Source organism: Spodoptera frugiperda, chromosome 25, assembly GCF_023101765.2.
Source record: "Spodoptera frugiperda isolate SF20-4 chromosome 25, AGI-APGP_CSIRO_Sfru_2.0, whole genome shotgun sequence".
NCBI classification, from domain to species: Eukaryota; Metazoa; Arthropoda; class Insecta; order Lepidoptera; family Noctuidae; genus Spodoptera; species Spodoptera frugiperda.
In genome coordinates, this window is record NC_064236.1 from 20,932,576 (window position 1) to 21,000,116 (window position 67,541).

The window sequence follows — 67,541 nt, forward strand, 5'->3', positions numbered from 1 at the left end:
CCAGGGAGCGTCCGAGATTATCTCCGCTACCCTGGCGACGCAGAATGGAATAACCGGACTCAAATAGTGTTGTGTTTTTTTTTATATATGTATAGGTAATAATGTGATAAATGAGTGGATATGTACACTAATTAGTAAATTATAAATATAAACTTAAATTATTAGGGGCCAAAATTATATTCATGTAAGGATTATTATAATTAGATAGCACTACTATTATTATTCCTTTTTTTTAGAATGGTACTTAAGTTTTTAGTAATGTTCGCGCCTGTTGACAATCAATTCTTTTTTTTTCTGTGCATATGTTTTTACTATGTAAGTAATGCTGATAAAAATAATGTTTAATTAATATTTTTAAAGTACATAGGATAACAGAAACATATAAGTTGATGATGTCATACTGAGTGTCAGATTGTATTGGAAGAATCGTGTTACTTGACACCGAGTAACAATAACAACTGCACTTTGGTCTTGTCTTATAAAATTAATAATTAGATGAATGAAATTTGATATCAGCAAAGCTTTGGGATGTGTTCATTGTTTGTAAAAGTTTGTAAGTTTGGTTTTTAGATAATTTGGAATGACTTGGTACACAAGTTTTGGCGTGTGACTGAAGGCTGATCACCTAAGGACAACGTATAATTTTGTCAACCAAGCAATTCAATTAGATTGTGTTATGTTGGTTTGTGATAGTTAAATGATAAGTAATTAATAAATATAATAGGTACACATGGTAAGGTACAGTTTAGTGGTCTTGTCCTTAGTTCCATCATGGTGCAGACGAGCTCTCTCTGTGAGAATTTATTGGAGGTCAATAAAAACCTTTAATATTGACACTAAATTGTAGAATGAATAAATAAATAAAGTGAGCACACACAGGTATAATAAAGAAATGAAGAATGGTGAATAATATAATGAAATAAATAAAATAAAAAGCAGGTACCGGAGAGTCCTGTATAAATGTAATGTGCTCACATGTGTACAATGTAGTATGTACCTTACGACAATGGTAGTGAAATAAGTTAAATAAAATAAAATGTGTTAATGTGTACCTAGTTATAAAGGTAATGAGGGTTTATGTTAACGGAGAATGGTTATATTATTATAAAAAATAAAATATGTAAAAGAGATAAATAGATAATAGAATTCAACATTTTGTAACAATTGTCAACAGTGCGGTTAATATACAGGGTGACTTTGAATTCGACGTATTCCTCTCGGGAGGTGATAATACAACTAATTTCCTACAAAATTAGCCCTGAGGTCCTTGGGCGGAAAGTGGCTAGTTTCTGAGATATTCAACATTTTTGGTTTTGGTGAAAAAATTCCGATTTGATTACAAAAACATCAATAAATAAAAAAATACTGGTTGGATTTTAGTAGTTTTAGTTTTAATCAGTTGCCAATACATCAGTTATCATTTATAAATACTAATAATGGCAGAAATATCATTCGTTTTAAAATAGCAAGTAATTTCCTATGAAATTTTGTTTTGTGTCACTAATTTGGCCGATAGAAAACTGGATTTATTTCAAAAAAAATATATGACACTAAGCGTACAAACTATTAGAAAAACTTCCTTGGTTTATTAGCTACCCAGAAACATAAAATTATTTACAACATTCTCAAAAATAAATGAACTAAGAGATGATAAGTAGTGTGTAAAGAGAAAACGGCAATTTCAAAAACTTCTTATTTGCTAAATTTTGTTTAAAGGGACTTCCCCTACGACAAATACAAACGCGAACACGCTTCCTTATCTCTATGACGGTCACTCTTGGACTGAATATGCGTCTTATTTAGTCATTATCTTCAAATATGTTTCGGAGAAGAATTTCGATACACGGCCAATTCCGTCTGTATAAACAAGGGACTTCATGTAAAAATCAACCGGCGTTAGGTTCTGGTCATTGTGCATGCCATGTAGTCATGTAGTGGGACCGCCCTGTCAATATAACACGTGGAAACCGAGACATCCTACCATTGCCGCACAGTAGTTCGATACTGCGCTGGACAAACTATCACAATATCCATTATTAGCCCCAAAAAAGTCAACGAAATCTAAAGAACTGAATGTAAAAACTGAAGGTACATGCCGTTGGTAGGTTTCGATCCCGTACCTGGCCTACGGGCCACAACATTGCCATGCACCGACCAAACATCCCAATAATATTTTGCCTGACAGACGTGGAGATTTTGGCAAAGCATTCTTTTGTAATGAGGCCTGTAGTCCAACAGCTGACTGTGACGGGCTTCTGGTAAATATTCTTTTAACACATTGAACGCCGTAGTGGTCACCGGTGACCGACGATAGCGGAGGATTTGCCTTCAACACTTTTCAATTGGCAGTCAAAGAAATAAAGAGAGTAGAATTTAGAAGACACGTCATTCAGACCTTGTATTAAGATATAGAGTGGCATCCGACACGGTGACCTGAATAGTATGTATTCCCAAGGTCGACACCAAGATATAAAAAAACCATGATGACATATGTGTTTGTGTGTTACTTCTCATTTATATTGTGCCCTGATAGCATTGCTAATTATAGTTCTTAAGTAATATTGGCAAGTGTTACAATGTAGCGATTCAAAGGGACGGGTGTTTGGGTACTTGTGTAATAGGTGAGTGTGTTTAAAAAAATAAGACTACATCAGCTGTCGACTAAGGGTTCTCTGTAAAGGATCTTAGACAAAATGAGAATATATTATTGTAAAACGAATATGATTTTTAAAGTTATAGAGGGTTCTTTGAAAAGTGGCTCTATTTCTTTGCTCCTAAGTGTATTTTAGAAAAGTTTATGGTACCGTATTCATTGACCACCCACTTTTCATAATTTATTTTATAAGTCCCATGGAATAGTGGGTGAGCCTACTTTGCATGATAAAATTTCCAAAACCTGTAATTATCCCAGGATTGCTTTGACGGATGCGAGAATTGAACGGACCGATACCCCATGCACTTTAGTCGCACTTGCCGCTTGATTAATTAAGAAATGTAATGTGAAAACCTGTGAGTAATTTGAAAATATTACTTTATTACTTTGCAATAAAGTTTTAATTCGACAAATATACTTCACAATTTGGTGTAGCTGTCCATCTGCCCCTACAGGTTTGACAATATACTTTGTACCTCGAATCGAACTTTATATTTAAAATTCGTCCTAAAATCAATAAAACTGGTTTCTATTTTTCAAATATTTGTAATTGATAATCGGTTAGTTCAATATGATAGCCGTTACTGGGAAAAAAACATCAAAACTATTAGCAAATCAAACTGATGGAAACAAATAAATTGTTCTTTTCAATTTGTTTTTAAAAGCATTTTTAATCCCTTGTGGGGAACAAAGGTATCAAATATTTGTAATAGTGATTTATCTATTTTTTATGAATATTTGTATAGAATTGATGGGATGACTGAACAAAGGAATAAATTGACGGCTTAGGGAACAGTGAGAGAAATTCCCTAAGATAAGGAGGATCCTCAAATCAAGGAAGGTGATCAGGCCTAGCGAGCTTTCTGCCCAACAGTTGTTTGTCGGGATTTTCTATCCATGTCTATTTACATGAAAACTTCATAGGTGGCATGTATTATTTATAACGTCATCTATTAATTGGTTCGTCGATCGTCTATGTGCGACATCTGTCATTTGTGTGTCGCCACAGCGGTAAGAGTTTAGTGCCACCCATGGAACCTCGCATTATCAGAGGAGTTACAAGTGCGTTGCCAGCCTTTATATGACCTCTGGTATCCTCACTCATATGGCAAAACACAATGCAGTCAAAGTATTATAAAGAAATATAAGTTTAATGAACAATTATACACTCGCGATTTGATGATCGATACAAAAATCGGAGCTTAACTAAGCGCCCCTATAACAAACACGCATATCAGGGAGACTACTAGTACCAGAAGCACTCAATTTAACAATATAACCGGTGCTATATAACACTTGATTAAGTGATCATTTCCATGAATACCTATTGTATCTTACATAAGAATCCCGTCGTTAATTGTCACCCCATTCAATATTCAATCAAATTAATAATCAATTAATTAAATATGCACCCTTAATTAAGCACGTATTACAACGAATACACACAATGATATGAATCCCGCCCTTATCTGAAATCAATCGCGGTAATGTAATATTCTTGTAATTATTATACCATTCATCATGGCACTGCAAACGATGACGTATTATATCAATATTCAACCATAATTACATTTAATTACAATTTAAATTCCCATGACACCACGGTGTCATAAGAATTTCTTGTTTAAAAAATATTTATTAAGTACATTTTTGTGTAGTTCCACTGAACTAACATATTCTTAATTGTTTAAAATAAAGGATGGTTTGTTTGATAAAACATTTGTAAAGGTAACCCAACGATAATAAATCGTTAATTAAAATAGTATCAATTATATTGTGATCTATGTATACACAAATGCACCCAACATCAAATAAATATGAAAGTAATAATAAACAAACTATTTCATTAAACATACAACTAGATCAATAAACTCATCTTTAAACGTACTGCTTACATTTAGTTTGGTACCTAAATAAATTATGTAATTTATGAAATATGTCGCAATGCAATACTCGAACGGCGGACAAATACGCTCGCCGTCATCTTTACGCAAACTAAAACATATCGACCACATAAATAAACGACGTCAAATATCTATAAAAATAACGCGACACTCAAAAATAAGAGATGAACTCATAAATTTATGACACAAATAATCCACGGGCAAGCTGCTGAGCCAATAGACACCTGTAGCGACCGAAGGGTTATCGACAAATTTTATGACACAAAATAAATCAATAATGACCAATAAAATTCGCTGAGGAAAAATTGAAAAGCCAATCAAACCCACACGAAATCCGGACTGAGCTTTATTTTACCGTTGGATTCAGCGAGACATGCTTTAAGATCACTTGTAACTGGTACCCGACCTTAATTACATAACTATATACTACCTCAAAGCACAACACTACACTGGTGCACTATCACTACACTACGTACGGGCGTAAAGGTCTGAGGACCCAAGGTACGCCGAAGAACTCCTGTAGAATGGTTATAGCCAGCAAGAAATACCTGCTGTATATAGAGGAGTTAGACCTGATAGGTCTACCGCCGGCATCGCCTTTGCAACAGTTGCTGCCCATATTGAGGGCGCATTTCGTTCGAATACCCGCGGAGCCGGGCGATAACTGCGCGCGCGGCGACTTATTTTCGTTGAAGCGACGGCAGCGCCGCGCGGCCTACAACACGCTCGTGCGCCGAGCAACTCGCGCCGTCTGACGCGACGCCAATGTTACGAGACACAAGATCCCGGGGTTACGGATTCCTGGTTTTATTATCTTTGCGAGTACTTCTCTTTGAAGAATCGCCTATGATCAATGACTGGCTCTTATAAATATCGCGTCCGAAATTAAATAGGACATTGTTTCTATCTACAGCTAAGTATGTTAATCGGATACAGTGTTAAAATATGTTTTCAGCAAAATAATAATGTAGGAGCATTCGGCCTCTATCACACCATAGGGTAACATTTTTCTAAAATACCAAAGAATTTAACTTAAATACCTTATTAGAATTTTTCAGATTCTTAGAAAATCACTTCACTAATACTCGTCGTGTCAATAGTCGTGAAAATGATTCGAACCTTTTAATAAAATATCGATTGCGTCTCAACAACATTCTGCGAAAGGCCTTGAAGACAAATATAGGTAAAAGCAATTAGAAAAAGTTACAAAAAAAATCTTATTACAAAAAGGTTAATAAGTACATGTAGACTCATTACGCACGTATTTTTGTAACTTTCCTAGAAATTACTGCGTGGTACGTAAGCTTATTATTATTTCTTTATCGAATAAGATTTTTCCGCTCGAAAAGTAACGTGTGTCCAAAATAAATCGATTTAATACGGTTTGAGTGGATACTAGCGAGATATTTTCATTGTCTTTAAAAATATTTTATGGAAAAAGGAGAGATAAATTTTAATCGTGTTGAGTATTCACTTAATTCTTTTCGTACATTACGATCGAAGCTGATTATAATATTTATAGCCTTAAAAACATGTAATCGATATCATTCGCAACCAAAGAAGAAGCCAACCAAATAAACTAGGGTCATATCAGAGAGTCAAGTCAGTCATATAGTTGAGGTTTAAAATATTGTTAATAAATCTAAATGAGTCCTACAAACTATGTCCTACTCCAAGAAAACACCAAAGGTTTTCAGCAACAACCAGGTAAATCAAGTTATTGTTTCGCAAAAACATACAATTTACAAAAACCATTTTTTGAAAGGATCTCTCGATTTTGACTGGTTTTATTTTCGAGCGTTTCTTTAATCCATTTTCGGGGCTACGGCGTGCAGCCATGTTTGTAACTTGACGCTCCCACGCATCGATTCCTTGAATCCAACCATGGTTGGACATGTACCTGATTGAATTTCGCTATTCCTCCATGCCATACGAAAGAGAGTTCACCATAAGTCCTGAACCCCGGTTTCCGAGTTACGTTTTCGTTTTGTTATCGAACTAGAATATAGGGAGTTAACATGCGAAACTGGAAACCTGGTAGTTTTTTCCTTGATTTTGATATGAGGTTCGGTTGATTCTTCGGAATTATTGAAAAGGAAAAATACGTAAAATTTGATTTTTTTTTTCTTAAATGTAGATTTGTGTAGTTGTATTCAGGCTGCTCTACGATCAAAAAATTAACTAAATTTGGAAATTTATAGAATTTAGATCTCGGAAAACTTAAGTAACAAAACATTAGCTTAACGAAGAACGGAACCTAATACTTGTAAGTAAATTCGATTTCGTAACTAATAATCATTAGATTTATTATTTTACGTAAAAGGAAAAACAAACCGTGGTCTTATCACCCCGTGACAGAACAAATACAAAACAAAACCTCTCTGAGAATTACCTCACACCGGTCCAATTAATATTTAGACCGGTAAAACGACAAATAATAATTTCGCGACGTATCTTAACAAATATAGGGCAGAACGTTTATTTATAGAATTGTTTTAAGTTATGTGGGCCAAGGATTTTACGAGTAACTAGATAAATTATATTGATTTAAATCAAAATGGAGACCTCGTCATCAGTTGAACTGCAGAATAGAAAAAGTAAAGTATTATTGAGGTTTAAGAATTATCCTGTACATGGTGTTTTGAAATAAGCTTCCAATACATCCTCATTATAATTGACGTGACAGTCAATAGAACAGACAAACAGCCCGTGACGGTCAACTGCTGGAGTATGTTACGTCTATATTAGAGTGTTTTGTGTGAGGGTTGAGGGTCTCAATATTAGAGTGGGTTGGAAAAAGGCAGACTAGGCCTTGTGTACGGCGCGTGACGTTCCCCGCGCACCTCAAAGAGCCATCAGACCACCACAGATGGGGGCCCAGTAGTGCAGATGTCTGATCCGGACCTGCGGACTACCTAGCGGGTTTACCGGAGCTCCGGCTCAAAAAGCAAGAGTAGGAACGGGGTGGTGTATAGTCAGTAACAGTCTGACACTCTTTCTCGCTTCGCCCAAGAGAGGAGAGAAGTCATTGGATGATTTTCCCCAACTATGCAAAATTTTTGAGGATTTCAATTTTCACGTTTTTTTTTTTTATTAAACATCATGGTATGAACAAACTATGTGAAATGAATAGAAACATTGATGGTATTTTTTTTTGCAATAAATTTCGTCGGCTAGAATTTTTCCATTTATAAATCTCTGCTTTCATCACTTCCGAATAAATTTCCAACAAGACGAATACTTAAACGCCTATTTTCGTTCCAGGAAAAGTTTTAGGTGGGATCTCTACTTAGAAACAAACATTGTACTGTATTTCAGAGTATTTCAAATACGTGTATTACTTAGATCTATTTAATGTTTGGGTTCAGTGCCCAAGTCGGGTAAATTGTGATACTTTTCAATTTCGTTCTACTGCTGTAATTATGAAATCATTATTTATGTGTGTACTTATCAATTAGTTTATATTGACAACTTTTTAAAGAGATTTTTGTTTAATTTATAACATAATATGTAGATAATATGAACAATTACATATTACTTCTAATACTAACAAAATAAAATATAACAAAACAAATATTCACATTATATTTACGAAATAATTAATAAATACAGAACAATGATTATTATATGTTATTATACATAGAACATTTATTATTATATGTAACGACTTACTCATGTAACAATTTGACGAGAAACTCGAATGCATTCGTTCAATTACCTAATAATAAATTTAAACATAAATAAACAATTAATTTAAGTACATCTCACGAGGTATAATAATAATTGGCTGGAAAATAACAATTTGCAAAAAAAACGATAGTTTCAAGTTTCCTAAGAAATATTGGAGATTGTTGATGAAATACTTCAGTACGCTGAAGAAAAGTTCAAGAGGAATACAACAGAAGACTTGGAAAGTTCGCGACCCGAGTGCGTTGACCTCCGTCTGAGAGTTGCTTCCTATAACCTATAGACTGCGAAAATTTTGAGATTATTGTCTATTATTAATTAGTTATTGTTGTTTAATATTATTTATAATTGATAATTGTAATTAAATAAATAATTTTGATTTTTTTTCATGACTTTCGTATAACTTTGTCTACAAATATCTATTTTTATTTTCTAAAATGCCGAATTATAACCGTTTTAAATTTTGCACTTAACAAGATCATCAACTGCAGTTTCAGTTTTTTTTTATGAAATATGCCGGTAATCGAGCAGACGTATTACCAGATGGTAAGCAATCGCCGCCGCTCATGGACACTTGAAACACCAGAGGCTTTACAAGTGCGTTACCAGCTTTTTGGGAGTTAGGAATTTAAGGGTTGTTGTTCGGGAAAGGGGATGGGGAAGATTGGGAAGGGGAGAATTGGGCCTCCGGTAACCTCACTTACACAACGAAACACAACGCAAGCGTTGTTTCACGTCGGTTTTCTGTGAGGCCGTGGTATCACTCCGGTCGAGCCGGCCCATTCGTGCCGAAGCATGGCTCTCCCACACTTAAAGTTAATTTTCTTCAGGCTTTATTAGACTTCGAACACGCACTTTAGAAGTAGACTTGGCCCTTTTTACATAGAACGTATCAACAAACCCTCCTAAAGTTGAACACTACAATTAAAACTAATTAGGCCGATATTACAAAATAGGGTTGGCAACAAAATTTTTTGAAGTTTGATAACAAAAATTAAAAATTTAAAAAACCCCCGACATAAAAATTAATTTCCCTTTAAAAAGTAAAAAATAATAAAAGAAACTTAATCTTAAAGTACCTAAGAATGTACTAATAATTCTAAAAAAATACGTCGCATTGGGGGACCGCTCCTAATCATTTCTTACTTATCTACGATTTGTTCATAAGTATCACATGCTTGGTGTTAACATTGAAGTAAATTGATGTTTAAGTACTTAACTATAACACAGAAAATAGAAATAAAGCGGCGCGGGCGGCGGTGTACAGTCCGTATGAATGCGGTTTAATTTAATTGACCCCATCCCAGTATATTTGCAGTCCTTCGGCTAATCTACCCACTTTCACCGCCCATAACTATAAAACGGCTCAACCGATTTTCATCAAACATGTCTAAGAACACTCGCACATAAGTCCCCTTTCATACGAAAAAACTAAATTGAAATCACTGCATCCGTTCGGGAGTTACGATGCCACAGACAGACAGACAGACAGACAGACAGACACGTCAAACTTATAACACCCCTCTTTTTGCGTCGGGGGTTAAAAAAAGCAAAACTAACAGGTCCACGGATACGGTTTTGATTCAAATGTTTGGATGGGTATCATTAATAATGACTTGATTGGGCTCTACTTTTTACTCAACAATTTAAATGGTGAGAATTAAGATTAATGTTTAAGGAATGAGCTAGGATCATTGTTTTAAATTTGAATTTAGAAACAAGATTATGAGTTTATTCGAACACGACGATTGTTTAGTGCACTATCGAACTACTGTGCGGCAGTGGTTGGATACATCGGTTTTCAGGCGTTGGATTGACAGGGCGGTTCCACTACATGACTACATGGCATGCACAATGACCAGAACCTAAGGCCGGTTGATTTTTACATGAACTCCCTTGTTTATACAGACGGAATAGGCCGTGTATCGAAATTCTTCTCCGAAACATATTTGAAGATAATGACTAAATAAGACGCATATTCAGTCCAAGAGTGACCATCATAGAGATAAGGAAGCGTGTTCGGGCATGTATTTGTCATAGGGGAAGTCACTTTGAACAAAATTTTGCAAATTAAGATGTTCTTGAAATTGCCCTTTTCTCTTTACACACTACTTATCATCTCTTAGTTCATTTATTTTTGAGAATGTTGTAAATAATTTTATGTTTCTGGGTAGCTAATAAACCAAGGAAGTTTTTCTAATAGTTTGTACGCTTAGTGTCATATATTTTTTTTGAAATAAATCCAGTTTTCTATCGGCCAAATTAGTGACACAAAACAAAATTTCATAGGAAATTACTTGCTATTTTAAAACGAATGATATTTCTGTCATTATTAGTATTTATAAATGATAACTGATGTATTGGCAACTGATTAAAACTAAAACTACTAAAATCCAACCAGTATTTTTTTATTTATTGATGTTTTTGTAATCAAATCGGAATTTTTTCACCAAAACCAAAAATGTTGAATATCTCAGAAACTAGCCACTTTCCGCCCAAGGACCTCAGGGCTAATTTTGTAGGAAATTAGTTGTATTATCACCTCCCGAGAGGAACACGTCGAATTCAAAGTCACCCTGTATTTAGATTTTTTTCCCGTCAGGTTTAAATTTCATAAAAAAAATGTATTAAAATAATCTTTTTCTTTTCAAAAAACGGGAAAGGTGTAGTGTGTGACACCTCGCCCCTATAAGTAGAGTAGTTTAGTCGTATAAAGAGAGTCAATTAAAGGTATTCCTAAGATAAACACGTCTCCTTATTACGCTCCCGAAGCCACGTCATTGCAACAGACAGTCAATTAAATTGTATTTTTTTTTTCACAGAGGTGCACATTATGGCACTATGCCAATGTACATCCACATTTCACAATTTATGTTGTAAGTCCTATATAATAGGTGGTGAGCCTATTGCCATATACCGGGCACATTTCCAGACTACGTGCTATTACTGAGAAATTTTTCGAAAAACCGAAAAAAGCCCAGTAATACTTCGCCCGACCCGGAAATCGAACCCGAGACCCCTTGCCCGGCAGTCGCACTTGCAACCACACGGCCAACGAGGCAGCCTAGTCTAAATTGTAAATTAATTATGAAAAATTGCGGCAGTAATCTCTGTGCTAGTGATGTATGTTTAAATGAATTAAATACGAGCGCGTTATCCACGTTGTCGTTTAAAGATTTTTTTTTAATACGGATGTGTGTGTGTACGTATAGGCGTAACTCAAAAAGGTAATTTTATTCGTTCTTTTCATAATAAACGTATTGTGACTAGTTGTAGTTGGCTAGCAGGTTGTGTGCACACAGAGTTTATGAAATGTGTTTTCTTGTTTTCAATTTAAATGGAGTAAAGTTGTTTTTCAATCACATTCGAGATACCTACTGCTTACCCTTCTATAAAAATTAAACGTCAGAATATAAGTAAAGCTCAATAATATATTTAAGCGCTTTAAAGCGTCTGGCAGAAGTTATGGCTGACGGAAAGTGGCTGGCAGTGCGGATATTATTTCATAATAATGTTTTATAAAGCATATATAAAAATCAGCCATCAAAATTTAAGTTAAGTTAGTCCTATTTTTACTTACTTTTCTCACCTGATACCTGTAAATCGGCCGTCTATCCAACTTAGCTGGTACGCAGGCGTTCAAAGTACATAAAAGCTACTCGGCATCCCACGTTTTTATTTTCCCATAATAAAAACAAAACAATTCGGAACCAGTATGAAGCCAAAAAGGAAAATAATCATAAAGGCCAAAAGGTGTAAATGTGTGTTTATACATTTACGTTTCAGGCAGGCATCGGAGTTAAATGACAATGCTAGAACCTCTATAGAGCTTTGCCCCACCAAAAAAAAGTATAGTTTACAGGCATGCCAAATGTAGCATTCTATTGCTGCTCGATAGACGGCTCTCGCTCGTAGCCGCCTGCTCCTCAGCCCGTGAGCCGCCTCGCCCCTCCGCACCTACGCGATTTTAAATTACACTCTAGGGGTAGGGCAGACAAGACTACGTGCAGTCCGTTTTGCAGCGATTCGGTTCTGTCACTTCACTAGCATTATCATTTCACTGAATCAATTTATGGATTTGTCAAATAACCAGATTTGTTTAGGGAAATGATAAAATCGTGTTGTTATTTTGACATCCTTTTTTTTGGAATAGGAAGCAAACAAGCAAACGAGTCACCTGATGGTAAGCGATCAGTGCCGCCGATGGACACCCGCAACACCAGAAGGTTTGAAGGTCGTATCGGTTCGGAAATACCGCCGACGACGACAGCTCATACCACAGTTTTGCTTTGCTGTGCGAGGCAGAAAGTTGCGCGAGAAGCGCACAGTTGTGGCCTGCCAAGCATCTATATGATGGGGATGGGAATACTGTCGTGTAGGTCGATGGCGAAAAGAAGCAGCAGGTATAAGACCAAACAATTCCTCAGAGCACTCCCCGTGGTAAAGGCGATCATCATCCTCCGTGGTTTGATCAAATCCCTTAGAGATTTGGCAAAATCCCTGTTTTTACCCGACTGCGCCAGAAGGAGGGTTATGTTTTTCGAGAGTATGTATGTTTGTTTGGCACGCTCTGCAGCCTAAACGGCTTGACGGATTTTGGCTTGAGAGGTGTCGTTAGATTCGTATTTACTATGAGAGTGACATCGTAAAATTAAAGCAGTCGGGACCCATTCTAGAAAGTCAGCCGTATGTGCTCTTACTAACGTAAGAGCACATACGGCTGACTTTCTAGCATGTGGCAGTTATGCCACACTCAGAGTGGCTCATTAAATTAGTCCTAACAAATACACAACTAATTTTCATTAAATCCGTTAATGAACGATTCATCTCAGAGACATTTTTTAAGGGTTCGTTAGTAATCTTTAAGTATTCGTAGGATGGGGTATCGCCAAATCATTGTATAGATTGCATATCGATAAACGTTTGGTGTGACCACACATGAAAAAATGTTAATATCTATTTCATCCTACCTCTGACTTGTATAACAAATGTAAGGTTCTTACAGTCCGTCAATTATTCATTATCCAAACTGTTTTTTCTTTTATATTTGTTGTATTTTTTATTATTGTAAGTGCTACTTCTGTAATCCATCTATTTTCTCTTATCAAAGGTCTCGCTATTCCTACTGATATGTTACTTATAATTTTATAGGGGGGTCTGGTAATCTGTGTTTTGTGGTTTGCTAGTGCAGATACTAGTCCCCCACAAAGGTTTAAATTTATTATACCTTGTAAACATAGTTTTAAATCACCTTTGTGGAAGAGAAATAAATGATTCTTAATTAAAAAAAATAATTAAAAACTTTATTTAAAACCATTGAATGCATAAAACAGTAATACGAGTTAAATTTCGTTCATTTATCGATAGTGTTTGATAAAATACAAACCAAAACGGCTATTTTCGATCAGAGAAGATAAAGCAATCGGACTATTTTTTTCCTGGTAACTGGAATCTCTTTGGCACTTGTCAGTATCAATGTCTGTCATGTTTTATTACGACAGTAGTTTGTGTTGTTTAATTAAAATTAATAAATTATTTTCTTTGGTTCTTGCGCTTAAACCGATAAATAAAAATAAACCTATGTCCTATCCGTTTTCACACCCTGGTAAGTTTCATTAAGTACATTCTGTACATCTAACAATATAATCACAACAAATAAAAGATGGTTATGTTTAAAACTTCTGTTCATGTTTTGTATTATTTTAGGAGTGTCTATATTATTATATAAAATCACGCGACAAAGTGGTCAATTCAAAGCTTTACTGGCACAACAGTGATTAAGAAGAGACCAATGTTGTAAAATCCAAAATAAAAAAAGATGGCAAGTCGGTCCCCAAGAAACAAGCGGCATGGGAGTTTAATTGTAATGCACATGCACAAATATACACATGGTAAGAAGGAATTATTATTATTGATACAGAATTATTTGTTTTGATAATTGTCATACCTAAGTATCTATATACTTTCTGTTTATTTCAGCTTGATGATAAGAAAGCAGTAACACTTATAGCACGGGCTACAGAAAGAGGAAAACAAATTTTATCTAGAAAAGTGTTGCATATACACAGGACCTTATCATACATCACTTGTTCCCAGGGAAAGAGACAGCATCATAGGGTATGCCCAGTGCAGCGCTGTAAAACGACACTGGCTTAACAACACTTCTATGGGATTGGTATTCATATTCATATTCATTTATTTGTTGGTAGCCAAATTTATAATAAGATCAACAAAATCTGTTTCATACATTCTACTATCATCCATGAGTGTAAGGAAAGGGTTGTCAGCTGAATAAAAACTCAGAGTTACAAGGACACTGAAGTGCTATTAATGACTTGACTAATTTCAACACACACAAAATTGGCAAGCTCGATCTTCTTATATAAAATATTGTTACATTAATTGCTCAATTTTGTAGATGATATTGAATTTGACAATGTACTTTCTGATTAAAATTTAAGTCTTCATATTTAGAATGGGTCCCGACTGCTTCAATTTTACGATGACTTTCTTGTTATAGGTTTTAATTTTTTCATATTATAAAGAAACGCAGTCGGGTTTTTTAGTTTTTTAAATTACCATTTTTTATTTTATAATAATAATTATACAACGTGTAACAAAATACCCATATAGATCAAGAAGCACTGAAGAATACAGGTTGAATAAAATCTCTACAAAAAGTTTCAGCTTAAAATACGTTTAAATAAAATTGGTACCAAATACTTAGTGTCGCATGGTTCTTGATTTTAAATCATATACACGTCTCACAACACTACAGGGGTCACTCGTTAATTACGAAACATTAAAATCTTCTATAAAATGATCGCCTAGTACCTATCTACCTAATTTTGATTCGCGCGGCGGCGCGTGTGTAAGTACATGAGACGCTTTATTTGCCTAGTACTTGTATGCTATGGCCTAGTAAATATTAAAATGAAAAATTATTTTAACTTACATTTTTAAAGATGTGGTTCGATGTGATTACCGTGTTAGTGAATACACAAGGTCGCTCACTCGTAAATAAATCTCAATCACAACAATAACCAACACTTTCTGAATGCTACGTAAAATCTTCTATCTTACAAATGCTGTTACAATACCAACGAAAGATAATTCAACTACACATTACTGCCGTCAATAGCATAATTGAAGTAAGTTGGGTTTTTGTCAAAAAATATTTAGCTACACTGCTGTGATACAAAAAAAATTGCAGTACGTCAAGAATTTTTTTAACATCACATAACACGATTACAGTGGATATACAATATACATTCTGCCTCAGTTCTCATTAAGGGCTATTCGGCAAAAGTGCAGTATGACATGTATACGGCTAATATGTAATGTCAAGTCTTGTATATAAAAAATGGATGTGAGCCGAGCAAAGAGGCACTAAAAAGATATATGTACTGTTTTGATTTTAAGTTGCGATATATCGCAATATTTATCAAATGTGAAAAACAGTATGTTGCGTTACATTAATTATACTCATAAGCATTTCTTAGACACTTTCTGTAAGGGAGTAGCATAAACACAGTAACTGCCACATTCATGCTGAGGCCAAACTACCGTGATATGCCAATAATAAACCACGATTTATGGTCATAATTTTACAATGCCAATCAATATGGCAAATGGTGGTAGGCAATAGCTCCGGCGATAAAAAGTAAAGCAATAGCTCCGCAATCTATTTTAATAAAATACAAAGCAAAGCGGCTATTTTCGATAAAAGAAAATAAAGCAATCGGACTCTTATTTACTAGTAACTGGAATCTCATTGGCACTTGTCAGTATCAATGTCTGTCATTAGGTTGCCAAATCGATTTTTCCTGTTATCGGGATCAAAAATAGACTACAGGCCCGTGTTGAAATTTTTTAGGTCATTTGAACCATGAGGTGACCTATCTAGAACGATATAAGAGCATAAAATAATAAAATTCAGCACTATGCCGTCATTGTTTGACGAGGAACTCGATTAGTTTCAAGCCATGGTAGAGGCTTTTAAAATGTTTTTTAAACGAAAATGGTCCACCACCGATTGAAAGCTTTACTGGAACAACAGTGATTAAAAAGAGACCAATGTTGTAAAATCCAAACTAACAGCAGCAACATGTAACAAGTGCTGTTTTTAGGTTGTAGTGTTTTTTGTTTTTTGATTTCGCGTAATGCGTATGAGAATTTTGAAAGCTTCGCTCTAATTTTTTGTATATGTTCTTTCCAATTTACATGTGCATCTATAACCGAGTAGCATAACTGAGTAGTGTAAAATTCGTTAACTTGTTCTAATTATGTATTATTGTAAGAGTAGTTTAATTTTATTGGGGCTTTTTGATGGGGGTGGAAGGTAATTAATTTAGTTTTTGAGAAGTTTATTTCTAAGTTATGGTTTTCCATCTGTTGAATGTTGAAGTAAGAAGAGACTAGCCGACTCGCCAGTTACGTCCACGGTTTGCACGCCTACGAGATTATAGCGGGAAATCTCTGCTACGCACTACGAACTAGGCAGTACGAGCTATGGCTGTAGTATTTGCCCGTAACTTGAGTATAAAATTAGGGCTTATCGATTTAGGGCTAGGCATGTAGTGTTACAAACTTGGCTCCACACTAGATCTGATTACTTTTTGACAGTGCGAGCTATATGGCCACATTTAACATGAAATTTTTTTGTGGGATTTCATTTCGACACCAGCAATTTATACTACGCTAACTCAAAAAAGCGTACTTTACAGTAGAGGCGTTTAAAGGGAAAAACGTAATAACTTTTACATTAATTAAGATACTTTTTTGAAATTTGGTATGCTTAATATTTAATTTATTCATTGTAATATCTCATATTTATATTTCCTTAATTATTTCTAGTTTTTAATTTAGCGCAAGTTAGCCGTATATTAACGTAATTCATCAAAATTTTTTTACATCTTATACACGTCTAACTAATGTTAGCGTAGTGTAGTACGGGAGGTCGTAGTGCATGATCAATATTTCATGCATAATTATCTGATGCATATTTCAATATTTTTATAAAGAACATGTACTTACTTACAAAAAGAATAGTCAACGTACCATTAATAAACTAATTAATACGTTAACACATAAGTATTTACTATGTAAAAGTCGCTAAGTAGTTCATTTTACAAACGAACAAGTATACACACGAACGCACTAAACTACGCTAACTATGAGTTAGTGCAGTGTTGCACGGCTTTTGACCAAAGTGATCCCCGCGCACACTTCGCTAATAAATAGTTGGCGTAATATAAATCGAGTGATTTCAAAAAGTACCTTTACGTAGCGTTTTATAAGATTTGTAACTTTCTTATTTTTGCATATTTCTTCTCAATTTTTTTATGACGTATGTAAAAACACATTTTAAGCAACTTGGCATAAAAAACGTTTTTACTAAATTTCGAGTTAGCGTAGTATAAATTGCTGGTGTCGATTTTATCTTGAACTAATCCACGCAACGCAAAAACAATGTTTTGTTTCTTTTTGCGTTTATTATGTCCCACATTGCTTTAATTTAATTTGTTGATTTGTTTAATTTGTTAATATTTTGCCATTTTTTTGATGTTATTACGTTTTTTTTTTAGTATTTTTTATACCGTTTGTATGTTTGTCAGGATGGATTCGGTAGTTTTCATTTTGAGAATCTTAAGTAGGCTTTTGTTTTTACACGCTATTTTGATATGCCTCTTATTAGCCAATGCTCTTGGAGATTTGATCTTAATTTATTTTTTGTAAAGGTATACATGGGTTTAAGTTTCTTTAGGTAAGTAGTCTAGTAGGTTTTTAAAGTTAGTATCATTTTCATCAATGGTTTTATGGGTTATTATTATGCCATGCCATTTTTGCTTACCCATTTTAGATTTGAATTTGTTTATGTTATCTTCGTTAAAGATCCGTTTTTTAGCATACCAGGTTGTCTGTTTACTGTGATTGGTGTTCTTTATTTACATGTGTAAAATTGTTGCACTGTGGTCAGAGAAACCTAGTTCTTTAATGATAGCTAGTGTGGTTCTTGTTATTGAAATTGGTAAATATTGAATTTAGACATGTTAAAGTTGTTGTAGAAATTCTTGTAGGTGATTTTATACGTTGTTTGAATTTGTGTTCTAACATGAAATCTAAAAACAGGTTAAGTAGTTGTTAAATTATAATTTAAAATATTTATATTTAAATCTCCTCCTGTGATAACATTGTACTTAAAGTATTTATTATTTATTTATATACTTATAATATAAATAATTTGTTTTAATTGGCACATAAATATTTCTTTTTCTTTTTTGTTCCAATAAATACTACTCACTATTAAAACATTTTCCTTAGATAGTTCTATTGCACATGTTTCTATACAATATTCTATAGACATATCCCTAATATCACATTGTTCCTTATTCGATATGTTCTTGTAACAGTATCTGCATATTGTTACAAGAACGGCCTCCTCGAGTGCGCCGGCAGTAGGATGCTGCAGTTGTGTAGCCGCCGATGTGTAGGTGCTCTAGTTTCTCCTGGGATAGCCACGTTTCAGTTAGACATATGGCGTTATATTCTGGTTTTTCGTTAATAAAAGCTTCGAGTCGATGTTGTTTATTGTTACTTAATACTTTGTATATTTTGGTAAAGAATTTTAAATTGTTGTTCTGTAGTTCCGAAATGTAATGCTTGGAGTCGTTGTTGTCGTTGTTGTGGTTGTTGATTGATATGGCTACTTAATACAATAAAAAACACACTTACTGTGTTTATGCTAAGTATTCCCTTACAGAAAGTGTCTAAAAAATACTTATGAGTATAATTAATGTAACGCAATATACTGTTTTTCACATTTGATAAATATTGCGATATATCGCAACTTAAAATCAAAACAGTACATATATCTTTTTAGTGCCTCTTTGCTCGGCACACATCCATTTTTTATATACAAGACTTGACATTACATATTAGCCGTATACATGTCATACTGCACTTTCGCCTAGTAGCCCTTAATGAGAACTGATGTAGTATGTATACTCACTGTAAGCATGCTGTGATGTTAAAAAAATGGTCGACTTACTGTAATTTTTTTTTCTTAAATCTTCTTCCCACGATCCAAAAAAGATGATACCTATTTTAAATCGGTTCACATTATTATTGAATCGATCCTGTAAATTAGATTATGATTTGATATTTCTATGCTATTATACACTATAAAGAAAAGCATTAAATAGTAGACAATTAAAATACACCATGTCTGTTTTGTCTATTAAATTAATCTTATTCGTATTTTAGAAATAAACGTCGACTTTAACTAAACACTGTGATTCGTTCTGAAAAAAACTCATAACTGAGTCTTAGTTTACAAGTAACTATACAGTTACAAATACTATTTGATTTTTACAGTGTTCTTATAACTATTGTGAAATACATGGAACCAATAACGATAAAAACTTGTCTTTTTAATCGGTTCCTTTCGAGTAAATCTCCCCCTTAGTGACAATTCCTATGTAACTTCAATGGTTGATTCGTTTCGAACATTGCCATCTCCCTCATATACCTAATACACACAAGCAGTGCGCGCGACAGGGAAACAATTTTTTATCAAATTAGGGATCTGTGGGTGCGCAATTTTGTTCAATTGTATAATACCTATAATGACAATTCTCGTTTCTTATGGGTATCTACACACTAACAGTCACAGTCAGTTGCAGAAAACTGTCTTTAAAATCGACATTAGTTAATCCGTCATTATCGCTAATATTCCATTAAATTTAAAGACGTTGCACAAAACTGTCGCGGGTCCCTTTAATGGGACTTTAACTAAAGACGACATTAAAAAGTGTTGCAAGTTAAAACACATATTTTGAATGAACTGATTACGTAGTATTTGTATACTCTGTGGAACTGATTGAATGTAAATTGTCATTAAGGATGGAAGGATGCGAATCCCGCTTCGAAAGAAACCGATTTTTTAAAATAACGATTTATCGATCGTGACTTGATTTATTTCATGTAGTTAAAGGACACTATAAAAATCAATACAATACCATTTGTTACTACTTAGTTACTTGTAAACTAAGACTTAGTTATGAGTTTTTCCAGAGCTAATCACATTTTTTACGTAATACCTATATCTATATTTTGTATTTGACTAAACATCTCTATATTTAATAGATTAGGTATATGTGTTATTTTAATTAGCTACTATTAAATGTATTTTGAAGTGTCTTAATAGTGGAATACATATAAATATCTAATTTTGTTCTAATTCCCTGAACCGATTCAATTATGTGTTCCGATTTAAAATAGGTATCAACCTTTTTGGTTCGCGGGAATAAAATCCTAGATGACCATTGACCAGCCCTAGTTGTCAATAATGTCATCATGAGCGTTTCTGTCATCTCTGTATTTAGGAAAAATCCTAATTTTTTACGATAAAAATATTATCAATTGCTTTAATGTGGTGTTGAATTATCTTTAATTGGTATCGTAACATCGTTTGTAAGAGAGAAGATTTAATGTAGCTTCCAGGTGTTTGTTATTGTTGTGATTAATTGAGAATTGGACTCGTCTCGAGTTTTCCTTTTGTAGAAAGAATTTTCAGTATTATTCATTAACCATGGTATCTGATGCAACACAGGCTGGTTCAGGCAGTATGCATCGCCCTTTTACTAACTTTTTAAGCAAAGAATTAACCAAAGAATGGTATAATATTGCACCCACAGAGGAAGTAGGAATTACCCCCATGTGACGGTGGCTTGGTATTTTAGTAAAATAAATATATAATAAAATAAATTAATTTAAAACAAGATAAGTCGTTTTATTTATTCTTAAAAATAACTACTTAATAGTTAACACTTCTTTAGCATTTACCCAGTCTCTATAAAGAACAAGGTATATATTATACATCTATTAATACACCTATTCCCCGAGCATGATATGGAAATACCTAAGGGAGGCCTATGTTTGGCAGGAAGCTGATCTTCGGTAGATCCAGTAGCGAAGAATCACAAACATCTATATGACGAAAATTGCGCGGACGTAGGAGCATAAAATTTGGTACACTTATAGTTTATGTGTAGGAGAAGTGCAGAACGCTAATATTTTTCATAAATAATGCTTATAAAGTACATTCATAATCAATAAATAAATAAATCAATAAATAAAACATTACACACACTACCATGCATAGTAGGGGAAGGTAGGGTAATTGAGAACGGCGGGTAATTGGGAACACGTTGATAAGTTCCACTTCCCCTCCCCGTATCCCGTCTCGCGGCTATTCGAGGTATGCTTCCCCCGCCCCTAAGTGCGCAAGCGACAGTGGGAACTGGAGGATGCACGCATCTTGACACGGTAAGTCAAAATGTTTTTATTGCATTTTTGTTATAAATTTTGTGTTTTCATACATTAGATGCAAATGTCATATTTTTGAGTACAATGACACCATATTTCGTAAGTTTATTTCATGGATAATCCGTTTTAAAATTTTACGTGTTATAGGATTCACTTATAATGCTATCGAAGGTCGCGACCATTTTTATTCAAATTATCGACTGCCGGTAATTAGGAACGGTGGGTGGCGGGTAATTGGGAACGTTCATATTTACAATTTGTTTTTATATTTTTATTACAATACAATTTTTTTTTTAGATGAGGCGAGACGTTGATGCTGCCATAGTGAACCAGACACCACCAGTTCAAATATCAGATTCACATGACCACGATAAAGCTTTGGGCACATGTGCAATGCACTTCCAGAGAGACCAGCAAAAGTTACGTGTGTGATATGTGTCATGAAATGAAAAAATATTTTTTCCGTTATAAGCAGACAGACAAATAATGTTTTTAAGTTTTAATAAAAGTTGATTCCTTTTTTAAGAGAAAATACTGTTTTTTGCCTTTTAAGTTAAGTGTTCCTAATTCCCCCACCTTCCCCTATCGTATTTGACAAAACGTCAAATTGACAGACATTGCGATGATATTAAAAGAAGAAGAAATGAAAAGAGGTTTCTCATTGAAGGAGGTTAATATAATGAAGAGGTTTGGTTATTCATGATGCGCCGGAATATATTAATTTGAATTTTACAAAACGAATAGCAATTCTAACGAATTGCTATTCGTTTTGTAATAAAAATTATCCTTGAACGTATGTTAAGTGGTATTGTAAATTAAATCGTATTTGGTCGAATTTCGACCACTAGGCGGCCACTAGTATCAATAACTATCATGTGAGGCCATCAATAGCTTTATTTCTTCGAGTTTCAGTTTCTAAATTGAGTATCTCGCAAATGCGTAAAGCTTTAGAAATCCTGTATCTCACACGAAACTCTTCTCCGTCATGTTTTTCAAATAAATTTATCCTATCTGGTACACGACGTCGTCGTAGAAGGAGCGAATAAAGATGATAGGCTTGAAAGGGACATTATAAATAATACTGTAATAAAGTAAAAAAATATTACTAGCACTATTTACAAAAGAATTGAGAGTTTAATAACAAGTTTAATGGATGTTTGACTAGGCATTAAAAATTATAACCCCAAACTGTCAATTTAATGCTCCTTTAGCGCTAATGACGTTTTGTGCAACGTAAAAAATAGGCTAAAGTCCCGATTTGACGTTTCTTTAATTAAAGTTAATCCGGCATTAAAATAAGATAGAAATACTTCTTTGTGCAACACTTTAAAGCTTCATTAATATTTAAAGTCACTTTAAAAATTTAATGATCGTTCCTGCAACTGACTGTAAGTTGCAGAAAACTGTCTTTAAAATCGACATTAGTTAATCCGTCATTATCGCTAATATTCCATTAAATTTAAAGACGTTGCACAAAACTGTTGCGGGTCCCTTTAATGGGACTTTAACTAAAGACGACATTAAAAAGTGTTGCAATTTAAAACACATATTTTGAATGAACTGATTACGTAGTATTTGTATACTCTCTGGAACTAATTGAATGTAAATTGTCATTAAGGATGGAAGGAAGCGAATCCCGCTTCGAAAAAAACCGATTTTTTAAAATGACGATTTATCGATCGTGTTTCGATTTATTTCATGTAGTTAAAGGACACTATAAAAATCAATACAATACCATTTGTTACTACTTAGTTACTTGTAAACTAAGACTCAGTTATGAGTTTTTTCAGAGCTAATTACATTCTTTACGTAATACCTATATCTATATTTTGTATTTGATTAAATATCTCTATATTTAACAGATTATATATATGCATATGTGTCATTTTAATTAGCTACTATTAAATGTATTTTGTAGTGTCTTAATAGTGGAATACATATAAATATCAAATCTTATTCTAATTCACTGACCGATTCAATTATGTGTTCCGATTTAAAATAGGTATCAACCTTTTTGGTTCGCGGGAAGAAATTCCTAGATCGCCAGCCCTAGTTGTCAATATTGTCATTATGAGCGTTTCTGTCATCTCTGTATTTAGGAAAAATCCAAAATTTTTACGATAAAAATATTATCAATTGCTTTAATGTGGTGTTGAATTATCTTTCATTGGTATCGTAACAGCGTTTGTAAGAGAGAAGATTTAACGTAGCTTCCAGGTGTTTGTTATTATTGTGATTAATTGAGAATTGGACTCGTCTCGAGTTTTCCTTTTGTAGAAAGAATTTTCAGCACTATTCATTAACCATGGTATCTGGTGCAACACAGGTTGGTTCAGGCAGTATGCATCGCCCTTGTACTAACTTTTTAAGCAAAGAATTAACCAAAGAATGGTATAATACTGCACCCATAGAGGAAGTACGAATTGCCCCCATGTAATAAGGGGACTTGGTATTTTAGTAAAATAAATATATAATAAAATAAATTAATTTAAAACAAGATTAGTCATTTTATTTATTCTTAATAATAACTACTTAATAGTTAACACTTATTTAGTATTTACCCAGTCTCTATAAAGAACAAGGTATATACATCTATTAATACAACACATATTCCCCGAGCATGATATGGAAATAATAGGTAAAATAATTAAATGAAATTCATAACATTTCAGGAATTACAATTTATTTTTACAGAATAATTATAAACCAACAATCCGTCTCATCGACCAATATTCGAATTAATTATTTCCCGCCATTTTTAGGGTTCCATAGCCAAATGGCAAAAAACGGAACCCTTATAGATTCGTCATGTCTGTCTGTCCGTCCGTATGTCACAGCCATTTATTTCCGAAACTGTTGGGCCTACATAGTTGAAACTCTGTAGGTTGATGTATTTCGATAACCGCTATTCGAATTTTGAATAAAAATTATTAAAAAAAAATTTTCAGATAACATATCCGTGATGGTTGTCTATGGATAGGTCATTAAAAAAGACATAAAGGTTCCTAAAACCATTTTTCGTCAAAATCAACCGTTTGAAAGTTAGACGCTTCCAAAGAGGAAAAATGAGTGTCCCCCCCCCCCTTCTAACTTTTAAAATAAGAGAGTGAGAAAACTAAAAAAAATATAATGCTGTAGATTTCAATAGAAAATAACAACGAAAATTGGTTTGAACGAGATATCATTATTAGTTTTTAAACAATAAATCATTTTCAAAAACCGCAAATATAACTATGTCGTTCATACAAACACTATGTAAAACCAAGTTATTTTGTAACTTTTATAATATGTCATCTACTTGCTGTTACGGAACCCTTCATGGGCGAGTCCGACTCGCACTTGGCCGGTTTTTAAATATATCATTTGACGTTCCATTTCAGCGAACATTTATTTTAAACAGTTTATGTAGTCTATGAAATGACGAAAAAGGTTTAATACTATTATTTAATATTATTCCTATGAATAGTACTCAGTAATTAAATACTATTATATTATAATTACATCCTACATTATATCTGTCTGGTGTTGCTAGTGGTTGTTAACACTAAGGAAGGCCTATGTTTGGCAGGAAGCTGATCTTCGGCAGATCCAGTAGCGAAGAATCTCAAACATATCAATAACTATGTGAGGCCTCCTCTGTGAAACTCGAAGAAATAGAGCCATTGAGGGCTCTATTTCTTCGAGTTTGTTTCTAAATTGAGTATCTCGCAAATGCGTAAAGCTTTAGAAATCCTGTATCTCACACGAAACTCTTCATGTATGGATGTAAAAACCCTTTAATTTTTAAATTTAATAATTTTTATTCAAAATTCGAATAGCGGTTATCGAAATACATCAACCTACAGAGTTTCAACTATGTAGGCCCAACAGTTTCCGTTATTTTTCAAATAAATTTATCCTATCTCTTACACGACGTCGTCGTGGAAGGAGCGGATAAAGATGAAAGGCTTGAAAGGGACATTATAAATAATACTGTAATAAAGTAAAAAAATATTACTAGCACTATTTACAAAAGAATTCAGAGTTTAATAACAAGTTTAATGGATGTTTGACTAGGCATTAAAAATTATAACACCAACTGTCAAATTAATGCTCCTTTAGCGCTAATGACGTTTTGTGCAACGTAGAAAATAGGCTAAAGTCCCGATTTGACGTTTCTTTAATTAAAGTTAATCCGGCATTAAAATGAGATAGAAATACTTCTTTGTGCAACACTTTAAAGCTTCATTAATATTTAAAGTCACTTTAAAAATTTAATGATCGTTCCTGCAACTGACTGTAAGACTAACATTGCAAAATGGTCGGAAGTAGATTGGCATAGAAATAGACGCTAATATTCGTAAACACCTAGTTTTCATGAAAGATAAGGAGGCTATCTTGTCCACGTAAAAAACAGGTATTATATAAACTTATTTCCTCAAAAAATGGTAAGTATATTAAATATCCGGAACCCCTTTATTCTCTGTTTAAAGATATACCAGGAGTAAGAGGTTTGTTTTTATTTATGAACAGTGAATGCGCTTGCACTGACACCAATCAGCTGCTTTATTGCTAGTTATGTATTGATTTAATTTCCAAATGTTCGGTTTATGGTATCTTATGTATTGGAAAAATTCATAACTTCGTACTATGAAAACATGAGTTTAAAAAACCCGTATCGTTTGTTATGTACACATCGTTATAGTATGTACTTATAATTATTTCCTATCACGGGACCCAGGGTCCCGGGCCTTTGGAAAATGTACAAGGAGCCAAAACCTAATGAATCTAAATGTAATGGGACAAAAGCCGGCGATTGTCCCTGTATGAACTATGGAAGTAACTAAACCAAAGGACAATCCCCGGTTGATGCAGGACTATTGTGCAATATAAATATATTTTGCAATTTGTAAAAAAATGATTGGGTTATATAGGTGCTAGGTGTGAGTAGCTAATGGACTAGTAGATAATAATATGGTAACTATGAAATACTATTACGGCTTGAAAAGACCAATACTATAATAAACAGTAAGGGGTAACTAGGGGCATAACACACTTGGCAGAATCTTCTTTAAACAAATATACATACGGCATAAAAATCATTTAATATAATTATTGTTTTGCCGAATGTGTATATGTCCGAATTTACAAAAGCATACTTTTAAGATGGCAGAATTTTATTTGGCATAATTACTATTGGCAAAGCTTAATTTTGCATAATTTCATTTCACATAACGTTTATTTAGAGCGATGATTGTTTGGCATAATTTCACTAGGCATTTTAAGAAGAGGGTAGAATATCATTTAGAATAATTTTATTAGGCATAATTATTGTCCTATTTATAAACTGTAATCATAATAATCTTAACCTTAAATTAAAATATTGTCTTAAAAAGTCAACAATTTTTTTTTTGTTGTTGTTAGAACCGAATCGCTGCAAAACCGACTGCACGTAGTCTTGTTTGTCCTACCCCTAGAGTGCAATTTAAAATTGCGTAGGCGCGGAGGGGCGAGGCGGCCCGCGGGCTGATTAGCAGGCTACGAGCGAGCCGCCGCTGCTGAGGCTGGCCACGGTGGTGAGCGAAAGCCGTCCGCGACGATTAGCGCACGTGGGACCGCCGGAGCCTCGCAGCGCCGGATCCGTGACAGAAACCATGCTTGCTTGCATGCTGCATCTGCATGCTTGCTTGCATGCTGCATTTGCATGCTTGCATGCATGCTGCGTGCTTGCTTGCATGCTGCGTGCTTGCTTGCATGCTTGCTTGCTTGCTGCATGCTTGGTTGCTTGCTGCATGCTTGGTTGCTTGCTGCATGCTTGGTTGCTTGCTGCATGCTTGGTTGCTTGCTGCATGCTTGGTTGCTTGCTGCATGCTTGCTTGCATGTTTGCGTGATAGATGAGTTTTACAATTATTATGGATATGAAAAGTATGCCAAAAGACGATTCTAATTGTAAACTTTCTAAGATTTGAAGGTTCTACTTTTTAATTATTATGGCTATGAAAGGAGGATGCCAGATGCCCATAGTAACTTTGGCTCAATATTAATTTGTCACGGACAGTGAATATTCTTACGTTTCCTAGTGTTGTTTAATGTCAAAAGCATTGCTGTGATTTCCAACTTTTACATTGAACGTCTACAAAAGAAGTTATTCAAATATTTTTAATTGGAGGTTATGTTTACATTCTGGTAATATGAATCGTACTTTACCTCAGAAAGTGAAGTCCATTGCCGTAACAATGAACGGACATCGTCAGATTCAACTAAATGCAGTTGCATTCGGAACACATTTATACCTCAATTACCACATTATCACAAAATGTATTATTATTTGTATTTCCCGCGGTGAGCAGAAGAAATCGTGCATTGACAACAATACAAGATGTGTCAATGTCAGTATTTTGACAGAACTACAATTAAAAGGGTTGCTCACACGGCGATTAAGTTATCGATAGCAGATGGAAAATCGATTTCTTGAATTTCATTTTTTATAGTTATGTTTAATGTAAAATAGGACGAACGTATTATTTAAAAAAATTAGTTGGTAAATAAAAAGTAAAAAAACATTTTTTTTTACTTAGTATTATCCAAATAATAAAAAATATTTTTAATATAGAATTATCGATTACAGTGGCAGGATTTTAATTATTTACAATTATCGATTACAGTAGCAAGACTGGCAACTTTTTTGTAAATCTGGGATTGAAGAACTTAATATTAAAATAAATACTTATTAAAGTGATTTTTTTTTTCGAGAAGTTCTCGTAAAGCACTAAATAATTTTTTATAAGTTTGTATTTTATATTGAAATTATTGGAGGTAGAAACTTCGCGTACGCGTAAGTTTAGTTTTAAAAGTTAAGTAAGCCGAAATCCGTCATTCTCCTTTATGCCAAAAGACAATTCTGACAGTCAACATTCTGCAATATGATGTTTCTACCTTTATATTATTATGGGTATCAATTTATGCCTAAAGATGATTTTGATTTACAAAATTATGCGTTTTTAATGTATTACAATGATGGTATGATTTTCTGCGAAATGAAGTTTCTGCCATGCGTTTATGCCAAATAAAATTATGACCAAAAAAAATATACTAATAAAGGTAGACCCGGTGACTAGCATACTCAAATAGTGGGCCCCCGGAAACGTCTGCTAGCACGTAGCGTCACGTAGGCAACATACGTTGAACTGCTTGGGGAAGGAGAGGTATCCCACGGCTATCAGAGCAAAACGCGCCTAGCTTAAACCACCCCGGTGGCCACCTTCAGCACCGAGACCTCTTACTAGACCTGCTCCAGAGCCCCTATGGTGCAACGCCTATTAGGGCACAGTTATATCCCTAGGGAGACGTGTACCTCCCATAAGCCTCGCTGTGCAAGTTACACGGCAGCACGTGACCACTGTGCTACCGTCTTCCCTGATGTCGCTGGAGGGGCACTTAGAGACCCCACTCTACACTCCCGCGGCCCCAAACGATCAAGACCACTACCAGCATCTTACTGGGATATATCCTTCCCTCGAGTGGAGTTGAAGGCATCTCCACTCAAACCAGCCAATTAAGGCAAGAATGAGGCAGGATCGGCCTCTAAGGATAGTCACGGGTACTGACCGGAGTTGAAGACTAGGGCCTTTCCCAGGAGTCAGGTCCGTGGGGTCGCCACTGCCCAACAGCTTGCCACTAGTTGCCTTGCGTACTTATTATACTACTAGTTAATGTGAATAGCTAATATTTTTACGTCCACATGCTGACATAAAAATCTTACGTTTCAGCCCTGTGATAATCTAATATAAAAACTTCAAATCTAATATATAAAATCAAATTGCTTTATTATTATAAAAATCATTTATCAATAAAAGAGTATTTCGTCGGCTTATTGCAAGAAGTCATTATGTGACATATCCACTATTCTTAGATAAACAGTATTTTAGTTTAAATTATGTATTGGTTGGTTGTTGATTTGCCCATATTATCGTAAATATAACTACTTTTGCATTTTGGACAATGTGTCAAAATAAGTCAGATTATACAGAAAATAAGATCATCTCGTGAGACTGACAGTTAATTCATGTCAAAAGTGCTTCTTATAAAATAATAACTTTTTGGCAAAACCTTACTAAGATTGTGGAAAGTTTGTGTTGGTGGACTCTTTGAGAGTCTGGTGATCTGTAGGAGTGTTGGTACAGTGATTAATGTAATAAATCGCCCAAAAAAGACAATCAGTGACGAGCTTATCACTTAACCTGTCACACAATTTTGGAAAACGCCTGAACCAACGGTGTGGGCAATATACAGCTGCACAAGTCGTTATTAATTTTGACTAGGCGCTTGAAGATACACCCAGCTTCGACTCATTGCCAGCACATTCTTGGAAGGAATCCCAACTGGATGAATTAGGCGATCTAAAGGAAGCTATGTCTCTCATCCGTAAGCTTGAAACATCAGTTCAATTCATGAGTGACGAGTTTGATCGAGTGAAGAGCGAACTTCAAGGCTATAAAGAAGCTAACCAACTCATTCAAAAGGAAAATAAGCTTCTCAAGAACACTGTGTCAGACTTGTCTGTAAGAGTTAATCTTCTGGAACAAAACACTCGTCAACAGAACATTGAAATTAACGGTGTACCTGAAAACAAATCCGAGAATTTGATCAATACTGTGGTGCAACTTGGAAAGGTCGTTGCAAATTCGTTCATAGTTCGTTTCGAAATTTAAACATCAGTAATGAATTACAATAAAAAGCATCCAGACCACAAGCTGAACTCCCATCTCTTAGGATACGGTGGTGCGAAAAAATCAGTATTCGTATCCGAACACCTTTCGCCACTGAATAAACAAATTCATGCAGCAACTAGAAAGGCTGCTCGTGACAAACAATACAAGTATGTGTGGGTCCGTGATGGCCGAATACTTGTTAGAAAGACTGATGGGGCACAAGCCAAACAAGTGCGGAGTCTTGAAGCTGTTGAACTACTCTAACAGGTGCCGTCTTATACATAAGCTATACAAGTCCCGAAGCTCTTTATTGAAATCCATACATCGGTCCTTCGCCATACTCTGCCCAGGTCTAAGTGCAATTTAGAAGTGTTCTGTCTATGTCCCACAAGAACTAACCTCGGACGTTTTGCACCGATGAACAGGTTGATGAGGACGTACAACGAGCTTCATAAAATATGTTCAAATAGTATACATTATAATTATAATTTTTTTGTCTTTACTTTTTACCTCTTTAGTACCTATCATAATTGAACTTACTAAATAACTTGAAACATGTAAGTGCTGCGCACACCTGTAAGTGACAAGTTCACTCTGTAAATAAGATCTGTTACAATGTTTAAAAAAAATATAATTATGTTTTTAAATCATTGTAACAAAAATATATTGTGATCGAGTCGTTGGAGTGCCATAAGAATAAATACTCAAATAAATAAGTCCACTATAGATAAAAACGTATTAGGTACTTAAGTGATTTTTTGTAGTTAATGATTTCTTACAATAAGCCGACGATTTATCAAATATTAAATTATTATTTTTTGATCGAAGAAACTTATTAACATTTTTATATTTCGATGTTCTACGATTTCTATAGTTACTTATTAATTTTAAACTAAGTTGTATAAAACCAAAGTGCTAATTACTTAAATAGTCAATGGATAACTGGTGTCGAATGACTTCAAAATGCAACTTTCTAATAAAAACGAGTCTCATATTTTTTTATTAATATAGAATTTCTCCTAATATTAGCTAACCATTACTTTCTTCATGCATAATACCTTTGTGTTACAGTATGCTTGTGCTATTCATTAGCTCATTACAACCTAGTCTACAATCCATTCACATGGCGTTCTGGTTGCATCACCTCCTGTTGTTCCTCCTCGTCATCCTCCTCGTTATCTTGTTCATTCTCATTATTTGCGTCATTTCCCTGCTCTCCTTCCTGACCATCAGCATCCACGTCTGGTTCTCTTTCCTCTTCGTCTTCCTCGACGTTTCCGTTCATTTCGTCGACGTCATTTAGTACTTCCTCATCGTCGAACAAATGTTCATTTACCTCATTTTGGACTTCATCAACTTCACAGGTATGTGGAATTAAAATATTTGTTTTTAAAATTATTCTTATCAACTAAATGACTAGTTTGGTTTCTACTAAATGTTGTTATAATTATTTTTGCAGATTTTGTCTTTGGATGGGTGAAGCCCACTTATGCTTCGAAACTATTTCTAATTTTCTACTATGTATAATGAATGAGGTATAGAAATAATAATTTCAAAAGCAGAAATATTATCGGAAGCTACTGTGGTATTGACGAATTAATAAAATGTACCGTAAAACATGGCAACTTTACCATATTTTGGAACAAAAATCGAAATATATTTTTAACCATAAGACGCATAGAAACCAAAACTATATATTTAGAATTGTAGTCTATCTGGCTCACTTTACTGTAATCGTCATTATATACAAACGCTTACTTTAGCCGTAGTAAAGAAAAAACAACATGGGTAAAGATACCAAATTTTTGGCAACTTTACCTACGCGCCGTATTCATCGTGTATTGCATATTAAAGAGTTGTTGAGGTACAGAGGGCTTCATCTAGGACCTCTTCGTATTATAATGCAAACAATATGAGGAAATCTATAAAGATAACGGCTACACAGACAGTCGGGAAAGTTGCCACGGGTTTCATCGTAATTTACATACAAATAATTTGTTACGCTCGGGGTTGTCAAAAAATGAGATTTTTTTTATGACATGTATATTTAAAAAAAAATTATAAACCTTAAACCTAAAGTAAAAAAAAGCATAAATATCTGACAAAAATATTGTTCCCTTTTAAACTAAATTAAGTTCTAAAATTTTAAGTATTTATGTTTAAAATTGTAAAAAAAGGCTACAAAATAATGTTTAATCTTTTGACTTTTGAATTTTTTGACTTCATTATCTCCATAACTAATTTTAACATTACTTTCGTATACTTTTTATATTGTCTAGCTCCGAGTTTTCTGCGGTTTTGTTACATGTGAGCCATTTTGGCTCTAAAACAAAAAGTATTATTAAATACATTATAACTTATCATCCAGGATATTCACTATTATGCTGGGAAATTTAGGTATTCGAAAATGGTTACATACACACAAACAAGGAAAAAAACATTTATTGCCAACCCTAACTGTAGGTAAAGTTGCCACAAAGCAGGCCGTGGCAACTTTACCTAACCTGTGTCAACATTACCGAAGCGATTATTTATCAATAAATTAAAGAAAAAGCAATTGCTGACATTACAACAGTAATCCCAACTATATTGTACATACAAGATCAAAATTTCACTCACCTGTGACAAATAATTTAGGCTCTGTGAGCACAATTTAGGAACTACTAACTTTTAGCACATTTTCACGCACTACACTGTAACGGCCATTACTGGCATAATAGCAGTCTTACGTCTACGCAAAATATAGTAAATATTTCCTTTTAAAGTCTAAAAAATACTACTATTACAAAACAGAATTCTAGTGGGTAGATTTTTAGATAAATGAGTTTATACCGAATACCTATAGTATGGTAAAGTTGCCAAGGGTCTGGTAAAGTTGCCATAGTTTACCGGTACTAATAAATTCGCGTAATATTAAATTCGCTTCAATTATTCGCTGCAGAGGTTGCACAAGTTTTATAGCACAGTTCCCACCAGTTTTTATGAAATAAACAAAAATACGGCAGTGTTGTAAAATTAATTATTTTGTGAGTCTTCCGAAAATAAATCTATTATCACAGTAAAATAATTACTATTTAAATGGCCAATGTTATATTGTACCTGAATTTACCTGTAGCCTCATTATACAATAATTATGTAATGAAAAACGACACAATAAAAAAATAATAAAAAAGAACAGGCAAAGTCGAAAGTTATTTAACAAACTTCAAATTCCAATCAAAATTAACTATTGAATATCAGCAATGATCACAATGGACCAACTAGTCATTTGCGCCTAATATACCTAGTTTTTTGAGAAGCCTTGGAAGATTATAAAGCTAACTAGCAGACAGACCACCTGGGGCAAGAGGGACGGAGCTATGTAGCTTGTATAGCTCAGTCCCTCTTGCACTGATCAATGATCGACCATTCTGACACAATTGTAATAGCAGACTAAGGCCCCAGGTGGTAAACGATCAGATCTCACACATATTAGTTGTCTACTTTAGAAAAGGAGTACGCCCGTTTTATTTTAATTTGTAATTAAGTATTATTTACTTAGGTGGACTTGCTGCGTTGGAATATATCTATCAACCAAATCACTACTTCATATAAATATAATACAAAGAGTAGTATTATTGAATTAAATTTTTCGTGTCTTACAAATATTTCATTATTATGAGAGACTTTGTCTTTCATAAAAACATTTGATTTACCGTACTTGCCTAAAACGTATACATTAGGCGTCAATGACATAATTAATCTCATAACTAGTTATTTAGGTTTTACTATTTGAAGTTTGAAAATAAACAAACCTCTATCAGCCAGAATCTCAATACATGGGCTCCAATCTAATGAAAAAATAAACAAAAAGTAATTACAGGTAAATCACAATAAAATAAAATAATAAGCAAACTAAAATAACAAACACTTTAATTGTCTTTTATTTTTACAATAACATTAAGCATGGTGTGTTTACTCATGATTACTTACGTAGTGGTGGCTCCAAGTGGTGAAAGGTTTCCCCAGAATCATCCGGTGTTGAGCTTGTGTTGGTATCCTGCAATAAAATAAACCTTAAGCACAAGAACATTAGGTCACATTTATGACAAAATCAAGGACAAAACTCTATGATAGAAGTTACGATAACATCACCCATATTTGTAAATAGGGCAACTTTTTCTACGTAACAGGCCCCAAATGGACACAACTATTATTTACAGCATTATACAACACATATACATGTGTGGGCAATTTCATACTCAAACGCGTTTTTATCACACACATGTCATACTGATAGTCAATATAATTTCCGTGTGGATATACGCGCGTATTAATTCAGTACGTTAATGAAATATACAGCCTCGACTGCCTCGTTGGCCGAGTGGGTCCAACTGTGGTTTGTTATGGTTTAGTTCCTAAGCGGTATATTTTGTTGATTTCATGATCTTCAACATTAATCTTTATATCAATTTTAAAATGTTCCCTTAGTTCTTTACGTAATGACTGCCTCGTTGGTCGAGTGGTCGCAAGTGCGACTGCCGAACAAGGGGTCTCGGATTCGATTCCCGGGTCGGGCAATGTATTGCTGGGGTGTTTTCGGTTTTTCGAAAATTTCTCAGTAGTAGCACGGAGTCTGGAAATGTGCCCGGTATATGGCAATAGGCTCACCACCTGTTATATGGGACTCACAATATAAATTGTGAAAAGTGGGTGTGGGTGTACACAGTGGCATTGCGTGCCATAATGTGCACCTCTGCCCTACTAAAGGCGTGACGATATGTATGTATGTATGTATGAAATATACATAAAAACAAGGGTAACGATAAAAAATAACATGTAACAAACATAGCATAAATCGAATAATTAACTATCGAGTTCAATAATTATATTCTTAAAAATATAATATGTTCTCATCGTATTTTTATTTTATTCAATGACATTATACGATATTTTGCAAGACTCGTTAGTTCCAAGTTTGGCACAGTAGGTATTTATCATTACAGACAAGTTACAGTTCCACCGGGTCGATCCCAGCATGCACAATAAGTTCTTTTTGTATGTATCAAACATTTTTAAACATTGTTTAATGCAAATTTTCTAATTATTCGATACCTGAGTATAAAGTTTGGAATATTTAAGGCAACCACGGAACTCTCATTATTGGCCCTCATTATTTGGCAATTATGTACTACATACTACTACAACTACGGACAATTAAAAAAAAATATTTTTTTCAATCACCCCACCCTTACCTATACAAAGATTAATAAATGGGGAATTTCACGTCAAGCGGACAAGCAAAATATAGCGAGGTCGCGAAATTTGTTCATATTCTGGTAAGGTATACTTCTAGTGGATATGAATGAGCACACATTTTATTTTTTTTGTACGGGGCTTTATTGATAAGTTACGAGCTTTTAAAAATTTACAATGTATGAAGACCATACTTTTTGGACGCTTATTATTATTTTATTTCAATCAATTTGTAAAAAAAAAATAAAGTAGAAAGCCTGTACTTTTTAATTTTTTTATCAAATTTGAATTTTCTTGCGTAAAGTAAACCGGAAGTAACGAAAGATTTTAAATGGAGTTTTGTGTAACTTCGACATTTTTTTTTTTATATTTTAATTTTTAATTACAGCTCTTTATATCGTTATTCTTCATAAAAAAAATAGAACGTAATCGCCAATAGTTTCAAAGTTAGAGCAAATTGAGTAGAGATTTAAGATTTTTTTTCCAAATCTAGTTAATTTAGTGTGTAAATCTAGTTACTTTAGTGTGTAAAAAACAGTTATTATAAATCACTGCTATAATATATAAATAGACAATAATGCTATTTGGTGCAAAATATAGGACCGATAAGGTTTCATTAACTGAGATTGAAATAATAGCACTAATCGTAATTAAAAACTTTATTTCGTAATTTTAACAGTTTTACTATATGCAATATCACTTGTTATTTTCACACGTAGAGACCTTCTTTGATAGGAAGAAAACTATGAAAGTTTTTGGTTCCAGGAACAGTGATAGCGGATGCAAAACGGATTCGTAAAAATCTCGCTCCTTTTGGAAAAAAAAAAAATACTTTCTTTCGAGCATTAGTATGTTGACGTTTCAGGTAACGATGATTTTGCCCATTTATATAACTTCAAAGGTGAAGTGATAGCCTTATTTGCAGACTGCAGACTGGCACGGGTTGCTAAACGTTTGAGGTTTCCTCCAAGACCATCACATGGCCCTTTTCCATGAGCTGTTGCATGAAAGTGTAACTGAGCTTCTGTGTTAAAATCTTGTTTGTAATAAAATAGGTTCACAAAATTAAACCTATTCTTAAAATGTTGCTCCGTCTGTAATGTATTTTATCATAGAAACTGCAATTCTGTGATCAGCAAGGTGTTGGTGCAGTATTTTTTGAAATGCGTAGAATGTGGCAGTATCGTGCTTTAAATCATCCGAAATCATGACGATGCTTCCATGTTTCATAAACATAAACATAAACAGATGTCAAAAGAGTAGCTTGATCATTATTCCAATGAAACGATTGGACAGTATCTTGTACGACAAAATTATAATTTTCGGCAAAATCACATTGAACGAGATTGTCGCCTTCAGAGATAGTTTCCTTCAAAGTTCTAAAATAAAGCGCTTGTTGTTCAGCGATATAAGCATGCGGCTTTAAAATGTCTAAAGCTTTACACAGACAATCGACAAAATCATCAGCAGAAAGTACTTGGGTCACAATCGTGAAGCGGTCTGTACCTTCCCATTTTTCAAACTGAATATTTGTAACTTGATTTTCATCAAATATCATTTTCAAATGATCACGTATTCCGTTTAAACCTGGACAAGAAGAGCAACTCTCATTTGAAGATTTTGCTGTCTTTCTAAACATTAAATAACAGTTCAGCGTTGGATTGGCACACATCATCATTTGAAGACACACTTTATAGGATGAGAGATGCATAGTAGTTCCAGATGTTAAATTGGCCACATCTCCTCCTCTAAACATAAGTTTAACATTTTGGTGATAAATACACACCATATGTGTTCCAGAGTCTCCAGCGAGGACGCATTGTTTTGGTCTTAAAGTAAAAAATTTTGTCAATTACGTTCGGGTATTCAATTTTGAACTTTTGATATAGTTCATCTATGTTGCACATCAAAAGTTGTTTTTGTATATGCGTTCTTTGCCCATCTTCTAATTTAATGGATACAAAATCTTTTTTGCCTGGCATGACTCGACTAATATCTTCGCGGAGAAAATGTTTTTTTACCAAGGTTTCAGTTTCAGGCGGCAATTTTCGGCCGACGCGAGGATTCGGCGAAGTTAAGATGCCAAACACTTCTACCAGTTGTTTAGCTTTTTTTGCTTGGCGTCGGGATGTTCCGAATTTTTGAGCCAACCTATTTTCACTCCAGGACTTTGGTGCAATAGTGAGTATCATGGTTTTAATGGAAGGAGAAGAAGAAGGACTATTAAACTTTTCTTTGAGCTGATTCAAAATTTCGTCATATTCCATTGACACGTCCTTGGTGCTTGTCTTGCGGGATGAAGGCTTCATCTTGGGTGGTTTGTGAATAATCCCTGGATGCCTGACTCCATTGTGTCTGGATAACATTTGTGCCTGGAGGTGATTCATATAATAGTCGCTTCCTACACGATTCACAGACATAAACGTCAGGCGAAATTGTCCACTTTTCACTTAATGTTTTTGATATTTTCCTAACTTTCACGCGTTTTTGATAACGCGTCAAGAGGAACGGATTAATACATCGATCACAGTAAGATGCCATATTAAAAAAAAATGGAATATCTCCGAGGGTTGTTTCAAAAGTCCGTGCAAAAATAAAAACTACTTAATTTTTTGGGGTAAACCTTTTTTATTTTTCAACATAGTCTCCTTTTAGGCTTATACACTTCGTCCAACGCTGCTGTAGTTTGTTAATCCCTTCCGAATAATAGGATTTGTACAAGTCTAAAAAATAGCCATTTGTTTCGGCAATCACCTCCTCGTTTGAATAAAATCTTTTTCCTGCCAGCCATTTCTTCATATTGGGGAACAAATAGTAGTCCGAGGGAGTCAAGTCTAGAGAAAAGGGGGGATGAGAAACGAGTTGGAACCCTATTTCAATTAATTTTGCGACCACAACTGCTGAGGTGTGAGCTGGTGCGTTGTGGTCAAGCGTGAGCAATCGCGGCACCCATCTTGCGGATAGCTTTTTCATGTCCAAATGTTGGTGCAAAATATTATGTACCCGTTCATTTAAGATGCCCACAGCATTAGCAATCTTACGCACTTTCACTCTTCTGTCTTCCATCACCATATCATGGATTTTATCAATGATTTCTGGAGTAGTAACCTCAACAGGGTGTCCAGAATGTTCAGCGTCATTTGTGTCCATATGGCCACTCCGAAAATTTTGAAACCACTTATAAACTATTCTAATCGAAGGAACAGAGTCACCATAATGTTTATCAAGGTTTTCATTAGCCTCCTGAGACGTTTTACCTTTCAAAAACTTGTGTTTAATCAACACACAAAATTCTTTTTCATACATTTTTTGAAAATCACTCGACTTCTTCGATTCAAACGTATGCCAAACACAAAGAAATAGACCGATCTGGCTGAAACTTGGTGTGTGTTCTTCCAAGAGATGCTACTAACAAGACATAAGCTCGATACGCGCCAGTAGTGCTAACGCTCTGACTTTGCACGGACTTTTCAAACGGCCCTAGTAGTATAGTAACGCGTCGGACTGCTGAGCAGTCGAAACGTCAACTAAAATTAACGGATAATTTGAAAATACGAAACAATGAGGCGTCGTATAGCTGTCTCTGTCTAACAAACATTGATGCTAAAGTGTGCTTGTTAGTGTTACTGTCTGTAGCTACGAGATGACGCTAGGTGAACTAATACTAAGTTTCACAATAATAATCATAGTTTTTAGAATCGTCTTTTGTATGAACTTGTTATCTTTATCTTTACTTATAATAAATCTGTAGAGAGGTCAATTCTGTACATGAAATATATTTCCAAAATAACTATCGGCGGGTGATTAGTGATCGATACTGACGCCAAAAATGCAATTAGAATTTTTTTGTCTGTCTGTCTGTCTGTCTGTCTGTCTGTATGTTCTTTATAGAAACAAAAACCACTTGACAGATTTCAACGAAACTTGGCACAATTGTTCTTCATACTCCTGGGCAGGTTATAGTATACTTTTCATCACGCTACGATCAATAGGAGCCGAGCAGTGAAGGGAAATGTTGGAAAAACAGGAGAACTTACTCCATTTTTTAAGCTTCCGTCGCGTGTGCAGCCTTAATGGTTAAAGCTACACAGAAATCATGTATGACGGAAATGTTCTCCTTAAAATTGTATAAAAAATATTCCGCGACAGCAAATGTCTATCTCTTATGGTTGACTCACAATAACGCGTATAGCTCCCGATAGCTTAGCAGTTCGGAGCTTGCTGATTATATTTATCTACTCTTACGTTTATAACACTCTCATTCATTCATTCATTCATTCATTCATTCATTCATTCATTCATATTATAATAAATCTGTAGAAGGGTCAATTCTGTACATTGAAAATATTGAAAGAATAAATAGCAGGCGGTGTTACTGGATCGATACGAAACCCAAATATGTGAAACATTTTAAATTTTTTTTGTCTGTCTGTCTATATGTTCAGGCATCACGTGAAAACTAACGGTTTGATTTCAATTAAACTTGGTAATTATAACTTATAACTTATTATCCTGGGCATACACTAGCAAACTTTTTATCCTGGAAAAATACGTAAAAAAAATATTTATTATTCAGTTTTATTCTACAGAACCCGAGCTTAACAGCAGTAGCTCAATAGAGGGATCTCCTTAATTATTATGGGCCTCGCCGTATTTGGGTCCAATAGATATTTATAAGATGTCATTGTCAGAGTTACTCAAAATGGAGAAATAAAACTTCCACGCGAAGACCGACATCCGCGCGAACGGAGTCGCGGGCGGAAGGTAGTTTTTATAATAATTTTTTGTACTCAAAATGTTAATTATATTTTAATTAATAAATATCGGTTTAGTACCTATATGATTTTTTCTGCATACTAAAATAAACAAATAACGTGAATATAGCGCAGTATTTTAGCGTGTTAAACCAGACTGTTTGGAACATTCTCATAGCAATGTGTATGTACTCAATTTGCTCTAACTTTGAAGGTATTGGCGATCATGTTCTAATTTTTTTATGAAGAATAATGATATAAAGAGCTTTAATTTAAAATTATAATATTAAAAAAAAATATATGTCGAAGTAATATATAGAAAAAATAAAATAAAATGTGTACTCATTCATATCCACTAGAAGTATAACTTACCAGAATATGAACAAAAGAGGATGCCAGATGCCCATAGTAACTTTGACTCAATATTAATTTGTCACGAACAGTGAATATTCTTACATTTCCTAGTGTTGTTTAATGTCAAAAGCATTTCTGTGATTTCCACTTTTACATTGAAAGTCTACAAAAGAAGTTATTCAAATATTTTTAATTGGAGGTTATGTTTACATTCTGGTAATAAGAATCGTACTTTACCTTAGAAAGTGAAGTCCATTGCCGTAACAATGAACAGACATCGTCAGATTCAACCAAAAGCCCTTGCATTTATACCACAATGAATACAACGTAACTGTTGAGACATTATCATAAAATGTTTGATATGGATATAAAACAATCAGTCTGTAGTAAGTAATATCGCAAACGCAGAGGAATTCGTGAAGAAAACAGCGATGAGCGGAAAAAAATAATCGTGCATTGACAACAATATAAGATGTGTCAATGTCAGTATTTTGACAGAACTACAATTACAAGGGTTGCTATTTTACAAGGCGATTAAGTTATCGATAACAGATGGAAAATCGATTTCTTGAAATTCATTTTTTATAGTTATGTTTAATGTTAATTAGGACGAATGTATTATTTATAAAAATGAGGTGGTAAATAAAAAGTAAAAAACATTTTATCCAAATAATAAAAAATAAAAATAAAAAAATAGAATTATAGATTACAGTGGCAGGATTTTAATTATTTACAATTATCGATTACAGCAGCAAGACTGGCAACGTTTTTGTAAATCTGGGATTGATGAACTTAATATTAAAATCAATACTTATTAAAGTGATTTTTTTTCGAGAAGATCTCGTAAAGCATTATTTTATATTGAAATTATTGGAGGTAGAAACTTTGTGTACGCGTGAGTTTAGTTTTAAAAGTTGTGTAAGCCGAAATCCGTCATTCTCCTTTCGCGACCTCACTTTATTTTGCTTGTCCTGCTTGACGTGAAATGCCCCAAATAAATATTTATTTCTAAACTTTAAAGTCTTTTATTTATATGTAGTTATTGCCTTAGTTAAGACAAAGTAGAATCTAATGATGTTAAGAAGTTTGTTGTATTTAAGACAGAGGAAGACCTAGATATTCTTAAAATGGTTATTTTGGTGTCCGAAATGATTATTACACTGTCCGAGGTATTCCTCCAAGCGCACCTGTTAGTAGCGCTTCAAGGAACTATTAAAAATATTATTTTTTTATTCCTTGAAACGTACCCAGCGTTTCGAGGAATAAAAAATATTTAAAAATAGGGAAGAGAATGAAATAACGTAAAAAAATTTATCGATCATTTAAAAAAAAAGTGCTTTATCATCGAAGTTGGTTGATTAAAAGTGCACTGTTGGTTAAAAGTACGACATTGACTATTTGCACTATAATGTCTGTTCAAAGACGAATGCTTTTGTTTTGGGTGTGTAAATCATCAGATGACTTCTTCGATGAAGGGTATGTTAGATTTTTACTGACTAAAAACACCCTGAACACTTCACCGTCTTATGGTTCCTGGGTGACGGTACTGACGGTATTTGTTATCAAACTCCCGCCATCCCCTTCAGCCCTGTTGGGCCGCATCAAGGTGGTCTGACAAGAACGGGTAGGATAGTCGAGTCAGTGCGCGTTATCAAACTTCGAGACCGCCTGATAGTCGTATCGTCGACGCGTCGACTATCTCTACGAATCTACGAGCAGCTGTTGAGGAGCCTGCAGAATCTTCTGTTCCTGAAACCGCCCTCGTCTAAACATCGATGAGACTGGATATGCAGTATCTACTGTGAGTAATTTTAAGTTATGAAATTCCAAGAAATTGGTTGCTATTCCTGATCCTTTTTCCATTACTTATTACAAGTAGTCAAAAATTCTTTGACAAGGAGAAATAGGGATCGTGAGCCGAATCCGCGGCACACAATTATAGATTGACTGCACGGTTGGTGCGGTGGCTAGGCAACTGGCTGCCGCGCAACGGGTAGCGGGTTCGATTCCCGCACGGAGCAACTCTTTGTGTGATCCACAAATTGTTGTTTCGGGACTGGGTGTCATGTGTATGTGAACTTGTATGTTTGTAAACGCACCCACGACACAGGAGAAAATCCTAGTGTGGGGCAACGTTTTTTAAAAAAAAAGAAAAAGAAAAAGAAAGATAGATTAAGATTTGATAGTATTATCAGTAATTATAGATAGATTAAGATTTGATAGTATTATCAGTAATACTATCAAATTTTAATCTAGATAGATTTTTGAGAGCTTATAGATATAAGCTCTCAGAAATCGAATTTTCTCAAACTGATAATAGTGCTAAAATTGATAGCATATGGGAAGCCTTTATATTAGTACCAGAATTTGATGGAAATTCCCACGTTCTAGTTAGATTTTTGCACATTTGTGATAAGTTAGTTTTAGAATATGTTCGCCCTGATGAGCAACTTGTTAGCTCAGCTCTACTTAATGGCATCATCAATAAAATAACAGGTAAAGCCGCACGAACATTAGCGACCAATGGTATCCCGGACAACTGGGAAGGAATTCGAAACACTTTAGTTAATAGTTTTTCGGATCATAGTGATGAATGTTCGCTTTATACGGATCTATCACTGCTTAAAGGTATCGATACGCCTAACGTTTTCTACGAGCGTGTGCAAAACATGCTTAGTACCATCATGGCATACGTCCAACTACACGAAAGAGTTGTAAGTACCATAGATGCTAAGAGACAGTTGTACAATAAGCTAGCATTGAAGACCTTTACCAGAGGACTACATGAACCCATTGGATCACGCGTTAGGTGCATGTGTCCAGAAACTTTAGAAAAGGCTCTGGAGTTTGCCCAGGAAGAAATTAATGTACTACTTACAGAATAAGAACTATCAGATGGAAAAATTATAGAAAACCTACTAGCTTTCAAAAATCGTTTAACCCACCACCAAAATTTTTACCTCAGATACATAATCAGCCTAGGCCTAATTTTGGTCCCAATTCTTCGAACACTAATTTTCTACCACAGACTTTACCCATGTTTAGACTTCAATTTGAAGGCCCTTCTAAAACTCAACAGGCTATAAGAGCATTACCATGTGCAGAAATGTCAACAGGATTTAGAATTCCACCTCCGAATAAGCCTCAAAATGTGCCCGTTCCAATGAGTGGTATAAGTCACCTAGTAGCCCGCAACATACCTTTGATTAGACAGACCGACCGTAGACAGGTTAACTTCAATGAGACCGATGACTACGACGACTATGAACAAACCGATAGTATTGACTATTCCCAGTACTTACCTGAGCTATACTCATCTGAAAATGCACATGAAAATATGAATGAATATGACGGTGAAAATTTTCAGGAAGCCAAGGATACCAATTTCTCAGAATAGAACTAAATATACATAGTAAAAGACAACTCCCATACATTCAGATAAAAAACCCCCCGTTAAAATTGCTCATCGATACAGGCGCTAATCTATCATTTATTAGTCCCGAAATTGTAGACAAGTATTTTTCCCATTTACCAGTTTATGAAGACCCATTTATTGTCTCAAATATTCACGCGACTACTAGAAATGAATAGTCGATAATTGTTCCGTGCTTTTCCGAATTTCAAGGTCACAATCCTATAAAATTTTTCATTTACAAGTTTCATGATTACTTTGATGGTTTAATCGGATGGAACCTATTAGAACATTGGCAAGCAAAAATAGACCTTCAAACACGTACACTAAAGACTAAATTATCCTGTAATAAAATTCAAATGTATGATTCTAAAACGATTAACTTATTTGAGACAATTGTTCCTGCACAGTCCACTCGACTAATCAGTGTGCCTGTTAATATTTCGCAAGGTGATGTAATCATTAACCAGCAATCAATTAATGGCTGTACTATAACAGGATGTCTATCAACTACTACAAACAGTAAATGCATTGTAGAAATTTCGAATCCTACTAGTAATGACATTATCTTTAGTCTTGACAGACCTGTAACTGCAAATATATTTAACGAACAGACATTATTCGCTAACAGCAAAGACAATGCCCGATTCCAAGAAATTTCATCACGTTTACGTACAGACCACCTTAACGCTGAGGAACGCGCTAACTTATTATCACTATGCACGGAGTTTTCGGACATATTTTATTTAGAAAATGAGCCTTTAACCTTCACAAACAAAATCTTATATACAAAAATGAATCGCTAAATGTGTTGGTAAGCGCATAACTCAAGAACGCGTGGACCAATTTGGCCAATTCTTTTTTTTTATATATATTCGTCGAAGTTCAAGTATGGTTTTTACGGCGAGAAAATATCAAATAATTGACGGAAAAACCCTAAAAACTGCTCTTTCCTTTATCCCATACAAACGTTTTCTAACTAATACGTGGAGTCAATTTGAGCTTTATTGCTATTGGATAAATGCTATTGGATACTAAAAAACAAATGCTATTGGATAAGTGTGCGTTGCGCGTTGGAGCACAGAATCCCTACTAATATTATAAATGCGAAAGTAACTCTGTCTGTCTGTAATTACGCTTTCACGCCTAAACCAGTGAACCGATTTTAATGAAATTTGGTACTGAGATAGAATAGACCTTACTTGATACTTTTTATTTCAAAAAAATAGGGGAGAATGGGTAAAAAGAGGGGATGAATGTTCTTATTCATATTCAACAGAAAATCATTATTTTTAAACTTAATGAGGAGCGAAAAAACATAGGCTACTTTTTAATAAAAAGGGTAGAAGGCGTAGAATGCTTCATAGAGGAGATTAGTGTTTGCTTGAAAATTCGTCATTTTCGTTAATACGTTGCCTGTGGCTTCACTCGCGTTCGATTCGTACCTAGTATAGTATTTAGTACTGGGGAAGCTCACAATAAAACACACAGCCCATTTGTAGCTCGGTATAATTAAAACTGCCCTTGACAATTCACGTTGACAACTGACATAGACAACTGATGTTGTACACAGATTATGCGCTTACACTACATCCCTCCCCACTTAATTAAGAATTACAACAATTACCCCTCTCTAACTTATTACCTACTTAATATCTAACAAATTATGATTAACTTAAGAATACTTATAGTTTATGGTTTTACCCACTCGACAACTCCGAACGGGACGTGGCTGGGTCGGTACTGGGGTGGTAGGAGGCGTGGTAAAGTCCTCACTGATTGGCATGCCTAAATCCTCAACGGACTCTGTATTGGTACCTATCTTACCCCCGGGCTCACCCAGCTGCTCGCCTCGAACTACGGTCCGCTCAGATGGGATCTCCGCCTGGATATCAGGCTCCAAAGTCTGAGGGTCCACGGAAGACGGTCTCGTACCTGTGGGGACTACAAGCGAACTCCTCGTTCTACGCTTTAGCTGGTCGAGATGTCTATGGTGAACGTTACCCTTATCGTCAAGAATTTTATAATCATTAGTTCCTGTTGACTTAATCACAGATCCTGGTTGCCATTTTTCTGCCTTTAGATACTGACGGTACCAAACATCGTCACCTACTCCTACTTCTCTACTCTCCCCACCTTTACCTCTAACCTGCCGCTGCTGCGACTCACGAACCTTGCCTTCCCTATCTGGTTTCAACGCGTCTAACCTAGTCCTTAAACGTCTGCCCATCAGTAATATCGCCGGACTTTCTCCCGTAGAACAATGTTCGGTATTACGGTAATGTAGTAAGAAATTATTCAAGGTCAATTCTATATTTTTGTTCTCAGCTATAGCCTTTTTAATAACCTTCTTTAGGGTCCTGACTGCGTTCTCCGCCGCCCCATTTGACGCGGGATGATAAGGGGCTGTAAATACGTGTTCCACCCCGTCACCCTGTAAAGAGGTGGCAAATTCACTACTTGTAAATGGTCAAAATACAAATCATATACATTTTTATTTATACACGAAATGGCTGTGCCAGTGTCTATCTCCATTACAATTGGAATGTTATCTATAAGAATGGGTAAACTCACCGCCTTATAATTATTTAATGCCATGAGATTTAGATCTTCGATAACCCCTTCTTCATCACTGGTCCCGTAGTCGAGATCTCCGAAATGAAATCCGCGCCTAATCGCTTTTTCTTGACCGTCATTGTTTTCCTGCGACCTTCGACCTTTCCACTCAGGACACACCCGCCGCAAGTGACCCACATTTTGACATTTGCTGCACACAAAGTTCCGATAGCGGCACCTGTCAAAATCGTGATTCGCCGCCCCGCATGCTGCGCAGCCTGCGTTCACCGACCCGGCTGAGCCCGTCATCCTGACATTGACCGGCCGCGTGCGGCCTCTAGCTGTCGGTGCTACCGGTCCCGCTCCGCCAACTCTGCGCCCGCGTCCTTGTCCGACACGCCCCGCGCACTTTTCTAGCGCATGGACCGAGCACGTACTCCTCGCCTCTGATGCTCCTTTCCCCTCAACCACAGCTGCGTCCCTCTCCGCTGCTTCTAACGAACACGCCAACTTGACCGCCTCCGCAAAACTTATGGTGTCATTTTCAGCGAATAACCGCTGCCGAATGACGTCACTGCGCAGCCCGCAGATAAATTGGTCGCGTAAGTTTTCGTTCAAATTGGTGTTGAACTTACAATTCCGCGACAATTTCTTCAGTTCCGCTACGTATGTGGCCACATCCTCCGTAGCACCTTGCCGTTTCTGTCGAAATCGGTATCTTTCCGCTAACGAAGATGGCGGCGGTTGTAAGTGTTGTTGCATCAAATCACCAGCTTGTACGAAAGATAATTCCGAAGGCTTGTTTGGACTAGCGAGATTAACCAGCAACTCGTAAGCTTCATCCCCCATACTAGCAATCATCGTCGGTAACTTCATTTCGTCCGAGACCTTGTTCACCTTGAAGTACATCTCAAGTCTGTCCATATAAGACGTCCATAACCCCGACCGCATGTCGAACTCTTTGATTTTACCAATCGACATTGTGACACACTGTAGATTGAATGCGCACGCAAAACCGTAACTAATTGTCCTCGTCGCCACTATAGTATTTAGTACTGGGGAAGCTCACAATAAAACACACAGCCCATTTGTAGCTCGGTATAATTAAAACTGCCCTTGACAATTCACGTTGACAACTGACATAGACAACTGATGTTGTACACAGATTATGCGCTTACACTACACCTAGGTACCTATTTATTTAAATCGCCAATATCCCTACTACCATACTAATATTATGAATGCGAAAGTAACCCCGTTTGTGTTGAGGTTACGCTTGCACGAATGTTTTTTTGTGAATATAACAACGAAACAATGTATTTTTTTATTGATAGGCAATGTATAGGAAATTAAAGGATAATAATATAGATAACCTTGGCTACTTTTCATCATGATTATAAAATGATAAATCGGCGGTCGTGGTTTCTATGGAATACATATCTTTAAAATTGCTAACAGTAACATATTCTCAAGTAATTCACACCTTGAAACCTTTGGCCCTAGCAATAGACTTAAACGAGGTCTTACAGGCAACTTAGACCATACTGATGCTCTACGATTCGAAAATGCTATAAAAAATTTGCAAAATAATGATAAAATATTAACAGACAGCTTTAATAAGCATGTCAGTCTATTTAAAGATATGACTATTCAACAATCGAAAGTATTAGATACTTTGAGCTCTAACAGCTAAGTTCATTTATTTATTTCAGATATTTAACGCATTAACTAATAATGTTCAGGATCTTTACTTAGAGATAAATAGGTTAGAGAATATCTTAGCATTTAGTCGGATTAATTCTATACACCATTCTATTATTAGTGTTCAGCAATTGAAATTAAATTCTCTTTTCAAGTCGGATCAAATAATTCAATTAGATGCTAGATATTACTATAATATAATTAGCATAGGATCTTATTACACTAGTAATAAGATAGTTATTGTCCTCAAGTTTCCTTGTCGCCTACAACATATAGCCTTTGATCTTAGCCATACAGACTTTGTTCCGTTCCTAATAGAAAATCTCTAGTTATCCTGCCACCTTTTCCTTGTATAGCAACTGATTCTAAGGAATTTGTATACATAGAGGCTGAATGCCCGAAGGTCGACACCTGGTACATCTGCGAACAAAAAGTCTCATACCAAGGGCGCACGCATCGAGATTGTATTCATCATCTTCTCTACCAAAAAGAAATAGGAGAACTTTGTCACTCCACTCCTGTTTCTCTCTTCAAGGAAGCACTTCTGCAACTAGATGGTCAGCATTACCTCATCACGTTCCCGAAACCTACAAGGGTTCAGATCAATTGCGGACAGGAAGAACATCGACTATTAAATGGCAGCTATTTCGCAACAGTCCCCAAGGATTGCTCCATAAGGACCTTGGAGTTCACTATCGTTAACACAAACGATAAAGTGCGTGGAAACGCCGTCGAGTTGATGTCTATTCCACAAGCCTCGCCATCCAGCCTTGACAACAATTCACCCCGTTACAATCTTACGACAATTGATGTAAACAAGCTCCATGACATCCAGCATCAAATACTACTAGAAAAACCTGTAGAATCTGACACTACAGGCATAACAAGTACTTGCCACACGGTTATACCGCTTTATGGAATAGCCTTATTAAGTGCAGGTGCACTAGTCATAACCTACCTTATACGTCGCCGACGATCCTTAACGAAATTATCGGACGCAGCGGAGACTACAACTACTACCACTCCTGGTCTTCAGGTAGCCGCTCCAGAGGATCGTCAAGCCGCAATATTTGCGTTAAACATGCGCAAATAGTTGTTCGTCTGGAGGGGGAGGTGTTACCTAGGGACATCTTCCTATGTGTCTACATACCTATGTGCATAATAGTACCTAACAATTCATGACTAACAGTGAAGTGTTGCAAGTGTTACGCAATCAGTGAGTGATACCCAAAAAGACTTACGGAAGTGCTGACCGTGCGCGCATACCGTTCTCATGGGACAATCGATCGAGAATCAATAAAAGGATCTCGCTCGATCGCCGAAGCTTGAGGTCGTCTTTAGTTTAATTTAATTAGTCATAAGTACTTAATGTAACCTTTATTTTAATTAAATATATATAAAAGGACAAAATCGCCTTTTTTAAAAGTTCGTACCAACGGCCAGCAACGCAATTAAAAAAATATATATTTTTAATAGTTCCTCGAAGCGCTACTAATAGGTGCGCTTGAAGGAATAATATAGGTGCGCTTGGCTAAGTGCGCTTCAAAACAGTTGCGCTTGGAGGAATACCTCCACTGTCCAATTCTAGAATTATCTGCTCCAAAACATGGTAGACAAAGATCTTACAATTTAAATGGGATTTACATGTTTTGCTTAAATTATAAGCATGCAAATATTTAAAATTATCACAGAAATGTGAGTTTGTATCTACAGTAATACAACATGCAAAATACAGCCTGATTAAAAAACTAAAACTTATAATCTAAATATTCCTTAAGACTATAAAAATTATGTTGGTTGAGCAATTTGTATAGTTTTTTTTTTAAATAGATTAGCATTAAGGCACTTAAGCTCTGTGGGTAGTTTGTTATAAATACGCGTATACACATGGCCACACAGTTTTTGCTATATTTGGTACTATTAGGTCGGTTTATAACGAGTTTATATGGATCCCGGCGGTTTCTTGGGATCACTTGGTACACTTTAGGGAGTTACATATTATGGATGTTTGCAAGAAGGCATACCGGAATTTAGGGTTCATTTTGCGGCAGGCGAATCAGTTTACTAACATCGCGGCAGTTGGGCGTTGTACGAGGCTTTAGTTAAAAGTCACCTAGAGTACAACTCTGGAGTCTGGAGTCCACACGAGAATAAATACAAACTTATGGTAGAAAGTATACAGAATAAGTTTATTAGATTCTTATACTCAAAGTTGTATGGTGTGTACCCAGGGTACCCACTATTATACCCAACGTTGTTTGTTCTGGGTATGGTGGGATACTACAAACTGGAGGTGAGACGTGAAGTGGCTCTAGCTAGTTATCTCTTCAAGGTGTTGAGAGGCAAAACTCACAACCCAGCACTACTGGAGGAGTTACGGCTGTGTGTTCCGGACGAGTACGTGTGGCGTAGGAGGCGGCCCCGGCTGCTGGTGGTACCGTGCGCACGCACGAACCTCATGCAGAAGGCACCACTGACGCGGGCGTTGCGCACATTAAATACAATAGCTGATAGAATGGACTTATTTTCATGTACACTCAACGAGTTCACTAGGGTAACATATGAGGTTGTGGTAAAGAGTTCCTATAATTTGTAAATGTTAGTAAGTAAGTATTAGGATAACGTTAATGTTAAGTTTAATTTTATGTTCATACAGATATTTGGTTTTTATTTTTACATGTATTAGTACCTACTGCATTCATCGTATTAGGTGTGCCTGTAAAGATAGATGTATTTAATGTTAAAATAAATAAATAAATAAATGATTTTCATTAATACTCTCTAAAACATTTTTTGTAAAGGAGAATATAGCGGATTTGTAGACTTATGTTTTTGAAAGCCGAATTGCTGTTTACTAATGATTTTATATTTATCACAAAAACCCGTTATTCTTTTGTACATGCACTTTTCAAACAGTTTTGCGAATATAGGGATTAAGGTTATTGGCTGATAATTAGTAATGTCATGTTTGTCTCCTTTTTTGAATAAAGGCTTTATAGTCCATTGAAATGTTACAATTTGAGGGCCGAATTATGCATTTTTTAGAGGACGCAATTTTATTTTTTGATCATGTAGGGGGTCAATAGAAGCTTAACTTGAAGTTTGTGGGGTCGCCACCCTTGTCCCTCGGCCGCCATCTTGGAAAAAGGGATGGAAACACTTTTTTTGCTATATCTCGGAAACTATGCATCGTAATTAAATTTTTAAAATCATAATTTGTAGAAAATTATTTTGCCTACAAATATGTTTAATAACTTTTTGCCATAAATTAACAATTAAAGAAGTTATAAGTAAAAAAGTGAAATTTTGTTAATAAAATTTTCTCTTTTGCTCTATAACTTTTTTTTACATTTTATAAATAAATGGCTTCAGACCAATCTTGTAGAATATTTTTCGAGAAAAATTTTTCCCTACAACTGTTTTCAATTTCATTCATTAGAAACTCAGTTACAGCGCTCCGAAGTTAACCGGGTTCGTCAAATTAGTCCAGTCAAATAAGCTTAAATTAGGTAAGAATCTCGGAATGCGAGATGACCAGCTGTAATTTTGTAAATACTTGTATATTGACAATTTGACACCCTAAAACTTGTCTCAAAACCATGGTATATATGGTAGGGTGTAAGCAACTCTTAAAATTCAGGGTCAAAGGTCCCAAAAATCGTTATTTTGCGGTTTTTTGGAAATAACTCATTTCCTATGGGTTTTTGGTATTTGTATTCATTATCAATATTGTAGAATACAAAATTCTCTACAACTCTTGTCTAAATTTTTTTTTACATGGTGAACGGTTGTCGAATTAGATGGCGGAGAACGCACGGTCAATTTTCCACTTTGGAAGCGTCTATCTTTCAAACAATTGAATTTGACGAAAATTGGTTTTAGAAACCATAACGTCTTTTTTAATGTCCTATCCATAACCAACCATCACGGATAGGTTAGCTGAAAAAAAAAATGTGATGTGATGCAGTGACCGTGCGTTCTCCGCCATCTAATTCGACAACCGTTCACCATGTAAAAAAAAAATTTAGACAAGAGTTGTAGAGAATTTTGTATTCTACAATATTGATAATGAATACAAATACCAAAAACCCATAGGAAATGAGTTATTTCCAAAAAACCGCAAAAGAACGATTTTTGGGACCTTTGACCCTGAATTTTAAGAGTTGCTTACACCCTACCATATATACCATGGTTTTGAGACAAGTTTTAGGGTGTCAAATTGTCAATATACAAGTATTTACAAAATTACAGCTGGTCATCTCGCATTCCGAGATTCTTACCTAATTTAAGCTTATTTGACTGGACTAATTTGACGAACCCGGTTAACTTCGGAGCGCTGTAACTGAGTTTCTAATGAATGAAATTGAAAACAGTTGTAGGAAAAATTTTTTCTCGAAAAATATTCTACAAGATTGGTCTGAAGCCATTTATTTATAAAATGTAAAAAAAAGTTATAGAGCAAAAGAGAAAATTTTATTAACAAAATTTCACTTTTTTACTTATAACTTCTTTAATTGTTAATTTAGGGCAAAAAGTTATTAAACATATTTGTAGGCAAAATAATTTTCTACAAATTATGATTTTAAAAATTTAATTACGATGCATAGTTTCCGAGATATAGCAAAAAAAGTGTTTCCATCCCTTTTTCCAAGATGGCGGCCGAGGGACAAGGGTGGCGACCCCACAAACTTCAAGTTAAGCTTCTATTGACACCCCCTACATGATCAAAAAATAAAATTGCGTCCTCTAAAAAATGTAAAGCTCATGTAACATTTCAATGGACTATTAGTATGGAGCGTTTTTAAAGCATCTGGAAACACTCCGAGTGCAAAAGATTGGTTAATTAGATAAGTGAGTATGTTGGTAATCTCATTTGAGCAAAGTTTACAAAGACTCATTTGAGTAAGGGTAGCTCGCCGCCCGACCAAAAGCAGACCCGTGCGTACGGCGCGTTGAGTTCCACGCGTGCTTCAAAGAACCAGACCACCCCAGAAGGGGCTCAGGAGGCTCTGATGACCGATCCGGAACTACAGACAACGTAAAAGGTTACCGGGGCACAAAGCAGGAGAGATTTTTTTTTTAAGAACTTTGCCCCACATTATGATTTTCTCCTGTGTCGTGGGTGCGTTTACAAACATACAAGTTCACATACACATCAAGCCCAGGCCCGGAACAACAATCTGTGGATCACACAAAGAGTTGTTCCATGCGGGAATCGAACCCGCGACACGTTGCACGGCAGCCAGTTGCCCAGCCACCGCGCCAACCGTGCAGTCTACACCGTGCGGTCTGACACTCCCTTTCGCCTTACCCAAGGCGGTACCAAAGATATGAAACAATAATGGGTAGTAGTAATTGGTAGTGGGTATTAAAATATAATTTTAAGTTATTTTTTGTTGCCAGACTTTGAGTCTTTTCTAAGAATTTGTAATTAATTTTTTACCGTTCTAAGACATTTTTATTAGAAAGATTATAATTCACTGTTATTTTTATTATCTTTTAGAGGTTTTGTTATGACTATTATAATAAAGTGCAATTTTTTAAAACCTTTTTTTATTACACCACTGAAATATATTTTACCTAGAAACTTAATATTACTATGATACAGTTACGATTAAATTGAACATATTGTAAAAAGAAACCTGTATTTACATTTAACACCATATTTTACGTAACAAAGCGCCATACAATTCGACATGTAAAATAAAATCCCACCCAAAACATAAATGTGAAAGGCTGCCAAGTTCGATAATATTGGAATGCTTCGCCTATAAAAGAAGTGAGATCTAAATAAGTACCAAGTTCCATACACAGACCTCAGTTAAAAATGATATAACAAGTTGGCAAGTTTTCACACACTTTGTTATAAACCTACTAAACGCAATGAGTCAAGTATATAATTTTCTATTTAAACTTGCCAAGTTATATAATTTTTAACTGAGGTCTGTGTATGGAACTTGGTACTTATTTAGATCTCACTTCTTTTATAGGCGAAGCATTCCAATATTATCGAACTTGGCAGCCTTTCACATTTATGTTTTGGGTGGGATTTCATTTATTTTTGTAAGGTTTATTTTCTTTTTTTCTTATTTTACTTTACTTTGACTAAATACAAACCTTCGTAACGAATTTTAGGTCAGTACGACCATTGGAAGATATAGATAAATTTTTTGTTTTAGTTCCTTAGGAGTATGAATTTACACCTTCATTATTTTTAAAACCGACTCACACTTGGCCATTATCAGATTTTTTCCTTTAAATTAAAATTATTAATCTATTATTATTAATAATTACCGAAACTCGAGGTAAAAGTGATAAATTAATCACATTTGTCGATTATTATTAATAAATGACAATGCCAGATCCTGCCCCACTTAATTTCATCAATGTACAAGAAATGTAAATTAATCAAAATTATGCAATGAAAATAAGTCCCTTGGTTACTTAATTATTATTCTGATAAACTTGCGGATAAAAAATAGGAAATAAAAAGAATTTAAAAATCCCAAGGCCTATTTCCTGTATTTATCGCGACCATCTGCGTTTCTTACTACGCTTGCACAAGGAACAAAACGAGTTATTCAATAAAAAATATATTTATTAATGTAATGTGTACGGATTTTAATATGAATTTGGTATAAATACATACTGTTAGTTAATTTAATTTTTTTATAATATATATTATAATGAATGCATATTCTTATTATTATTTCGTGTGTGAACGTTAGTGATTAGATGTAACGAAACGTTATTGGCGTGCGTGCGTCAGTTATGTCTAAAAAGTCATTATTTGACATTCGCTATGTCTGTTCTGTTTATATTTTTGTTTCGTTATGACTATGAATTAAAAGTAGGATTAGGTACTAAAGGTGATATTGGTGATGACATTCCTTCCTTTCATAGCTAAACACCCTATGATAGCACTGTAATAATATTAAGCACTTAATTTAATTATTTCTACCATTGTAACTGCAATTAACCTAACCTAAATGTAATATTTTGTTCTTAAATTTTATATAGAAACCGCAAGGTCTAAAGGTTTTTAATCATGTTTTTAGTTATCACTAATAGAGCAGCAATAGAATGCTATATTTGGCATGCCTGTACACTATATTTTTTGGTGGGGCAAAGCTCTATAGAGATTCTGGCATTGTCATTTATCTTGGTATAGTGATAAATGTAATAAGTGGCCAAGATGTTACTTTTATTTCAATTTAAACGGCAACATATTATACTTGCACAACAAATATTTGTTGAATTCTATGATAATACTTTTAAAATTTTAATTTGTTGCATTTATAGGTGCTACAAAAGATTTACAGGCCAACCAAATATAATTGTTGGTGATTGCTTTTAGCATTTGTGTTGATTTTGTTAATGAAACAATAATATGCTACTTTCCTACTAGTCAAATTCAACACTTTTTTCGAAACGTCAAAAACGATATTTTTTATGAACTTTGTATGAAATAGTGCGTTATGACGTCATAAGTTTTTGACGTCAAATAGCAGACTTATTTCTAGAAATATAGCTAGAAAAAATCGAAAATTAAATAGTTCATCAAATTTATGAATGAGAGTGTGATTATTTTTTAATATTTTATTGTATTGAAAAGTTGTAATAATTTATTTTTGACCGAGGATAGTACCCAATTGTTTAGTTTTATTTTTGTTACAATTATTGTTTTGTTTTAGTACCTGCTTTAGTAAGGAAAGAGTAAGGGAACTCATCAATCCCAGGTGCTGAGTCTTTTACATGTTCGAGTACCGTTTGAAGCTCTTCTGGTGTGAATTTGCATCCAGCGGGTCATGGGTTTCCTCATCCCAGGATCCCGGGCAACATTCATCTTCACTAGGAACATATACTGGAGCAATATTATTAAGGAATTTAGTACTCAGACATTCGGGTAATGAGATAGTGGGAGGTTTGGTGGAGTTCCTAATTTTTTTTACTCTCTGCCAAACCGTAGCTATTGGAGTGGTTGGGCTCACTGAACCACAAAATCTCTGTCATCCTTGTCTCTTTTTCTTTGTGAACAACTTTCTTGACTTAGCCAAAATTTGCTTGAAATTTATGAGGTTTTCCGGGTTCATATCTTGGTGCCTTTTCAGCCTCATTCCTAGCTCTTATTATGGCAGTGCATTCACTATCCCACCATGGAGGAGAAGGGATTTTGCCTTTTGATCCGTTTTTCAATGGAAAGCAATCTTCAGCTGTGGAGGATATCAAGTTCGAGAATTTTGCGAAACACTCCACAGCATTATCGGCATTAACAGGTGGAAGTAAAGAAATACGGTGATCTGTGGCGACACTCTGACAAGTGACAAGTGACAGATGACAGAAGTCGCACATAGACTATCGACGAGCAAATCAATGGATGACGTCACAAATATCCTGCATCGCACATATGAAGTTTACATGCGAATTAACACGGATAGAAAATCCCAACGAACAACAGTTGGGCAGAAAGCCCGCCAGGCACGATCACCTCGCCTGGTCGGAGGATCCTCCTTTTCCTAGGGAACTTTACTCTCTGTTCCCTAAAGTGGTGACCCCGACGTGATTGAAACCAACCTTCACGGAGCAGATCAGCACCGTCATCCATATCGCCATCTCCCTCACCCATCACTTCTCCGCTGAGCGGTAATCAAGTCGCAGCCAACCAGCATCCTCGGCCTCATTAGGGACCACCACACGCTACATCGAAGATATGCAGCCTGGTTCTTCCCTACGGCCTCATCAGCGTCCAGGCACAGCACTCTGCACACGGTCTGAGGACGTCTTCCTCCCGTCAACGCAGACGCCAGCCCCTACGCACCTACCCTCGCAGCATCTATTCCCCGACTCACCGTGGGACACTGCGAGCTTCACTACTCCGACTCACTGGAGTATCACCCTGCACCGCTCACCCGACTCACTGGGCATTCATCGACACAGTTCCGACTCACTGGAACTAGGGACATTCTACACTGGCTCTGGCACCGCTCATCTCAAGCATCGACAGCCGTCTCAACAAGATCGACCTCCGATCTTGGGGGGGAGTGATGTGGCGACACTCTGACAAGTGACAAGTGACAGATGACAGAAGTCGCACATAGACTATCGACGAGCAAATCAATGGATGACGTCACAAATATCCTGCATCGCACATATGAAGTTTACATGCGAATTAACACGGATAGAAAATCCCAACGAACAACAGTTGGGCAGAAAGCCCGCCAGACACGATCACCTCGCCTGGTCGGAGGATCCTCCTTTTCCTAGGGAACTTTACTCTCTGTTCCCTAAAGATCTAATAATTTTGAATAAAGATCCCAGTCTGCAGAATTCAAACGATATTTTAAAAGGGGTGGAAGTGGTTTATCAGAAATAGATTTAGAAGGGTTTTTAATTATGATGGGAAAGTGATCACTACCATAAGTCAACTTCAAACAGCTCCAATTAAGCAAGCCAGCCATAGTAGATAAGCATAAGGTCAAGTCCACACAGCTGTTTCTTTGACCCAACGCAGACCTACGAGTAGGGCTGCCATCATTAATGACACACAAGTCGAGCTCATCCAGCAAATCCACTAATTCAATACCCATACTATCACACACTTCTGAACCCCATCTATAATGATGGCATGAAGTCGCTCATTATAAGTAATGGGCCACTTACGGAAGTTAACAAATTTTTAATTGTAATCAAAATATTAGTATCGTGGTGAGCAACGTAAAACATAAAAATATTTATGTCCTCAGCCTTAACAGCGACAACATTTTATGTCATGACCATCGCCAACGAAGGGTAGAGGAATTTGAGAGAAGGGTACTTTGTTATTTACTAACAAAGCACACCCTCCATAGCCATCTGCTCTGTCTTGTCGGACAACACTGAAACACGGGATACCGAAATTAGAATTCGGTCGGAGCCATGTCTCAGCAATGCCACAGAGAGATGGTTTGAAATTATTTATAAGGTACAACAGGTCACTCTTCCTGGGAAGAGCACTCCTCACGTTCCACTGCAGTAGTGTTCATGGATGGAATTTTGTAAATATAATCTAGTATTGTAGCTAGTCGGTGTGCAACGTGGTCCGGTACAGTTTGGGCAGGGTTCGATAACACTGCCATTAACATATTGGAAATAATAGTTAAAATGTCTTTGGAGCTACGAGTATTGGTTCCGAATTCCACTGGGAAAGCGCAACTATTTTTGGATGGGGAAAAAGAATAGTTGTGGATAAGGGCCTGATGAGCCTTCTTATCGTAAGTAGGAGAGAGGGGACTATAAGATTTGGGTTTGAGTAAAACAGTTTTCTTGTAGGCTGTTCTTTGTTGGGATGATTTTTTATTAGGAGAGAATTCAATGTAGTTGGGAATTGACTTTGACACTTCGGCATAAGACCTCTTTACTGTAGGAAATACCTGGCTTGGATAGGAAATCGACTTTTCCGCCATCAAAGCTTTGATACTCTTTTGGCGGTCCAGTTCAGGACAACTATAATGCGCATCAATTTCTGAAGTTTGACAGCCATCATCAGGATGATCCTGGCCACATCTGAAACAGCGTTAATTAGAGCGACACAGGGCGCGTGTATGACCAAAACGACAACAGTTGAAGCACTGAATCGTTGGGTATGAATAAAATTCTATTGGAAGAGCCGAGTAGAAACAAAAAACTTTCTTTGGTAATGTCTGGCCGTTAAAGGTAAGAATTAGAGCGGCCGTACACGGACTGCTCGAGCGGTCGGCGTCGACTGCTTGAAGCTGTTGACGGCTTGAAGTGTTCGCGACTGCTCGAGCAGTCGTGTGTACGGCAGCGAATGAATGGCTATAGTTCATCGTGCCGTCGCGGCTTTAAGCAGTCGGTTATAACTGCTTGAAGCCGTCCGTGTACGGCCGCCCTTACGGTTTGAGTAAGCTTCCATTCAGGGCCATTTGTAGAAGTCACCTTCCGGTTCATTCTCCTAGCTTTTATCTCCGCATCCAGTGGGAACCCTGACATTATCATGTTTCTCCTCGTCCATCTTTAATTTTGGTAAAATAAGTTAAAACTATGAACCGCGACCTTATAAAACACACAAAAAACAGCACAACACGAAAGTTATTTTAATTTAGTTCTCAGTGGATAAGATCCCGGCAAATATATATTAATTTTAATATTGTGTTGAAAAATTATTTATGACAGTTCTTTCAAAAAAATATTTTATTTTTGTATTTTTCATTTTACAATTATTCACAAAAGCGATGTTATCAAGTTGACGTCATTATGTTCAATCAGAATTTCTAATTCTATTTTAGATTAATTTGTTATTGTGTCTGACATTGTTTTTTCAGTCCAATAAATGTTCATTTGTACATGCCAAACATATTATGTTGTCAATCCTGTCAAATACTCTAAATAATGATTGACATTTATGCATTAAACTATTTGAAATGAGTGAATAAAAATTTTTCTGTATTTTTTTTTAATTTATTGAAAAGGTTGAAAAGTGCAGTGCACCTACACAATACTACAGTTTGGTATACATGGTTATACAGAAAATGTATGTGAGCTTTTTATTTTCAGTTGGATATTTGTTTTGAACAATGCCACCAACCAGACGTACAAGCTTAGGCCGAAATACGGCAAGTCAAAGAAATATAAGAACAAATCAAACTGATGAGCAACGCGAAGCGCTAAATGAACTTAAACGGAATTGATATCAAGATAGAAATGTTGTGTTTAATCCCCACGGAGCTGCATTCAGTTATAATGTGGAAATTGATTACAGCTCAGAGCAAATTGTTGCCATTGGACTAATGAATATTGTGTGTCCACATTGCAAGGTAATAATTAAAAAATGAAGTCCCTGGAATGTGTTGCGCCAGCGGCCAAGTCAAATTGATGCCATTGGTACCACCATCAGAGCCACTACATTAATTGGTTTCTTGAATTGGCCCAGAATCTTATCATTTTTTACAATATAATTTTTTATAAATCCAGCAGTACAATAATTGCTTTTAAATGACATCATTTGGGGCAACAAAAGTTATTCGAGACAATTTTATGCTTACTTTTAAAGTAAGTCAAGTAATGGCAAACATTTGTTTTAGTTTTACAACCATGTAGCTGGTGAAAATATGTTGAGCCAGTGATGTGTTTATTTTGTAAACAATAAGTCAAATACATAATAATAGTCTATAATCCAATGACTTAATCAACAACATTCCCAAGTAACAAAATATGGTCTTGTAGTGGTTCCGGGGCCAGGTCTATAACAGGCTAGTAAACGTTTATAACCACGGGAAAGGGCCCATTTTATAAGTGTACTTTTGCTAATAAAACACTCATAGTAGACTTGGCGAGCACCACTTAAGCTAATAATACACTCATTCTTGGACTACACAACGGACGAACATCTAATTGAACCAGATACCACGATTTAAGCCCATTTTACACTTATATTTAGACTCCAGAGAACCATTTACTCCCGCGGAGATCGCTATGAGCAGTCTACATATAGACCCAGGCAGGCCTGTAACGTATTCCGTGCTTCTATTACTAGCTATTTCAAACATTCGTGAATTGTGTTTGTGCCAGCTGTGAAGAAAAATATAAAATAATTATATATAAAGAAAGGTAAGTTTATCTATTTTATATTAAGTATTTTGTACGTGATATTATACTTGCATACGTGTTTGCAAGGCAAACGCGTAAGTATTTTCGATGAAAATGAAAATAGATCTTAATGTACTGTTTGAGTGGTTCCAATATAACTTGCTTACTATAAATATATCTAAAACCTGTTACATTATTTTTAAGGCTAAAAATAAAACTATACCTATTCATGACTCATTGACCATTGACAACATCCCGATTGAACAAAAAAACTGCGAAAAATACCTTGGCCTTAGAATGGATAACTACCTAAAATGGAATAATCAAATTGAGCATATCAAAGATAAACTCTCATCTCTTACAGGTTCTCTCTATAATATTAGTCACTGTATACCTAAACAAATTCGTTTTACTATCTACAATTCTCTTGTCAAATCACATTTAATATACCTAATTGAAATCTGGGGCAACTCAGGTAAAACAAAATTACTAGAACTACAAAGAATGCAAAACAAAATAATAAAAATACTATTTCGCTATCCATACCTCACTCCAACTTATAAAATTTTTGAGGAAACCAAATTGATGAATATCAAACAACTGTATTATGTATTATACTTGTATTCTGATTAGGAAAATTTTAGACAAAACAATTCATATTAATTTGTCATTCACCAAAATGTCCGAAGTGTCTAAACGCAGCATGCGACGACCAAATTTAATTGTATTGCCAAAGACTCGCACAAATTATGGAAAAAAAAAATATTACCTTTGAAGGAGCACAACTGTTTAACAATTTACCATCTAAGATTAAAAATGTAAGTTCGTTCAACGTTTTTAAATCATCGCTGTCAAAGTATATTATTGAAAACCATTCTTACCAAAAACCTTTATAGTACAGTTGTGAAGGAAAGCGTTGAGCGATCCATTTGTATACCCATTTTATATGCATGTATAGTAATTAAAACACGTCAATCTGGTCTGCTTCTGCGACCTTTAGTTAAAATTTTTACAAAATGTTAATTTTATGTTCTCTTGTAAGTGACTTTTTTGTCTTAATGAGAATAAATGATTTAAACCACGTAGTATGTACTTTTAAAGTAATTTTCATATTTTCTTTATTAACTCTTAGACTAGAGGTGACGTGACGGGGTGTGGATGAGCGGGAATGACTCGGTATTATTTGTATAAGTAGACCAATTTTCCTTTTCGATTTCGTCTACTTGTAGGTACTTACATCCACTTTATACGCCAAAGTTTTTTGCCGCGTTTCCCAGGGGTATTTTATTAAGTAAATAATATTTTGTTTTAGAATGGCTGGTCGCGGTCGCATTAATCGTTTGATAGATCTCGTTTACAAAGATATGGCAATGATGACCGAAGATGATTGGGATATACTACCTTACCGTCTACCGGGCTGTTATCGCAATAATTATGGCATTAAATTACCGTTCAAGTTACTGCATGAACTGGTGTGGTTACACTAGAGTTTACCTAGATATGTCAATAAATAAACGGGGTTAATTCACAAGGGTCTGAGATAAAAATGGGCGTTCCTCAAGTTTCAATATTGGGTCCTTTTCTTTTTTTAGTCTACATTAACGATTTGCCACTCATATTCGAAAATGAACCAAAAATGGTGCTGTTTGCAGATGATACATCATTGATTTTTAAAATAGGTCGACGTATAAATAATTTTGACGACGTAAACAGCTCCATTCTTCGAGTCTATGATTGGTTTACTATTAATAACTTGGCGCTTAATGAGAAAAAAACCAAATGTATTAAATTTTGCTTGCCAAACGTACAAAATAACGAATGTTATTTTGCTTTGAACGGACAAAAGTTGGAATTTGTTAAGGAGACTATATTTTTGGGTATCACACTAGATGACAGATTACAATGGGGGCCCCAAATAAAAGCACTTTCGGGGAGACTAAGCTCAGCTGCTTATGCAGTCAGACAAATTAGGCAGCTAACGGATGTAAATACAGGAAGGCTTGTTTATTTTAGTTATTTTCACAGCATAATGTCTTACGGCATTTTGCTGTGAGGTCGAGCCGCGGATGTAGAATCAATTTTTATTTTGCAAAAGCGAGCTATTCGAGCAATATATAACTTGCCCCGTCGCGAATCTTTGAGAGAACTGTTTAAAACTATAAATATTTTTACAGTGCCTTCTCAATTCATTTACGAAAATATCATGTACGTAAGAAAAAATCAACAATTGTTTGAAAAAAGAAGCGATAGACACAATTTTAATACGAGAGGTAAAAATAAGTTAGCTATACCGCAATTCCGATTGTCCAAAGTGCAGAAATCCTTCATGGGTTTTTGTGTTAAATGTTATAATAAACTACCATCTACCATACTGAATCTGAACGAGAAAAAATTTAAATCTTGTATAAAGCGTGAACTGTGTTAACAGGCATATTATAAACTGTCAGAACAATGCTCAAATACGATGACTAGTTACACGATAACTTAAAGTATTAATTTATTCCAATGCAGTCTAGGGATCCTGTGGCATCAAGTAGTTAATTTTTTTTTATTAGAAAGATTAAATTATATATTATTTTTATATATATAGAAGTATTATTTCAAGATTGTAAGTGTACATATGTGGGCACTATGTTTGAAATAACTCGCTATTTTATTTTCTTCACAAATTGGTTTTATTGTCCCTTTAGTTTTGACGTATGGTAGTTACATTGTTCCTACATATATATACAACTAGCTTTCCGCCCGCGGCCTTGCCCACGTGTAATTCGGTTATATATAGCGTTTTTTAATGATCTCGACAGGGCTTTTTCTTCCACAGGCTGAAATCTTGTTACAACTGGAATTAAATATAGCCTGTGTTACTCAGGGATGATGTAGCTTTCTAATGGTGAATGTTTGAAATCGATTCAGTAGTTTCGGAGTTTATCGATTACATGTGTAAACAAACAAACATATAAAAAAATAGATTGTTCCTCTTTATAATGTTAGTATACATACAAATCTATATAGAAAAAGCAAAGCGAGACAAAATCATCGTCTCAAAAGAAAAAAAAACAGGATTTATAGGACGAAGAGGCCTTACAGGATTTCCTTGTAAACAATATTTTTAGTTTTTTTATTATTTACCAGTATGAACAGGTTAGAGGGAGAGCTGACACGCGAGCAAGCAATCTTCTCTTAAATCAACACCAGCGACTTTAAAAGTTTGCCCTTGAGACTTATTTATCGTCATCGCAAAGCAAACTTTTAGAGGAAATTGAAGGCGCTTAAATTCAAATGGAAGGTCATTGGGCATTAGAGGAATGCGCGGGACGAATACCGTTTCTCCTCGGGCACATCCTGTCAAAATAACGGCCTCAACTAAATTTTTATGTAAGGCTTTGACTTGCAACCTGGTGCCGTTACACAATTTCGGTGGTTTCAGGTTACGTAGCAACATTACCGGTGTACCTTTTCGCAGTGCAAGCCTATGGTATGGAAGACCAGCTGGTTTAAGTGAATTTAAGAATTCGACCGGATAATATTGTAGCGTCGTCTGCATGGCATGGTGTGTCTATGGATTTATAAATCTTTTCTTCTCCGTCGAATGACTTTAAAAGTATGTCGTTAATAAATGCAGCTTGTTCGTTCTTCGGAGTCAAAATAGCTCGTTCGCAAAACCATTCTATAGGCTTGTCTTGTATGTCGGAAATACCTGGATAAATGTGTTGTATTAGCTCCTCGATGGTATATACTAATGTACACATATCTTCAGGGATGTCAAATATACCATCCCTGGTAGGATGTTCACCATTTCCTATTTTTAGAAGACTGGTTGAAAATATACCAGCCGTCGAATCACTCCCCAGATAGGCTCTCATGTTTTTAGTTAACGTTATACTTTTTACGGAGGACCACAAAATCGATCTTTTAAGGCATGCTTGTACTTCATCAGCACGAGTTCCCTTGGGTACCACCGGTAAGGTTTGTCTAAAATCTCCAGCAAACAGCACGGTTACGCCACCCATTAAATTTTTATTACCCCGAATATCTTGTAAAGATCTGTTCAAAGCCTCAATTCCTCTTTTGTGTGCCATGGTGATTTCATCCCAGATAATATTTTTTGTATTTTTTAATACTTCAGCTAGGTGACTTTGTTTTGAAATACTGCATAAGGGTGTTTCTACGCGAGTCAAGTCGAGTGGTAACTTAAAACATGCATGCGCAGTTCGACCACCTTCCAGCAATGTGGCCGCGATCCCTGATGAGGCGACAGCCAAAGCAATATGTTTTGAGCTTCTAATTTTAGCTAAAATTAAGTTTATTAAGTAGGTCTTTCCTGTGCCACCTGGCGCGTCTAGAAAGAAAAGTTGTCCTGAATTTGTGTTAACACTATGCATAATTTTATCGTATGCTTCCGTTTGTTCTATTGTTAAAGTATTTTTATGGTCCTTGACGAATCTCTCTAGAAAATCTGTATTGTAATTAGTCTCTCTTAATAACATAATGTTCCCTAAATCGAGTGGCCTGGTTGGTTGTGGCAACCCATATTCCTTAAGTGAACGCCCACCTAATGAAAGAACGGCTTCCTCAAGAACTTGCAGGCATTTGTTGTATACTTCACTACAAATGTTATCAACATCCTCTATGTTTCTGTGGACTTGATGTTTATAATCTTCCGATAAAATATCTTTAAATTTATCCCAAAGTCCTAATGGATCTGACACTTGACAAAACACTAATAATATTACAAACAAATCCCGAATTCTAGAGGGAGATTCAGAAAGTGCAGCATCTTGTAAGGTAGCATACCAGTGCTGGTCGTCTTCAAGCAAACCCAAAGCTTTGCAAGCAGATTGAAAAGTGGGATGTACTTCACCGTTAACCGTTCTTAGAGCCTCAAACGAAGTTGGCCCTTTTACTTCATGCAGAAGCATACGTAAATAGAAACACTCCGCATTATTGGGATGCACAGTATACACTCGGCCCAACGCGTTTTCTTTTTTTATACCTGGCCAGTCCTGTACGTCAGCCCCTCTTTTTCTTCTTTCAAAGTGACTATTTTTATGCCAAGTATAATACGATGGTACATCTGAATAAATCAAAGTTTTCGCAAAAATATCTACTTGACAAAGTTTAAAGAAGGCTAGAAGCGTAGTATTTGGTGGATTATTAAATCTTTCGATAATATTTTCTTGGTTAAAGTATATATATTCTCTGTCCGTTCTCTAAGTGTACTGCAAGATGAATAACTGGAGGAAAATGTTCATGAATCGGAAAGCCAAAAATCCGCCAAACAGCCTCCGAACTACTTATATATCTACCATTTTCGTAAGTAGTCATCACGTCATTTTTATTTTCAAGGGCGAAAGTAGCCTGATCCGTCCCTTTATTCACATATTTGCATACATATTTAATAGAGTTTACTGAATTACAGTACTCGACGTTAATATGAGCACCAAAACTTCTTGAAAGTACAGCATTGTAAGGAACAACCCATCGATTATCTATAATAATAATAATAATAAGCCCCCTAAAATCCAACCTTACGTCCAAGCTGAACACCTAGCTTACGTGGGGGGCGGACACGCGTACTGTACAACTGTACAGGAGTAAAAACTTACGCGGCTAACAAGGCAGGGTAACCCAACATGGAGATGGATAGAAGAGTATATAATTTACGGTCGCTTCCCGGGGTCGCCGGGGCGCATCTGGAGCCGATGCTGGATGCCACAGTATGCGAACCATCGGTGGTGTGGAGTTGAGCAAGCGGGCTCCCACCAAAAAACATGCGACAGCTGGTCGTTGTGAGTTGACCAGGCGGGCTCACAGCGAAGATGCGACAGCCGATTCCACGGACGATGATACGATTTCTTTATTTTCATCGATCCCTTCAACTCGCCCTTCATATATGACAAGAAGCAAAACCAGCTTGTCAACAACCAGCACGCTTGATAGTGTTGCGCGAGATGTCGATCTCGACAGGGACCTTGCGCCCACTACAAGTGCCAATAATAAGCGCAGGAGATGGACACCAGAAATGAATATATTTATTCTGCGCACTTACTTTCAGTTAACCCAACTAGATACAGACAAAACCACCTATCTCGAACCACTTCACCTAAAATTTTTAGAAAAATTTCCAGACATGCAAGTAAGCCGACAAAGGATAGGAGACCAACGTAGGGCAATCATTAATAATAAACTTCTAGCACAAGAAACAATAGATACTATACGGAAGGAAGTAGAAAAAGAATTAGATCAACTACAATTAAGTCATTTAAACCAACAGACAGAAAACACTATAAATCAGTCACAACCAATGTTCACACATTCACAACTTCACCCTACGACCCACCTAGACACACATAGCATACACAATAATACACAAACTCGGATGAGATGGACAAATGAACAAAACGAGGGCATAATGCGATCTTATTACCGAGTTACAGAATTAGGCAGGAATGAAACGGTTTACAGAAGGCGTATGTATGATGATTTTGTTAGCCATTTTCCATCACTTGCGCATTTAAGCGAACAGAGAATAGCTGACCAGAGGAGAGCAATAGTTAATAATAAATATATCAGCGAGGAAAAATTAAATTTATTAAAGGCACAGGTAGCTGAGGAACTGTCATTGCTCAACCACAATTCACACAATACTAGGAACACGTTCACAGATGATAATATAAGTA

General features: G+C 35.5%; 1 protein-coding gene across 1 annotated transcript; it reads right to left on the reverse strand.

Annotated features, from left to right (window-relative positions):
- Nucleotides 1-31,170: 31,170 nt before the first annotated feature.
- LOC118266074 (acidic leucine-rich nuclear phosphoprotein 32 family member B) lies at nucleotides 31,171-41,296 on the reverse strand. The gene is made up of 3 exons (XM_035579431.2): nucleotides 40,845-41,296; nucleotides 34,237-34,303; nucleotides 31,171-31,620 (listed from the first exon to the last, which is right to left on the reverse strand). The coding sequence occupies exons 1-3, from the start codon at nucleotides 40,911-40,913 to the stop codon at nucleotides 31,373-31,375; spliced, it is 384 nt and encodes a 127-aa protein (XP_035435324.1). The 5' UTR covers nucleotides 40,914-41,296; the 3' UTR covers nucleotides 31,171-31,372.
- Nucleotides 41,297-67,541: the final 26,245 nt, after the last annotated feature.

Bases quoted from the DNA above. Each gene is read 5' to 3' on its own strand.
- LOC118266074 (XM_035579431.2), bottom strand. From the start codon at position 40,913: ATGCAAGGGCTTTTGGTTGAATCTGACGATGTCTGTTCATTGTTACGG. The intron at 34,304-40,844 runs GTAAAGTACGAT...ATTTTATTGCAG, and splicing joins AATGGACTTCACTTTCTAAG to GATACCAACACAAGCTCAAC. The intron at 31,621-34,236 runs GTAAGTAATCAT...ATACCTGTGAAG, and splicing joins CCACTTGGAGCCACCACTAC to TTGATGAAGTCCAAAATGAG.